The sequence below is a fragment of the Asterias amurensis genome, chromosome 10 (genome assembly GCF_032118995.1).
Source record: "Asterias amurensis chromosome 10, ASM3211899v1".
NCBI lineage: Eukaryota > Metazoa > Echinodermata > Asteroidea > Forcipulatida > Asteriidae > Asterias > Asterias amurensis.
The window spans coordinates 21647354-21719442 of NC_092657.1; the positions used below are offsets into that span (position 1 = coordinate 21647354).

Here is a 72089-nt window from a genome sequence, read left to right on the forward strand (position 1 = left end):
CGGTTACATCAGTAACAGTGACATTAAAGGTGCAGTCTGATGCATTATTAGGTGGTGTGGCACCATCCATAGCTGTACATGTTACTTCAGTTACTCCTATTGCAAATTTTCCCTCAGCAGGAAAACATGTGATGGTTGGTTCCTCACCAGAGTTATCTGTTGCTGTTATATTCAATGTGACAAAAGCGTACTGGCTGTCTGTGGCTGCATTCACATCAATGCCATTTCTACAAACATCAGCATCAAACTCTGGTGCAATTACATCAGTAACAGTGACATTAAAGGTGCAGTCTGATACATTATTAGGTGGTGTGGCATCATCCATAGCTGTACATGTTACTTCAGTTACTCCTATTGCAAAGTTTCCCTCAGAAGGAAAACATGTGATGGTTGGTTCCTCACCAGAGTTATCTGTTGCTGTTATATTCAATGTGACAAAAGCGTACCGTCTGTCTGTTCCTGTAGTCACATCAATGCCATTTCTACAAACATCAGCATCAAACTCTGGTGCTGTTACATCAGTAACAGTGACATTAAAGGTGCAGTCTGATACATTATTAGGTGGTGTGGCACCATCCATAGCTGTACATGTTACTTCAGTTACTCCTATTGCAAAGTTTCCCTCAGCAGGAAAACATGTGACGGTTGGTTCCTCACCAGAGTTATCTGTTGCTGTCATGATCCATGTGACATTAGCATACTGGCTGTCTGTGGCTGCAGTAACATCGATGCCAATTCTACAAACATCAGCATCAAACTCTGGTGCTGTCACATCAGTAACAGTGACATTAAAGGTACAGTCTGATGCATTATTAGGTGGTGTGGCACCATCCATAGCTGTACATGTTACTTCAGTTACTCCTATTGCAAAGTTTCCCTCAGCAGGAAAACATGTGAAGGTTGGTTCCTCACCAGAGTTATCTGTTGCTGTTATATTCCATGTGACATTAGCGTGCTGGCTGTCTGTTGCTGCAGTTACATCAATGCCATTTCTACAAACATCAGCATCAAACTCTGGTGCTGTTACATCAGTAACAGTGACATTAAAGGTGCAGTCTGATGCATTATTAGGTGGTGTGGCACCATCCATAGCTGTACATGTTACTTCAGTTACTCCTATTGCAAACTTTCCCTCAGCAGGAAAACATGTTACGGTTGGTTCCTCACCAGAGTTATCTGTTGCTGTTATATTCAATGTGACAAAAGCATACTGTCTGTCTGTTGCTGTAGTTACTTCGATGCCATTTCTACAAACATCAGCATCAAACTCTGGTGCTGTTACATCAGTAACAGTGACATTAAAGGTGCAGTCTGATGCATTATTAGGTGGTGTGGCACCATCCATAGCTGTACATGTTACTTCAGTTACTCCTATTGCAAAGTTTCCCTCAGCAGGAAAACATGTGACGGTTGGTTCCTCACCAGAGTTATCTGTTGCTGTTATATTCCATGTGACATTAGCGTGCTGGCTGTCTGTTGCTGCAGTTACATCAAAGCCATTTCTACAAACATCAGCATCAAACTCTGGTGCGGTTACATCAGTAACAGTGACATTAAAGGTGCAGTCTGATGCATTATTAGGTGGTGTGGCACCATCCATAGCTGTACATGTTACTTCAGTTACTCCTATTGCAAAGTTTCCCTCAGCAGGAAAACATGTGATGGTTGGTTCCTCACCAGAGTTATCTGTTGCTGTTATATTCCATGTGACATTAGCGTGCTGGCTGTCTGTTGCTGCAGTTACATCAATGCCATTTCTACAAACATCAGCATCAAACTCTGGTGCGGTTACATCAGTAACAGTGACATTAAAGGTGCAGTCTGATGCATTATTAGGTGGTGTGGCACCATCCATAGCTGTACATGTTACTTCAGTTACTCCTATTGCAAATTTTCCCTCAGCAGGAAAACATGTGATGGTTGGTTCCTCACCAGAGTTACCTGTTGCTGTTATATTCAATGTGACAAAAGCGTACTGGCTGTCTGTGGCTGCATTCACATCAATGCCATTTCTACAAACATCAGCATCAAACTCTGGTGCAATTACATCAGTAACAGTGACATTAAAGGTGCAGTCTGATGCATTATTAGGTGGTGTGGCACCATCAAATGCTGTGCATGTTACTTCAGTTACTCCTATTGCAAAGTTTCCCTCAGCAGGAAAACATGTGACGCTTGGTTCCTCACCAGAGTTATCTGTTGCTGTCATGATCCATGTGACATTAGCATACTGGCTGTCTGTGGCTGCAGTTACATCGATGCCAATTCTACAAACATCAGCATCAAACTCTGGTGCTGTCACATCAGTAACAGTGACATTAAAGGTACAGTCTGATGCATTATTAGGTGGTGTGGCACCATCCATAGCTGTACATGTTACTTCAGTTACTCCTATTGCAAAGTTTCCCTCAGCAGGAAAACATGTGACGGTTGGTTCCTCACCAGAGTTATCTGTTGCTGTTATATTCCATGTGACATTAGCGTGCTGGCTGTCTGTTGCTGCAGTTACATCAATGCCATTTCTACAAACATCAGCATCAAACTCTGGTGCGGTTACATCAGTAACAGTGACATTAAAGGTGCAGTCTGATGCATTATTAGGTGGTGTGGCACCATCCATAGCTGTACATGTTACTTCAGTTACTCCTATTGCAAACTTTCCCTCAGCAGGAAAACATGTTACGGTTGGTTCCTCACCAGAGTTATCTGTTGCTGTTATATTCAATGTGACAAAAGCATACTGTCTGTCTGTTGCTGTAGTTACTTCGATGCCATTTCTACAAACATCAGCATCAAACTCTGGTGCTGTTACATCAGTAACAGTGACATTAAAGGTGCAGTCTGATGCATTATTAGGTGGTGTGGCACCATCCATAGCTGTACATGTTACTTCAGTTACTCCTATTGCAAAGTTTCCCTCAGCAGGAAAACATGTGACGGTTGGTTCCTCACCAGAGTTATCTGTTGCTGTTATATTCCATGTGACATTAGCGTGCTGGCTGTCTGTTGCTGCAGTTACATCAAAGCCATTTCTACAAACATCAGCATCAAACTCTGGTGCGGTTACATCAGTAACAGTGACATTAAAGGTGCAGTCTGATGCATTATTAGGTGGTGTGGCACCATCCATAGCTGTACATGTTACTTCAGTTACTCCTATTGCAAATTTTCCCTCAGCAGGAAAACATGTGATGGTTGGTTCCTCACCAGAGTTATCTGTTGCTGTTATATTCAATGTGACAAAAGCGTACTGGCTGTCTGTGGCTGCATTCACATCAATGCCATTTCTACAAACATCAGCATCAAACTCTGGTGCAATTACATCAGTAACAGTGACATTAAAGGTGCAGTCTGATGCATTATTAGGTGGTGTGGCACCATCCATAGCTGTACATGTTACTTCAGTTACTCCTATTGCAAAGTTTCCCACAGCAGGAAAACATGTGACGGTTGGTTCCTCACCAGAGTTATCTGTTGCTGTTATATTCAATGTGACAAAAGCGTACTGGCTGTCTGTGGCTACATTCACATCAATGCCATTTCTACAAACATCAGCATCAAACTCTGGTGCTATTACATCAGTAACAGTGACATTAAAGGTACAGTCTGATGCATTATTAGGTGGTGTGGCACCATCAAATGCTGTGCATGTTACTTCAGTTACTCCTATTGCAAAGTTTCCCTCAGCAGGAAAACATGTGACGCTTGGTTCCTCACCAGAGTTATCTGTTGCTGTCATGATCCATGTGACATTAGCATACTGGCTGTCTGTGGCTGCAGTAACATCGATGCCAATTCTACAAACATCAGCATCAAACTCTGGTGCTGTCACATCAGTAACAGTGACATTAAAGGTACAGTCTGATGCATTATTAGGTGGTGTGGCACCATCCATAGCTGTACATGTTACTTCAGTTACTCCTATTGCAAAGTTTCCCTCAGCAGGAAAACATGTGAAGGTTGGTTCCTCACCAGAGTTATCTGTTGCTGTTATATTCCATGTGACATTAGCGTGCTGGCTGTCTGTTGCTGCAGTTACATCAATGCCATTTCTACAAACATCAGCATCAAACTCTGGTGCTGTTACATCAGTAACAGTGACATTAAAGGTGCAGTCTGATGCATTATTAGGTGGTGTGGCACCATCCATAGCTGTACATGTTACTTCAGTTACTCCTATTGCAAACTTTCCCTCAGCAGGAAAACATGTTACGGTTGGTTCCTCACCAGAGTTATCTGTTGCTGTTATATTCAATGTGACAAAAGCATACTGTCTGTCTGTTGCTGTAGTTACTTCGATGCCATTTCTACAAACATCAGCATCAAACTCTGGTGCTGTTACATCAGTAACAGTGACATTAAAGGTGCAGTCTGATGCATTATTAGGTGGTGTGGCACCATCCATAGCTGTACATGTTACTTCAGTTACTCCTATTGCAAAGTTTCCCTCAGCAGGAAAACATGTGACGGTTGGTTCCTCACCAGAGTTATCTGTTGCTGTTATATTCCATGTGACATTAGCGTGCTGGCTGTCTGTTGCTGCAGTTACATCAAAGCCATTTCTACAAACATCAGCATCAAACTCTGGTGCGGTTACATCAGTAACAGTGACATTAAAGGTGCAGTCTGATGCATTATTAGGTGGTGTGGCACCATCCATAGCTGTACATGTTACTTCAGTTACTCCTATTGCAAAGTTTCCCTCAGCAGGAAAACATGTGATGGTTGGTTCCTCACCAGAGTTATCTGTTGCTGTTATATTCCATGTGACATTAGCGTGCTGGCTGTCTGTTGCTGCAGTTACATCAATGCCATTTCTACAAACATCAGCATCAAACTCTGGTGCGGTTACATCAGTAACAGTGACATTAAAGGTGCAGTCTGATGCATTATTAGGTGGTGTGGCACCATCCATAGCTGTACATGTTACTTCAGTTACTCCTATTGCAAATTTTCCCTCAGCAGGAAAACATGTGATGGTTGGTTCCTCACCAGAGTTACCTGTTGCTGTTATATTCAATGTGACAAAAGCGTACTGGCTGTCTGTGGCTGCATTCACATCAATGCCATTTCTACAAACATCAGCATCAAACTCTGGTGCTATTACATCAGTAACAGTGACATTAAAGGTACAGTCTGATGCATTATTAGGTGGTGTGGCACCATCAAATGCTGTGCATGTTACTTCAGTTACTCCTATTGCAAAGTTTCCCTCAGCAGGAAAACATGTGACGCTTGGTTCCTCACCAGAGTTATCTGTTGCTGTCATGATCCATGTGACATTAGCATACTGGCTGTCTGTGGCTGCAGTAACATCGATGCCAATTCTACAAACATCAGCATCAAACTCTGGTGCTGTCACATCAGTAACAGTGACATTAAAGGTACAGTCTGATGCATTATTAGGTGGTGTGGCACCATCCATAGCTGTACATGTTACTTCAGTTACTCCTATTGCAAAGTTTCCCTCAGCAGGAAAACATGTGAAGGTTGGTTCCTCACCAGAGTTATCTGTTGCTGTTATATTCCATGTGACATTAGCGTGCTGGCTGTCTGTTGCTGCAGTTACATCAATGCCATTTCTACAAACATCAGCATCAAACTCTGGTGCTGTTACATCAGTAACAGTGACATTAAAGGTGCAGTCTGATGCATTATTAGGTGGTGTGGCACCATCCATAGCTGTACATGTTACTTCAGTTACTCCTATTGCAAACTTTCCCTCAGCAGGAAAACATGTTACGGTTGGTTCCTCACCAGAGTTATCTGTTGCTGTTATATTTAATGTGACAAAAGCATACTGTCTGTCTGTTGCTGTAGTTACTTCGATGCCATTTCTACAAACATCAGCATCAAACTCTGGTGCTGTTACATCAGTAACAGTGACATTAAAGGTGCAGTCTGATGCATTATTAGGTGGTGTGGCACCATCCATAGCTGTACATGTTACTTCAGTTACTCCTATTGCAAAGTTTCCCTCAGCAGGAAAACATGTGACGGTTGGTTCCTCACCAGAGTTATCTGTTGCTGTTATATTCCATGTGACATTAGCGTGCTGGCTGTCTGTTGCTGCAGTTACATCAAAGCCATTTCTACAAACATCAGCATCAAACTCTGGTGCGGTTACATCAGTAACAGTGACATTAAAGGTGCAGTCTGATGCATTATTAGGTGGTGTGGCACCATCCATAGCTGTACATGTTACTTCAGTTACTCCTATTGCAAAGTTTCCCTCAGCAGGAAAACATGTGATGGTTGGTTCCTCACCAGAGTTATCTGTTGCTGTTATATTCCATGTGACATTAGCGTGCTGGCTGTCTGTTGCTGCAGTTACATCAATGCCATTTCTACAAACATCAGCATCAAACTCTGGTGCGGTTACATCAGTAACAGTGACATTAAAGGTGCAGTCTGATGCATTATTAGGTGGTGTGGCACCATCCATAGCTGTACATGTTACTTCAGTTACTCCTATTGCAAATTTTCCCTCAGCAGGAAAGCATGTGATGGTTGGTTCCTCACCAGAGTTACCTGTTGCTGTTATATTCAATGTGACAAAAGCGTACTGGCTGTCTGTGGCTGCATTCACATCAATGCCATTTCTACAAACATCAGCATCAAACTCTGGTGCAATTACATCAGTAACAGTGACATTAAAGGTGCAGTCTGATGCATTATTAGGTGGTGTGGCACCATCAAATGCTGTGCATGTTACTTCAGTTACTCCTATTGCAAAGTTTCCCTCAGCAGGAAAACATGTGACGCTTGGTTCCTCACCAGAGTTATCTGTTGCTGTCATGATCCATGTGACATTAGCATACTGGCTGTCTGTGGCTGCAGTTACATCGATGCCAATTCTACAAACATCAGCATCAAACTCTGGTGCTGTCACATCAGTAACAGTGACATTAAAGGTACAGTCTGATGCATTATTAGGTGGTGTGGCACCATCCATAGCTGTACATGTTACTTCAGTTACTCCTATTGCAAAGTTTCCCTCAGCAGGAAAACATGTGACGGTTGGTTCCTCACCAGAGTTATCTGTTGCTGTTATATTCCATGTGACATTAGCGTGCTGGCTGTCTGTTGCTGCAGTTACATCAATGCCATTTCTACAAACATCAGCATCAAACTCTGGTGCGGTTACATCAGTAACAGTGACATTAAAGGTGCAGTCTGATGCATTATTAGGTGGTGTGGCACCATCCATAGCTGTACATGTTACTTCAGTTACTCCTATTGCAAACTTTCCCTCAGCAGGAAAACATGTGACGGTTGGTTCCTCACCAGAGTTATCTGTTGCTGTCATATTCCATGTGACATTAGCATACTGGCTGTTTGTGGCTGCAGTTACATCGATGCCAATTCTACAAACATCAGCATCAAACTCTGGTGCTGTCACATCAGTAACAGTGACATTAAAGGTACAGTCTGATGCATTATTAGGTGGTGTGGCACCATCCATAGCTGTACAAGTTACTTCAGTAACTCCTATTGCAAAGTTTCCCGCAGCAGGAAAACATGTGACGCTTGGTTCCTCACCAGAGTTATCTGTTGCTGTTATATTCAATGTGACATAAGCGTACTGGCTGTCTGTGGCTGCTATCACATCAATGCCATTTCTACAAACATCAGCATCAAACTCTGGTGCTGTCACATCAGTAACAGTGACATTAAAGGTACAGTCTGATGCATTATTAGGTGGTGTGGCACCATCCATAGCTGTACATGTTACTTCAGTTACTCCTATTGCAAAGTTTCCCACAGCAGGGAAACATGTGACGATTGGTTCCTCACCAGAGTTATCTGTTGCTGTTATATTCCATGTCAAAGTAGCATATTCTGTATTTGGATCTGCTGTTGCATTCAGTCCACTATGACATGTATCAGAATCAAAAACCGGGGATGACATATCTGCATGATACAAGCAGCTAGAAACAGATTAACATTGTTGAGTTAAGTATGTACTGATGTAGGGCTTGAAAAGATTCAGAGCGGGTTTCAAATCGACTTCTGGAGAAAGTTGAACTCTGATTCTCGATGCTTTCCCCCTTTGTGCATCCCCAAGATCCCCATCGAAGCAGCGAGCGGCATCAGAGTCCAGCTTTCTCCAGAAGAGGATCAGAGCATTCTGAATGAAATGTCGAGTTTTCAGAATAACACCAACTCATTTAGAGATTTCAAAAACATTGTGTTCGGCAAACTTTTACTATATAATGGATTAATGAAAAGAATTGATCAAAACGTACACTGGAAACCTCTATAAAGAGCTCTGCGGATATTTGGTTGACTTTGCAACATGACATTAGTTATTTATTAAAACAAAATTCAGAAATTAACACTCACCAGCATCAGGCGAAATTGACACGCCATCAATTGCAATATCAGAAAAATCAGTCAATCCAGTTATTGCTTCCACTGCTATCTTGAAGCTTGATATATTAAATATGTCTACATTTATCTGGAGCCATGAAGTTGAGTTTGTTCTTTGGCCGCTTACTGTGAAAATCAACTCTCCAGCATTTATATCCCCATCGATGGGGGTCCTGTAAACATTCAGAGTGCCTGTAATAATGAGCGACAAATATGTTTTCAAATTTCTTAAATACTTCGGGGTCCAACCATTAAATTTTTCCTCCTTGGTTCAACCATCATAAACATATACAAACAACTTCATTTTATATACCGTCATTCCATCAAGATCACAGTAAAACAGAAAAAAAAGAAAAAGTATATTCTGTATCCCTGATGCAAATTTAACGTCTAACACATATATCGTTGCGGTACCTGCTGCCAAAACATAGGATTCGAACTGCCTCTACATAGCTACCGCGCAATCTCCGTAGTCTAGTTGGTTCGAATTAAACCCCGAGTAATATGCCTGTGATATTTTTTCACAGGACTCGGGGAAGTACTGAGTATACAGTGCTTACACACATCAGTGTATGGGTAAAAAAATAAAATAATAAGATTACAGCAGTTTGTCGTTGATGTGTTTTTCACAAAATTAGGTAAAGTACTTGGCATACAGTGCTTGATACACGTACGTGTAAGAGTAAAAACAAATTTACTGACTACTTTGTTTCAAGATAGTGGCTTAAAGCTTTTATATTTTAATTGAAATTTTGACACCGTGTTGTGGATCACTAGTGATTGATTCATTGATTTCTTGAAAAAATAGACAAATGTACAATCTGGGTCTTACCTGACTATTAAAGGAACACGTTGCCTTGGATCGGACGAGTTGGTCAAAACAAAAGCGTTTGTAACCGTTTTTTATAAAATGCATATGGTTGGAAAGATGTTTTAAAAGTAGAATACAATGATCCACACAAGTTTGCCTCGAAATTGCGTGGTTTTCCTTCTACTGTGCGAACTAACATGGTCGGCCATTTATGGGAGTCAAAATTTTGACCCCCATAAATGGCTGACGTGTTAGTCGACAAGGTAAAAGGAAAACCACGCAATTTCGAGGCATGTTTGTGTGGATCATTGTATTCTACTTTTACAACATCTTTCTACCCATATGCACTTTATAAAAAACGGTTACAAACGCTTTTCAAAGACCAACTCCACCGATCCAAGGCAACGTGTTCCTTTAAAGGGAAGGTACACGTTTGGTAATTACTCAAAACAAATATTAACTTAAAAACTGACCTGGTAATGAGCATTGGAGAGCTGTTGATAGCATAAAACATTGTGAGAAACAGCTCCCTCTGAAGTAGCATAGATTTTGAGAAAGAGGTAATTTCTAACTAAAATAAATAAAAGACTTCTAGCCAGAAATCTTTTATTCCTATTTGAAACCACACAAATTCGTCCAACAAGGTTTTTTTTCTCTCATCATTTTTCTCGCAACTTCGATGACCAATTTAGCTCAAATTTTCACAGGTTAGCTATTTTATGCTTATGTTGGGATACACCAAGTGAGAAGACTGGTCTTTACAAATCCCAAGCCGTGACACTTGTGTCCTTAAGCAAGACACTTAACCATTGCTTCATCCTTCGAATGGGACGTTAAGCCGTTGGTCCCATGTGTTAAACGCATGTAAAAGAACCCAGTGCACTTATCGAAAAGAGAAGGGGTTCGCCCTGGTGTTCCTGGTCCGATCAGCGGCAAACTGCGCCACAACACCTTGTAAAGCATTACATGGTGCTATCAGAATTAGGTCTCATAATTCAAACATAGTCCCACATCTGGCAGGAAATACTGTATGCTAAGTGCCAGGAGCGTCACTTGGTGACGGACATGTGCGCTATATAAGAAGCCACAATTACTATTATTATTACAAATTACCAAAAGTGTTCCTTCCCTTTAAGACAATGACAATGATCCAGGGAAATACTTGATCTTAAATGATGTCATGTATAGATATTTGCATTCAGAAACTATGGGTGCGTTCGATCACTCGGGTGAGCTCCTGACAAGAGCATAGCGAACGATCACTCACACTCTCGTGGTGACGTCATGCACCTCGGGCCAGCCCCAAGTGACCCGTTCCACAAGCAGGGCACTGGGGGCTGACCCGAGTGAGCCCCTGGAATGATGTCAAAGCTATCGAACGTCCGGGGGCAGATCGGGGTCGACCCGGGGAATTCGCTAATCGAAGGCACTCATAGTTATAAAAATAACAGATGTACAGGATTTCTGAACAAATTTACCTATTGCAGTGCCGTGTAAGTTATACCAGAAACTGAACGTTCTACTGGTGCTGAGGGTTGTCACCACGGAGGGACTTAACATAACGGTTCTTTTTGACGCTCCTAAGCTACTTTCTACATAGATGTAAGCACCATCTTCAGCTGAAAGGAAACATATCATTAGGCTATATAATAAGGTAGCTGCGACAAAAGGGCTTGTCCTAGCCCTACACTGCTCAAACACGGGTGTCATCACATAGATATTACAAACTTTCACCATATGAGGTTAAAATATCACTAATTTCCGCAAAAACAATTTACATTGATGTTTATTTTGAGCTAAAAAGAAACATATCATTAGGCTGTATCGTACAGCTTATATAGTTATGAGAAATTAATATAAATTCGAAATTGGCAAGTTTGTGTCAAATGCCGATTGTCACATGTGGTGCTTGAAGTTCGCTTGAAGATAAATTCATCATCACATGCGCTCGTGGAAATACGGAAAAATGCATCCCATTGGCAACTCAGCCGTACACGGACACACTTCCATATTCCACTCCACTTATGTGATATATTACCTTGAGTTCTGTCATATGTCGGCCCAGTTCCTGACGTATCGGTACTTCCTTGTTCAATTGCCCAGTTTGTATCGTCATCGTTAGACTGACTCCAGCCACAAAAACCATCTTGGAAGTCGCAATCAAAATCTTCACCACCTACTGTTGAAATCAAAAAAGAGAAACAATAGCTAGATGTGGTAGGATCTTTCATGGTGTCATACAGGACAAATCCATCAAAGGGTTTCTTAGTTTAGCCAAAATAATTCGGAAACTTAACATCCTTTTCAGAGAGTGAACATTGTCAAAACAAGGGGCCATTAAACCTATTGGGTGAGCAATAAATCTGCCTGTGGCAGTCAGCAGCCCCACCGGTTTGTCTTGAACCAAAGACAAGTACAGGGTCCACTGTACTGAAATTACATTGAGATAACAGGTGTGAGTTGGTGAAGAAAAAAAAGGGTATATTATTTTTGCCTCTTTAAAGGAGGATTAGGTTTGATGGGATTCGAACCAACGACCTCAGTAAAAACAATCTTTACCAACTGAGCTTTCTAGCCCTTTGTTCAAATAAGGAGATAGCCAACATAGGGCTGGATACCTAGCTCAGTTGGTAGAGCGTCAGCATGTTGAACTGCAGGTCAGTGGTCCAAATCCCGCTCTGGTCAATTTGTCTGTCTTCAACCCCAATTTAATTACTTAGTTCACAGCAACTTATGATTATAAGAAAACATAGGCATGTATTTATAACAACACAATTAAGATATGGAAAGGTTTGTGGTAACATTTAGTGACTAACTTTAGTGAGTTTGGGTTGTTTTAAAACGAACCGTTGGTTTCAACTCCACGTTTCCCGCAAACCTTTCCATATCGTATTTCCACTAAACAGAGTTTCAAATCCTACTTAACACAATTTAGATTAGCGGAAAAAAAAACATACTTATGACAGGAACACACTATGTATCAAAGGGTTTATAGACTTCCAAAATCACAATACCTGCAGCAGAGCATGATCCTTGTGTTATTGAGACATCATCAATGGCATACACATCACTTGATAGAGCCTGCTGATTGGCTGCTAAAGCAACTGTGAAGTTTGCTGATTGGTTGGGTATTTCAGTCATAGTCTGTAGCCATGCCCTCCTACCAGTCTGATGCCCTTGAATGCTAGCTAAAGGAGTCTGGGTACCAACACTCTCCGTAGAGGGATAGGCGTAGACATCAATCGAACCTTGAAGAATAATCAAAGTCAAATTCATAGGTATTGTTACTTGCAAAAGTTGTTTCAATTTTGAAATGGACTAATTTTGTACTCATTCCTGACTTTCAATAATGTTTTTACATGTTAAAAAAAAAAAGTCGTCTTCAAAATAATATAAAGATCTATTGATCTTAAATCTGATTTCACCTTCACACCAATTTGTCTTCGCACTGAATACTCAGTACTTCCCTAAGTTCTGTAAACAAACTAACATACAAACTTCTCTGGTGGGATTCATACCCTAAACCTTTGCAATTCTGGTCGTTGGTTTGAATCACACTCGAGTATGCCTGTGAATTTTTTATTTTTTTTAACAGAACTCAGGGAAAGTACTGAGTTCACAGTGTTCACCCTGATGCAAATTTAACATCTATTAAATCGTTTGCAGTACCTGCTGCTAAAACATAGGATTCGAACTGCCTCTAGCCACCGAGCAACCTCTGCGGTCTAGTTGGTATGACACTGCTCTAGAATTGCAAAGGTCGTGGGTTCGAATCCCATCCAAGTAACATGCACATCGGTGTATGTGGGTAAAAACCAAAATGACCATAATTTGGCTCTGAAAAAGTCAGAAATGATGCACAAAATCCCCGTACAAAGGGTGTGGAGACCCATTTTTCTCTGAGTGAGAGTCCTCATTTAATTTTGATAACGGCAAATTTTGCATTGGAAAGGTATCAAAAACAACTAATAATAATAATAACAATAGCCACCATTTATAAAGCGCAAAAAGCAGCGGCATCGAAGCGCTGTTAACAAACATTAACAATCTTAAGCAACAAAATAGACAATCTAAAAAATACCTAATGCTACATTAAAAGTTAACAAACATTAAAAGAACATTTACAACTGAAATCAACTTACCTACAGTTTTCAGCGGAAAAGAGTTGTACCAGAAACTGAGACACCAAGATTGTGCCATGTTTTCTTCAACATACACAGTTGGGCTTATTAGATAAGATTTCAATCCAGTGGTTAATCCAAACTCATTGTAGAAGACATACACTCCGGTATTATCTGAAAAAAAAGTATGGCCGAAGTTATAAAGACACTTGACACTATTGGTAATTGTCAAAGACCAGTCTTCTTACTTAGTGTATCCCAACATGTGCATAAAATAACAAACCTGTGAAAATTTTGTGCTCAATTGGTCATCGAAGTTGCAAGAAAAAACACTCTTGTTGCATTACTTTGTGTGCTTTCGGATACATAATAAAAAGCTTCAGCCGAAGTATTTTATTATTTGAGTGAGGAATTATCTCTTTCTCAAAAACTACGTTACTTCAGAGGGAGCCGTTTCTCACAGTGTTTTATACTATCAACAGCTCTCCAAAGCTTGTTACCAAGTAAGGTTTTTATGCTAACAAATATTTTGAGTAATTACCATTGCCTTTAGGGGTTGTGTATGATGTAATTGAAATGAATTGTATTATACTGACTGAGCTGAACCAAGTTTTTTAATACAGTATGAGTCAATTAATTCAATGATGGCTGGCTTTTTGGTATAGGCTGTTGGTACACCTACATATGTTCGTCTGCCCTTGTTGCCCCTTGTCTTTGTGTATCTTGTGTTTAGGTTAGGGCATGGAAAGGTTTGCGGTAACGTGTAATGACTATCTAAATGAGTTGGGGTGGTTCTGAAAAGAACCGTTGGTTTCAACTTGAAGTTTCGATCAAGTTGAGGGTACAAAAGCCAAGGCTTCACCCAATCCTTAGTTTTGCACTTCTGATTTGCTAATAATGTTGGCTACTGTTTATAACTGTCTATGAAACACCTATTAATTATGTGAAGGCATTAACAAAATAAATATTTTATTGAATTATATTGAATTGAATAGACTTTAGACTATAGGTTTTCTCGGTCAATTTCGTAAAAAAAGCAGCCAATTTAACCACCAATCTATTGTATTTCGCGCGAAATCGAATGCTACTGAAAAGGGTCATTCGATTTCGTTTTATGATTAGTCAAATGTATTGTTGCGTCATTCGATTTAACAAAATAATCATTCAATTTAACAATTCATCAAAGCAGCATTCAAAATCGCAGACGCTTCTTGAGGCGTGTGTGTCACGAGAAAGAATGTTGATACGCTAAATTGAACAGAGTGCTAAAGGAATTTGACTCGACTCAAAGCGAAACTGAATGGCCGAATTCTGAATTTGAAACGCAGTAACAACTGAAGAGGCAAAACAGCTTTAATTCGAACGCATGCAAATGAAATTGACTGCTAAATTGCCGAATTTGACCGAGAAAACCTATCATACTTAGAAATCAAAATCAAATCTTATCATCCATCTTATCATCAACATTTATTTCCATACAAACACAATATACAAATACAAACAACAGGGTTTTACAAAGCATGGAAACTGTACGGAGGCAATAACTCTTACCACCGATTGTGTGATCTACCAATGGGCCATCTGAGAGCTCTCCTCCCTGTAGCTGCCAGTGGGAGTCGTCTTCAACCACAAATGTCCATCCACAAGGTCCATCGTCAAAACTACAATTAAAACTCTCAACTCCTAAAAACATCAATTGATACAAATGATTCCAAATGTGCATTCTGTAGAAAGGAGACTCTTTACCCTTTGGTGCACAAGGCGGTCGCAAGTGGCCACCAAAAACACGTCACACTGAAGTATGATCAATGGTCATAACTTAAAAACTACAACCCCAAAATAAATACAGCCCTCATTTGATTGTTTGAGCTTTATTTTTTTTTATGTGATGTTCAACAGGGGGTGCTATTAAAAATTGTTTAGAAAAATACGGTTGAACACTAGACCCAGTGACTGAAGTGCTAGATTCCTTTTTTCGAAATTTTCGATTTTTCGAGAAATTTTGACATTTAAATGTCAAAATTTCGAAAAAAGGAATCTAGCGCCCCAGAATGTCAAAATTTCGGAAAAAGGAATCTAGCACCCCAGTCACTGGGTCTAGTTGAACACATACTTGTACTTGTTTTGCTTTATTTTTGACTAATCTGTGAGACCTGTGAGAGGCAACTGCTGGTAGGTTACTTTATTTTGTGAAATTTGATCTCATTTGAAAGAAAATGTTGAAAGGAAAGCTTTAACGGAAACTAAACAAAATTACATACTTACCTGTATCTGTTGATATCGTTATGTCATCAATTGCGATATCTGATGCAATTGGAAACCCAGCCGTTGCCTCCAATGCAATCTTAAAGATCACAGTATTTGATATAACGATCTCTTGCTTCAGCCATTCTGTAGCAGTTGTTCTTTGTCCACTCACAGTGAAGATTTCAACACCATCGTTAATGCTACCACTAATTGGTGTCTGATACACTTTCAAGTCACCTATTAGATAGGAAAAGTAATAAACTACAATTGTTACACATGCTTTTCAACCCCAGCTAGTCTGACATCACACACAATATTCACAATACAGTGTGCAACACCTGGGCCCAATTTCATACAGCTGGGTACTTTTTCAAAATGTCCATAGATTTACATTAAACTTACAGGGTTTGAAGATAATGATAGTGGAAAGCTTCCCTTCAAATAGTACTTACTAGGGTGCTGTAGTTTGTGAGAAATGAGTAAAACAATGTCATGAAAATACGTTTGTAAATGCTTAAAATAATTTTGGTCTCATGAGACAAAAATTATTTTCATGACATTGTTTTACTCATTACCCAAAAACTACAGCACCTCAGCTCGTAATATTTTCAGGGAAGCTTTCTACTATCATTATCTTCACACTGTGTAAGTTTAGTGTAAATCTGTGGACATTATGTTTTTTGTCCTACAAAAAGTACATACACCCTTTAAGCAAAATTAAGCAGGATACCAGTCACAGATTGTACATGAGTCATGGTATTTTAACTGGTAGTTTAATCCTTTTTGTAATATTTTTGTTGTGCTTTAGCTACTTTTTTGTGTTTAAGCAGCTCAATGAAACTTGGCACAGGAGAGAGTGCCATTAGGTGAATATTGATATGTGTGAGTCTTGGGCACTGAACTCAAAGTTTTGGTTGCTGAGTAAAAAGTGGTTAGGTTAAAATCATTGCTAAGTCCATTGGAAAAGCTGTACTCGAGCCCACCTGTGGGCTACTTCGTGAGTGTGAGTGATTGCTAAGTGTTCTTCACCTAGGTGTTATTGGGTACCAGAGGAGGGTGTATTTTTACCTTGGACATCGACAGTACAAAATAACAGAAGACTTCTGGTAATTACCTACTGCACCACCGAACATGTTGTACCAGAAACTGACCACTCTGCTTTGGCTGAATCGAGTCACTACGTCCAGACTTAAGAGAACAGCCTTGTCCCCAAAAGATATACCATGAAGGTAGATGTATTTGCCATCAATAGCTGAATGGAAACAAATTTACCAGATGTTTAAATGTTAATAGGCCATTTCACACTAGGGGTGTCGGGAAATGGGAACGTGTCAAAACAAAGGAGTGTCGGAACAGAGAGTAGTGATGGATCATAGGGGTGATGCATCATATATGTAGGAATATCGAAACAGGAGTTCTATTGGGGTATCGAAACATACTTAGGGGTGTCTGGAAATAAGAGTGTCAAAACAAGGAGTTTCAGAAACATAGGGGTGTCAAACCATAGCAGTATTGGAACATAGGGGTGTTGGAACATGAGTGTTAGAACATTGGAGTGTCAGATGGGAGTGTCAGAAAACAGGGGTGTCTGAACATAGGGGCGTCAGAAAATTGGGGAGTCAGAACATACATGTAGGGTAGTCAGAACGTAGGGGTTTCGGAACATAGGGGTGTCAGAAATTGTTGAAACAGATCGATATCGGAACAAGGTTATAATAGTTAGGGTTAATGTTAGGGCTAGGAAAATAAACTACTTAGTTCCGTCAACCTGACGGAAGAAAGGGGTGTCAAAATATAGGTGTCAGATTATTCGTCTGTCAGAGCATATGGGTGTGAACCTTAGCAGTACTTACTTCCAATGGTATGGTCAAACAGGGGTCCCGTGTTTGAGTTGGCTGTGGGTCCCCTCTCTATAACCCAGTTGCGGTCATCATTGAGTGATTGGCTCCACCCACAAAATCCATCCTCAAAGTCACAATCAAAGGTTACTGTGTCAAGATCAACAGACAAAGATTTGCATTAATAGTTCAATTCAAACAGGGACATTCGGGACGTGGCAGCAGACTTACCAGGTAAAATCCATTGCTCTCAGTAATTTGCGCATGCTCAGAACTACACAAACAATGAACATATTTACCTGGTAAGTCTGCTGCCACCTAGCATTCCAAAGTCTCCTATTCAATTCAATTAAAACAACTTTAATCATCCTCTAACATCAGTAGGCCAGTTCCATATAAGAATAATAACAATGATTTAGTCTTCGAGAAAGACTCTGCTAAGATCAAAATGTCTGTCCATTAACATTTGTTTACATTTATACCATATAGGTCCATTTAGTTGGTAAGTTGTTTGCAACAGCTAATTCTATTTTCTCAATAATAATAACCAGTTTTTACTTTTGAGAGGCGTTTCGAAAAGCCTCCAACATTATTACCCCTGGTCTCTCAGCCATTGAATTCATCGCTTAAACCATCTCACCTCCCAAGAAATATTAGCTACAAAGCTAAATCAAAGATCCATCTCTGCCACCACAGGTACCCATTTACCCCTGGGTGGAGAGAAGCATTTATAGTTAAGTTTCTTGCATAGGGACACAAGTGTCATGACCAGGATGCGAAACTGTAGAATGAGCATAGGCCTACACATCTGTTGTATATTGTCATACCGCCCTCTTGTGACTAGTATTGGTAAGGTGTAAACACTTGGTGTAAGTTGCCATCTTGGATTTAGTCTTGATACAATAAACATCGTACTCGTACTCTCAGTCAGAGTCTCTTGCCTACTATTACAGAAACCACACTCTGCTGAACAGAAACACCAGAGCTTGCATGAGCTTGGGGCTCTTTATTCGCTCGACCACGACACCCTTTGGTATGCACTTAGCCTGACCAAGGAAAGGTGGACATAAACTTAATAAAAGTACACTGTTTGGTTTGGGTGCAAACTGACAAAATTTAGCTGAAACCAAGTTGTGCTTTATGTGGTCAGGTTGGTGTAGTGGTATCTTTCCCCGCTTTCCATCTCTAGGACCCTGGTTCGAATCATGCCAGGGTCACTAAATGTGGATTGAGTCTTCATCCCTGGAAAATTCTCTAGGGTTTTCTTCCCACATCTACAAGTGAAACTTCCTTCCTTGTCTTTTTTCCATTGGGTTCTTTGATAGCACAGTGACTTAGTTTGATTTCTGAGCTAGGTCTTTGGTTTACAACTAGAATACATGAATTGAAATGCTTCTACTGCGAATGAGAAGCGATTATGATGTCACAATACTGTTTTTGCTGCAAATATTTCATAAAAAACTCTGGCGAAATATCCTTTATGAAGTTGTGACGTCAGCATTCGCTTCACATTCACGTTTGCAGGAAGTACAGACCAAGCTTTTGCTTTGTTTAAATATGAAAAACAAAGCAATTTGTACTCACAATTAACATGACAATCTCCTTGTGTTATAGAGACATCATCGATGGCGTACACATCACTTGATGATGGCTGCTGATTGGCTGCTAATGCAACGGTGAAGTTTGTTGATTGGTCGGGTATTTCAGTCAGAGTCTGTAGCCATGCCCTCCTACCAGTCTGATGCCCTTGAATGCTAGCTATAGGAGTCTGGGTACCAACATTCTCCGAAGAGGGATAGGCGTAAACATCTATTGAACCTATTTGAAAGATAACAATAGAAGATACCGCTGCAATAATAAGAGTTAAAAAAAAAAAAAAAAAAAAAATTAACTTCTAGGACTGCACAACCATTACTATGTGGTTCCATGTCGCACAGGGAGTGGTTAGGGGCAGTTGCGTCATAAGAAAAAAAAAGGATTGATAGATGGGATAAAACTTTATGTATGGCGCCACAACTTTTCACTAATTTTTACAAAAAAGGACATCTCATGTTGAGGTAAATTACATGTAGATACTATATTATTTCATGTAGAATGAAAAAGTGGCGTCGCCATTTAATACAGACATTTTTTCCGCTTTTCCTTAATTATAGATTTATATGGGAAAGGCCAAGAAAAGAAAAATCAGTTACAAGGCACATTACAGCACTTTCTTAATTCCATAAATAAATAAAAAATAAAAAAATGATGTACATCACACATACATTTGTAGGGCCTACATCACACATACATTTGTAGGGCCTAGTCTCGAGTCTTGAGTAGTTTAATCCCTAAACAGCTCACGTAGGAAGCTAAACTGGGATGGTGCCTACATCACACATACATTTGTAGGGCCTAGTCTCGAGTCTTGAGTAGTTTAATCCCTAAACAGCTCACGTAGGAAGCTAAACTGGGATGGTGCCTACATCACACATACATTTGTAGGGCCTAGTCTCGAGTCTTGAGTAGTTTAATCCCTAAACAGCTCACGTAGGAAGCTAAACTGGGATGGTGCCTACATCACACATACATTTGTAGGGCCTAGTCTCGAGTCTTGAGTAGTTTAATCCCTAAACAGCTCACGTAGGAAGCTAAACTGGGATGGTGCCTACATCACACATACATTTGTAGGGCCTAGTCTCGAGTCTTGAGTAGTTTAATCCCTAAACAGCTCACGTAGGAAGCTAAACTGGGATGGTGCCTACATCACACATACATTTGTAGGACCTACAAACTAATTCAACATACACGTCAAAGAGTGGAGCGGCAAAACTAGTTTGTATAATTATACATTATCAGCCTGATAGATAATACACAGCACAATGGTGTCTCCATTTTAGTGGTAGATTGCGTACACAAGCCGTTACCACACAACGCAATAAAACACCTCACAAACATTAAACCAACGGGAAAACCATGGGAGTATATTGTAGTCTATAGTCCAGCATGTTTCGTGGATTAGTAAAAACAACATACGAACAAAATACATACAAATACACCGACATTCGAGCAGGATTGAGAAAACTATTACGGCAAACTATAAGCTCCAAGATTTCCATCCAGTCGTAGTTTCTACACTGAATTCGTGCTGCACAGCACTTCCGGTACACGGTGCCACCATTGCACTGTACACACGCACTGGCTCTGTGCGCACATGCAAGGCTAAGCTGTCATTCCGAGGTATGTCAACACGCAACACGTGGTTGCTTTAAGTTTTACGACTGTTTGAGTATCGCCAAATATACATTGTACAAAGGTGTTGGAACTGGGATCAGTAATAATAGTTCTCAAACAGCCGTGGGTGGGGCGGGGCGGGGGAAGGGGAGGGGGTGCAGGAGGAGGGCTTAAAGGAAAACGTTGCCTTGGATCGGACGAGTTTGTCGATAAAACGCGTTTTTAACCGTTTGTTATAAAATGCATATGGTTGGAAAGATGTTTTTAAAGTAGAATACAATGGTCCACACATATTTGCCGCGAAATTGCGCGGTTTTCCTTTTACTGAGCGAACTAACACGGTAGGCCATTTATGGGAGTCAAAAATTTGACTCCCATAAATGGCCGACCGTGTTAGTCGACGAGGTAAAAGGAAAACCGTGCAATTTCGAGGCATATTTGTGTGGATCATTGTATTCTACTTTTACAACATCTTTATCCCCATATTTTGTATGCATTTTATAACAAACGGTTGAAAACGCTTTTAAAAGACCAACTCGACCGATCCAAGGCAACGTGTTCCTTTAAGTGCCGACCCCGAGTGGAGTTGACGTGATGTTATTCATCCCTCCACTGTCAGTCACAACTTTTGCGATCCGTGCCTCGGGAGATCCGGAGAGTCGCTCCTATAATAATTATGGAAAATTAACACAAACCATGGAGGCTAGGTGCACAGACTGAAGAAGGAATTGATTCAAGAGAGGGCGCTATCAGAAGTATTATTTTGTGTGCGTTATAGTTTGGTGAAAATACTATGATCTCAGGTGTTTTACTGAGAGGTTTCCCGGGTAAATGAGAAATAATTAAATAAACAGACACATTTTATTACATTCCTCTGCGAATTAACTGTTGTAAATCTCATAATTTTCTTTCACGTTATTGTAAACAGCTTATTAAAGTACAGCCTAAGTTCAAACGGTAATCAAAAATATTATAATTTTCTACCAATCACATACAGTTGTCTTACCCATCTCTCTTGTTGGGTAAGAGTTGAACCAGAAACTCACACACCATCCGATCCCATTACCGTTTGCTATGACGTCAGGACTCACGAGAATGGCCGACTTGCCAGAACTGCCGCCAAAGTTATTTATGTAGTAATAAAACCCCGTGCTGCCTGCAAGTTAAGACAATGTTGATTTAATAATAATAAATAATCAAAGGTATTGCGCTTTTCCAAACAATGGTTAAAGCGCATAACAAATTGTAAATTAAAACTAGCTTGAACAAATAATTTTAAGAAAGAGATAAGTTGTACGTTTTTCTTGGAAGATTTACGAACATTAATTTAGGAGATTGTTCCAGTTCGGCTGCAGCAGAGTGTGAGAAGGCGTGTTTGCCACAAGAATAGTCTGGACCTATGAGTATTAAGCCGCGTTTTATCGGCAGAAGAACAGAGTCCTTGACGGTGGGTTTGGCGAAGACGAAACAAACTTATTAGACAGATAAGGTGGAGCAAAGCCATTCAAACATTTTAAAGTCACCTGGAAGTGGTATTTTTGCCATATACTAAAATAACGTGTTTTGATGAGTGGGATATGAATAAACAATGAACTATTAAGGTTTAAAAAATATGTTTCCATGTTATTTTACACATTTGAAAATAAGCCCGACCCGAGAGGGCGCTGTTTGTGACGTCAATCGAGGCGCGATGTATCGCATGCAGTGCCAACCATTGATCTCCAGTATACTGGAGATCAATGGTGCCAACACAAGATAGTGACGCAAGCTAAAACATGCCCTCAATACCTGATTTTTTCACGATAGGAAAATGCTCTTTTAGGTTCGTTACGTCTTTCAGGCACCTTCTTCGACTTCCCCAATAGCTGGAAAATTGTTGGCAGGTCGTCACGTTTTAGAAAAGAACTTGACTCTTCATGTCAAAATGTGTGGTGGTTTACTGCACAGCGCTGGAAAAGACTTGCAAACTGTGACTCCATCTTTAGTTATAATAGATATTAATTCGCATCGGGGATAAAGAATATTAATTTTTTATCCATACACCGATGTGTGTACTGAGTATACAGTGCTAACACACATCGATGTATGGGTAAAAACCAAAATTAATATCCATCTTTTTTAGTTGTTTTGCTGCATCCAGCAGCAATACACCTGGTCGACATTGCCGGAAAAATGCAAGAAAAAAACTTTTTCGAAACGTACAAACTCACGACTAGGACTTGAATGTACTTGGCACGTACGTGTGCTCGATGTTCGATCGAGGTAAAGTTCGATCTTCACAAAAGGGGTAGGCAGAGTCACCCCCACACAACTTTAATTACATAAAAATTGTAAAAAAACAATTACCAAACAAAATGATATTACTGTTCAGAAACATAATATACTTTAGTGTTTGAAGAGTTGTTTTTTTGTTGTAATGTTTACAGGTTACTTTAACAAAAATACAGAAAAGTTTTGAATTTGATGCGGGTATCCATGGGAAGCCATGTGTAGTTTAGCGAGTAACGGAGATCTCCAAAAGTATAGAAGTCATAAAAGATAAAAGATCCACGAATTTCACTCTCCAAAAAGCATTACAATTCTCGCACAAGTTTAAAAAGCATCACAAAATTAATAAACAACTAGAAAAGGCAGATACATTGCACAAGAAATAAAAAGACAGATTTAAAATAAAAACCTAATTCATAGCCAGTTTATAGCCATCTATACAACAGTATACAAAATATTGTGTTTTTTTCCACTAAAGGTGTTGACCAAAATAACATATACCATGCCCTTAAAGCCATTGGACACTTTCGGACCAGGACAAAAATTAAAAATTCACAGATTTAGAAAATACCTTACAGGGTTTACAGAAGGTTATGGTGAAAGACTTCTCTTAAAAAATTATTCCATGAAATGCTTTACTTTTTTAGAAAACATTAAAACAATATCAATTCTCGATATCGAGAATTACGGATTTATTTTAAACACATGTCATGATACGGCGAAACGTGCGGAAACAAGGGTGGGTTTGCCCGTTATTTTCTCCCGACTCCGATGACTGATTGAGCCTAAATTTTCACAGGTTTGTTATTTTATATAGAAGTTGTGATACACGAAGTATGGGCTTTGGACATTACTGTTTACCGAAAGTGTCCAATGGCTTTAAGGTGTAGGCCTATGATAGGGTCATTCATTGGTAATGGCAACGAAACAAAATTATGTTTGTTTTATTGAATACTTACCGCCAACGTTATAGTCAAATAATGGTCCTTCGGCTACGTCACCTTGGGTTCTAACCCAGTCCACGTCATCATCAGTGGATTGTATCCATCCACATGGACCATCTTCAAAGCTGCAATCAAATGTCCCTAATGGAAAAGATAGCAAACAAAATTTATAAGAAAAAGTTGTTTAGCTTAGGCCTTGTTTGTTACATTTATTTAATGAAGATAATTCAACAGACGGAGGCTGAAAAAGGAGCAAAAGTCAAAAGACTGTTATTTAAAACGATGTGCCATGCTGAGTCCTGTATTTTGAACGATACAAAATCAAATGTTCCTTTTTTGGCAAAACATTACATAACAAAAACAAGTAACATACTTCTAATTTCAGTTGCAACAAGGTGTAGGCCATCAACAATTGTATGGTAACTACACCCCATGCTCAGATACACCTTTTACGCTTAGACACAACTTATGTGTATTTTTTCCCCAAAAATCCTATAGACCCTAATCTTAACCCTGACCCTAGTTAACTGTTAGCGCAATTGAATCGCTTGCTCAATCATTACACATGTATTATTCTGTGCAATCATTCCGCGCAATGCCTTGATTGCGCAGCGCGATTGCCAAAAATGAGCACTAAATTTATAGAACGAGTCGTCGGCGTCGATCGTTGACTTGATTATGATTGATTGATTGACAATGATTCTGTTTTCTTTTTAAAAACAATTTTTCTTTCAGTTTGGTATGCATGCTACTCAACTGTATTCAAGGATAACTTTCCGTAAGGCGCCACCACTTTTTCACTCATTTTTAGAAAAAAGGATATCTCATTGAAGTAAATTAGTTACTATAATTAAAAGTATATAAAATGCATATTGGTTTAGAAAGATATTGTAAAAGTAGAATACAATGATCTACACAAATATGCCTCGAAATTGCGTGGTTTTCTTTTTATCTTGTTGAGTAACACGGTCATTTATGGGAGTCAAATTTTGACTCCCATAAATGGCTGACCATGATAGTTTGCATCGTAAAAGGAAAACCGTGCAATTTTGAGTGATACTTGTGTGGATCATTATATTCTACTTTTAAAACATCTTTCTAACCAGATGCATTTCATAACAAACGGTTTCAAACGCTTTAAATAGACCAACTCGTCCAATCCAAGGCAACGTGTTCCTTTAACAGTGATCAAGTTCACTTAGGAGACATCCTTACGTTAGTTTCATTACCAGATATATGATAATAATCACCATACAAACATGTAGTTGGTGACCTGTATGTACTGAACATTAGGCCTGTAGTTACACAGATAACAGAGGCCACGACCTACATGTATGTTGCCCCTGGTCTTGGCCTTGGCGCCTTCAACATGTATGACTTTATGATTTTTCTAATGGAAGTGCCCTTTGCTATGATTTTGGGGGTTGAACAAAGAATTGACTACATGTAGAGTGGGATTCGAACCAACGACCTCCGGATTAACATGCTGGCGCTCTACCAACTGTGCTACAGTGTATCTAAGAAAGCCCTATGTTGGCGGTGTCCCTATTTTGTCAAATAATTGGTCTGCGCATGTAAGTGAGGAATGAAGTGCACGCTGGTCTACATACATGTGTAGCTACATGTACATGTAGATCAAGTTTGATCCCTAGTTAGACCAGCATGCACCACATCCAACAGTTTGCACTTGCGCAATGGATATTGCGAAAAGATCTACAAATGTATGGCCTTGCTCTTTTCAGCATGTTCAAAGATGCAATTCAAGGTCTCAGACATTTTATTTTACTATTGATGGTTTTGGCTGAGTGTATCTCAAGTACATGGTTACAATTAAATCAGTTTAGGAAGAATACTTGTGGTGAATAAATGCCTTCATGCATCCTGCATCTACTTTTGTCGGTTGTCAACGTTTATTTTTCTTGGTTCATCTGTCATCAGCTCTTGGTAAAATAATCCCCTGTTCCTCCCCATGACAGAAGTATTACACTCATGAAAACTGAAGTATAGACAAAATGAAATGCAAGACTTTATTTTATACTTTTAATTTACTATATAATTTTTAAATAAATATGTACATGTATGTCTTTAAAATAGAGCTGAAAGCAGCTGCAATACATGTACAAGGGGTAAACTATAATCACTTTATTTTATATTTTACATTTAGTAACGATCAAACAACCATACACCTTGGAGAAAAAAAAGTTGTTTGTCACACTTCAAGTACAATCCAGGTTTGAACAGCATGGCCCAACTAAAAAACAAAAAAAATGGTTTCTTAAAAAATACAAGATAATTTCTGGGTAAATTGATTTTTTTTTCATTTCAGAGGTACATACTACATGTACATGTGTATGTATGGATGTAACAACATATCTGCCTTTTTTTTAATATATTGTAAAACCATCCTGTTTTATGAAAAAAAAAAAAAAAACAGATTTATCTGTTTGCTTTTTTCAACATGTTTAAAATTGAGAAGTTGGGCTTATTTCCTTGGAAAAGCTGAGCGCTTTTGTCTGGTTGTATTGCGACAAACTGCAACATAAAGTACTGTAAAAATAATATACTAATAGAGTTTCCTTAAAGCCATTGGACCCTTTCGGTACAGAAAAAAAGAAAGAAATTCACAGATTTACAAATAATTTACAGCGTTTACAGAAGGTAATGATGAAAAACTTCTCTTGAAATATTAGTCCATGAAATGCTTTACTTTTTGAGAAAACGGTAAAACAATATAAATTCTCGTTAGCGAGAATTACGGATTTATTTTAAACACATGTCATGACACGGCGAAACGCGCGGAAACAAGAGTGGGTTTTCCCGTTATTTTCTCCTGACTCCGATGACCGATTGAGCCTAAATTTTCACAGGTTTGTTGTTTTATATATAAGTTGTGATACACGAAGTGTGGGACTTGGACAATACTGTTAACCGAAAGTGTATAGTGGCTTTAAAAGGAAGGTACATGTTTGGTAATTATTGTCAAAGACCAGTCTTCTCACTTAATGTATCCCATCATAACCAAAAAATAACAAGCCTGTGAAAATTTGGGCTCAAGCGGTCATCAAAAATGCGAGAAAGAAAAAAACACCCTTGTTGGACAAATTTGTGTGCTTTAAGAATAAAAGACTTGTAGCTAGAAGTCTTTTATTATTTTAGTGAGAAATTACCAAGTCAGTTTTTAAGTTAATTTTTGTTTTGAGTAATTACATGTACACGTACCAAACGCGTACCTTCCCTTTAAAGATTCATAATAAATAAACAGATTGCAAAGCTTCAAATTCTATTTACTCCATTTGCAAAAATAAGACATAGAATACTGAACTGGGAAACCAGAAATGTGTCCCATAAGCCCTGTTCACACTGTAATGTATCTCTGATCCCTGTGGACAGCCCAGGGGAGGCCCTGGGAGTATATTACCCCATGGGTAGGGGGCCTACCCCAGCGCACTTTCACACTGTCCCCGCCTACATGGTATGCAAGTCCAGAGGCTCTGGGAGTATATTACCCCATGGGTAGGGGACTACCTCAGCGCACTTTTACACTGTCCCTGCCTACATGGTATGCAAGTCCCTATAAGTCTCTATAAAGAGCTCGGCGGATATTTGGTTGACTTTGCAACATGGCATTAGCTATTTATTAAAACATAATTCAGAAATTAACACTCACCAGCATCAGGCGAAATTGACACGCCATCAATTGCAATATCAGAAAAATCAGTCAATCCAGTTATTGCTTCCACTGCTATCTTGAAGCTTGATATATTAAATATGTCTACATTTATCTGGAGCCATGAAGTTGAGTTTGTTCTTTGGCCGCTTACTGTGAAAATCAACTCTCCAGCATTTATATCCCCATCGATGGGGGTCCTGTAAACATTCAGAGTGCCTGTAATAATGAGCGACAAATATGTTTTCAAATTTCTTAAATACTTCGGGGTCCAACCATTAAATTTTTCCTCCTTGGTTCAACCATCATAAACATATACAAACAACTTCATTTTATATACCGCCATTCCATCAAGATCACAGTAAAACAGAAAAAAAAGAAAAAGTATATTCTGTATCCCTGATGCAAATTTAACGTCTAACACATATATCGTTGCGGTACCTGCTGCCAAAACATAGGATTCGAACTGCCTCTACATAGCTACCGCGCAATCTCCGTAGTCTAGTTGGTTCGAATTAAACCCCGAGTAATATGCCTGTGATATTTTTTCACAGGACTCGGGGAAGTACTGAGTATACAGTGCTTACACACATCAGTGTATGGGTAAAAAAATAAAATAATAAGATTACAGCAGTTTGTCGTTGATGTGTTTTTCACAAAATTAGGTAAAGTACTTGGCATACAGTGCTTGATACACGTACGTGTAAGAGTAAAAACAAATTTACTGACTACTTTGTTTCAAGATAGTGGCTTAAAGCTTTTATATTTTAATTGAAATTTTGACACCGTGTTGTGGATCACTAGTGATTGATTCATTGATTTCTTGAAAAAATAGACAAATGTACAATCTGGGTCTTACCTGACTATTAAAGGAACACGTTGCCTTGGATCGGACGAGTTGGTCAAAACAAAAGCGTTTGTAACCGTTTTTTATAAAATGCATATGGTTGGAAAGATGTTTTAAAAGTAGAATACAATGATCCACACAAGTTTGCCTCGAAATTGCGTGGTTTTCCTTCTACTGTGCGAACTAACATGGTCGGCCATTTATGGGAGTCAAACTTTTGACCCCCATAAATGGCCGACGTGTTAGTCGACAAGGTAAAAGGAAAACCACGCAATTTCGAGGCATGTTTGTGTGGATCATTGTATTCTACTTTTACAACATCTTTCTACCCATATGCACTTTATAAAAAACGGTTACAAACGCTTTTCAAAGACCAACTCCACCGATCCAAGGCAACGTGTTCCTTTAAAGGGAAGGTACACGTTTGGTAATTACTCAAAACAAATATTAACTTAAAAACTGACCTGGTAATGAGCATTGGAGAGCTGTTGATAGCATAAAACATTGTGAGAAACAGCTCCCTCTGAAGTAGCATAGATTTTTAGAAAGAGGTAATTTCTAACTAAAATAAATAAAAGACTTCTAGCCAGAAATCTTTTATTCCTATTTGAAACCACACAAATTCGTCCAACAAGGTTTTTTTTCTCTCATCATTTTTCTCGCAACTTCGATGACCAATTTAGCTCAAATTTTCACAGGTTAGCTATTTTATGCTTATGTTGGGATACACCAAGTGAGAAGACTGGTCTTTACAAATCCCAAGCCGTGACACTTGTGTCCTTAAGCAAGACACTTAACCATTGCTTCATCCTTCGAATGGGACGTTAAGCCGTTGGTCCCATGTGTTAAACGCATGTAAAAGAACCCAGTGCACTTATCGAAAAGAGAAGGGGTTCGCCCTGGTGTTCCTGGTCCGATCAGCGGCAAACTGCGCCACAACACCTTGTAAAGCATTACATGGTGCTATCAGAATTAGGTCTCATAATTCAAACATAGTCCCACATCTGGCAGGAAATACTGTATGCTAAGTGCCAGGAGCGTCACTTGGTGACGGACATGTGCGCTATATAAGAAGCCACAATTACTATTATTATTACAAATTACCAAAAGTGTTCCTTCCCTTTAAGACAATGACAATGATCCAGGGAAATACTTGATCTTAAATGATGTCATGTACAGATGTATAGAAATTTGCATTCAGAAACTATGGGTGCGTTCGATCACTCGGGTGAGCTCCTGACAAGAGCATAGCGAACGATCACTCACACTCTCGTGGTGACGTCATGCACCTCGGGCCAGCCCCAAGTGACCCGTTCCACAAGCAGGGCACTGGGGGCTGACCCGAGTGAGCCCCTGGAATGATGTCAAAGCTATCGAACGTCCGGGGGCAGATCGGGGTCGACCCGGGGAATTCGCTAATCGAAGGCACTCATAGTTATAAAAATAACAGATGTACAGGATTTCTGAACAAATTTACCTATTGCAGTGCCGTGTAAGTTATACCAGAAACTGAACGTTCTACTGGTGCTGAGGGTTGTCACCACGGAGGGACTTAACATAACGGTTCTTTTTGACGCTCCTAAGCTACTTTCTACATAGATGTAAGCACCATCTTCAGCTGAAAGGAAACATATCATTAGGCTATATAATAAGGTAGCTGCGACAAAAGGGCTTGTCCTAGCCCTACACTGCTCAAACACGGGTGTCATCACATAGATATTACAAACTTTCACCATATGAGGTTAAAATATCACTAATTTCCGCAAAAACAATTTACATTGATGTTTATTTTGAGCTAAAAAGAAACATATCATTAGGCTGTATCGTACAGCTTATATAGTTATGAGAAATTAATATAAATTCGAAATTGGCAAGTTTGTGTCAAATGCCGATTGTCACATGTGGTGCTTGAAGTTCGCTTGAAGATAAATTCATCATCACATGCGCTCGTGGAAATACGGAAAAATGCATCCCATTGGCAACTCAGCCGTACACGGACGCACTTCCATATTCCACTCCACTTATGTGATATATTACCTTGAGTTCTGTCATATGTCGGCCCAGTTCCTGACGTATCGGTACTTCCTTGTTCAATTGCCCAGTTTGTATCGTCATCGTTAGACTGACTCCAGCCACAAAAACCATCTTGGAAGTCGCAATCAAAATCTTCACCACCTACTGTTGAAATCAAAAAAGAGAAACAATAGCTAGATGTGGTAGGATCTTTCATGGTGTCATACAGGACAAATCCATCAAAGGGTTTCTTAGTTTAGCCAAAATAATTCGGAAACTTAACATCCTTTTCAGAGAGTGAACATTGTCAAAACAAGGGGCCATTAAACCTATTGGGTGAGCAATGAATCTGCCTGTGGCAGTCAGCAGCCCCACCGGTTTGTCTTGAACCAAAGACAAGTACAGGGTCCACTGTACTGAAATTACATTGAGATAACAGGTGTGAGTTGGTGAAGAAAAAAAAGGGTATATTATTTTTGCCTCTTTAAAGGAGGATTAGGTTTGATGGGATTCGAACCAACGACCTCAGTAATAACAATCTTTACCAACTGAGCTTTCTAGCCCTTTGTTCAAATAAGGAGATAGCCAACATAGGGCTGGATACCTAGCTCAGTTGGTAGAGCGTCAGCATGTTGAACTGCAGGTCAGTGGTCCAAATCCCGCTCTGGTCAATTTGTCTGTCTTCAACCCCAATTTAATTACTTAGTTCACAGCAACTTATGATTATAAGAAAACATAGGCATGTATTTATAACAACACAATTAAGATATGGAAAGGTTTGTGGTAACATTTAGTGACTAACTTTAGTGAGTTTGGGTTGTTTTAAAACGAACCGTTGGTTTCAACTCCACGTTTCCCGCAAACCTTTCCATATCGTATTTCCACTAAACAGAGTTTCAAATCCTACTTAACACAATTTAGATTAGCGGAAAAAAAAACATACTTATGACAGGAACACACTATGTATCAAAGGGTTTATAGACTTCCAAAATCACAATACCTGCAGCAGAGCATGATCCTTGTGTTATTGAGACATCATCAATGGCATACACATCACTTGATAGAGCCTGCTGATTGGCTGCTAAAGCAACTGTGAAGTTTGCTGATTGGTTGGGTATTTCAGTCATAGTCTGTAGCCATGCCCTCCTACCAGTCTGATGCCCTTGAATGCTAGCTAAAGGAGTCTGGGTACCAACACTCTCCGTAGAGGGATAGGCGTAGACATCAATCGAACCTTGAAGAATAATCAAAGTCAAATTCATAGGTATTGTTACTTGCAAAAGTTGTTTCAATTTTGAAATGGACTAATTTTGTACTCATTCCTGACTTTCAATAATGTTTTTACATGTTAAAAAAAAAAAGTCGTCTTCAAAATAATATAAAGATCTATTGATCTTAAATCTTAAATCTTAAATCACCTTCACACCAATTTGTCTTCGCACTGAATACTCAGTACTTCCCTAAGTTCTGTAAACAAACTAACATACAAACTTCTCTGGTGGGATTCATACCCTAAACCTTTGCAATTCTGGTCGTTGGTTTGAATCACACTCGAGTATGCCTGTGAATTTTTTATTTTTTTTAACAGAACTCAGGGAAAGTACTGAGTTCACAGTGTTCACCCTGATGCAAATTTAACATCTATTAAATCGTTTGCAGTACCTGCTGCTAAAACATAGGATTCGAACTGCCTCTAGCCACCGAGCAACCTCTGCGGTCTAGTTGGTATGACACTGCTCTAGAATTGCAAAGGTCGTGGGTTCGAATCCCATCCAAGTAACATGCACATCGGTGTATGTGGGTAAAAACCAAAATGACCATAATTTGGCTCTGAAAAAGTCAGAAATGATGCACAAAATCCCCGTACAAAGGGTGTGGAGACCCATTTTTCTCTGAGTGAGAGTCCTCATTTAATTTTGATAACGGCAAATTTTGCATTGGAAAGGTATCAAAAACAACTAATAATAATAATAACAATAGCCACCATTTATAAAGCGCAAAAAGCAGCGGCATCGAAGCGCTGTTAACAAACATTAACAATCTTAAGCAACAAAATAGACAATCTAAAAAATACCTAATGCTACATTAAAAGTTAACAAACATTAAAAGAACATTTACAACTGAAATCAACTTACCTACAGTGTTCAGCGGAAAAGAGTTGTACCAGAAACTGAGACACCAAGATTGTGCCATGTTTTCTTCAACATACACAGTTGGGCTTATTAGATAAGATTTCAATCCAGTGGTTAATCCAAACTCATTGTAGAAGACATACACTCCGGTATTATCTGAAAAAAAAGTATGGCCGAAGTTATAAAGACACTTGACACTATTGGTAATTGTCAAAGACCAGTCTTCTTACTTAGTGTATCCCAACATGTGCATAAAATAACAAACCTGTGAAAATTTTGAGCTCAATTGGTCATCGAAGTTGCAAGAAAAAACACTCTTGTTGCATTACTTTGTGTGCTTTCGGATACATAATAAAAAGCTTCAGCCAAAGTATTTTATTATTTGAGTGAGGAATTATCTCTTTCTCAAAAACTACGTTACTTCAGAGGGAGCCGTTTCTCACAGTGTTTTATACTATCAACAGCTCTCCAAAGCTTGTTACCAAGTAAGGTTTTTATGCTAACAAATATTTTGAGTAATTACCATTGCCTTTAGGGGTTGTGTATGATGTAATTGAAATGAATTGCATTATACTGACTGAGCTGAACCAAGTTTTTTAATATAGTATGAGTCAATTAATTCAATGATGGCTGGCTTTTTGGTATAGGCTGTTGGTACACCTACATATGTTCGTCTGCCCTTGTTGCCCCTTGTCTTTGTGTATCTTGTGTTTAGGTTAGGGCATGGAAAGGTTTGCGGTAACGTGTAATGACTATCTAAATGAGTTGGGGCGGTTCTGAAAAGAACCGTTGGTTTCAACTCGACGTTTCGATCAGTATGCTCTGATCGTCTTCTGGAGGTTAGGGTACACAAGCCAAGGCTTCACCCAATCCTAAGTTTTGCACTTCTGATGTGCTAATAATGTTGGCTACTGTTAACTGTCTATGAAACACCTATTAATTATGTGAAGGCATTAACAAAATAAACATTTTATTGAATTATATTGAATTGAATAGACTTTAGACTATAGGTTTTCTCGGTCAATTTCGTAAAAAAGCAGCCAATTTAACCACCAATCTATTGTATTTCGCGCGAAATCTAATGCTACTCAAAAGGGTCATTCGTTTTTGTTTTATGATTAGTCAAATGTAATGTTGCGTCATTCGATTTAACAAAATAATCATTCAATTTAGCAATTCATCAAAGCAGCATTCAAATTCGCAGACGCTTCTTGAAGCGTGTGTGTCACGAGAAAGAATGTTGATACGCTAAATTGAACAGAGTGCTAAAGGAATTTGACTCGACTCAAAGCGAAACTGAATGGCCGAATTCTGAATTTGAAACGCAGTAACAACTGAAGAGGCAAAACAGCTTTAATTCGAACGCATGAAAATGAAATTGACTGCTAAATTGCCGAATTTGACCGAGAAAACCTATAATACTTAGAAATCAAAATCAAATCTTATCATCCATCTTATCATCAACATTTATTTCCATACAAACACAATATACAAATACAAACAACAGGGTTTTACAAAGCTGGAAACTGTACGGAGGCAATAACACTTACCACCGATTGTGTGATCTACCAATGGTCCACCTGAGAGCTCTCCTCCCTGTAGCTGCCAATGGGAGTCGTCTTCAACCACAAATGTCCATCCACAAGGTCCATCGTCAAAACTACAATTAAAACTCTCAACTCCTAAAAACATCAATTGATACAAATGATTCCAAATGTGCATTCTGTAGAAAGGAGACTCTTTACCCTTTGGTGCACAAGGCGGTCGCAAGTGGCCACCAAAAACACGTCACACTGAAGTATGATCAATGGTCATAACTTAAAAACTACAACCCCAAAATAAATACAGCCCTCATTTGATTGTTTGAGCTTTATTTTTTTTTATGTGATGTTCAACAGGGGGTGCTATTAAAAATTGTTTAGAAAAATACGGTTGAACACTAGACCCAGTGACTGAGGCGCTAGATTCCTTTTTTCGAAATTTCGATTTTTCGAGAAATTTTGACATTTAAATGTCAAAATTTCGAAAAAAGGAATCTAGCGCCCCAGAATGTCAAAATTTCGGAAAAAGGAATCTAGCACCCCAGTCACTGGGTCTAGTTGAACACATACATGTACTTGTTTTGCTTTATTTTTGACTAATCTGTGAGACCTGTGAGAGGCAACTGCTGGTAGGTTACTTTATTTTGTGAAATTTGATCTCATTTGAAAGAAAATGTTGAAAGGAAAGCTTTAACGGAAACTAAACAAAATTACATACTTACCTGTATCTGTTGATATCGTTATGTCATCAATTGCGATATCTGATGCAATTGGAAACCCAGCCGTTGCCTCCAATGCAATCTTAAAGATCACAGTATTTGATATAACGATCTCTTGCTTCAGCCATTCTGTAGCAGTTGTTCTTTGTCCACTCACAGTGAAGATTTCAACACCATCGTTAATGCTACCACTAATTGGTGTCTGATACACTTTCAAGTCACCTATTAGATAGGAAAAGTAATAAACTACAATTGTTACACATGCTTTTCAACCCCAGCTAGTCTGACATCACACACACTATTCACAATACAGTGTGCAACACCTGGGCCCAATTTCATACAGCTGGGTACTTTTTCAAAATGTCCATAGATTTACATTAAACTTACAGGGTTTGAAGATAATGATAGTGGAAAGCTTCCCTTCAAATAGTACTTACTAGGGTGCTGTAGTTTGTGAGAAATGAGTAAAACAATGTCATGAAAATACGTTTGTAAATGCTTAAAATAGTTTTGGTCTCATGAGACAAAAATTATTTTCATGACATTGTTTTACTCATTACCCAAAAACTACAGCACCTCAGCTCGTAATATTTTCAGGGAAGCTTTCTACTATCATTATCTTCACACTGTGTAAGTTTAGTGTAAATCTGTGGACATTATGTTTTTTGTCCTACAAAAAGTACATACACCCTTTAAGCAAAATTAAGCAGGATACCAGTCACAGATTGTACATGAGTCATGGTACTTTAACTGGTAGTTTCATCCTTTTTGTAATATTTTTGTTGTGCTTTAGCTACTTTTTTGTGTTTAAGCAGCTCAATGAAACTTGGCACAGGAGAGAGTGCCATTAGGTGAATATTGATATGTGTGAGTCTTGGGCACTGAACTCAAAGTTTTGGTTGCTGAGTAAAAAGTGGTTAGGTTAAAATCATTGCTAAGTCCATTGGAAAAGCTGTACTCGAGCCCACCTGTGGGCTACTTCGTAAGTGTGAGTGATTGCTAAGTGTTCTTCACCTAGGTGTTATTGGGTACCAGAGGAGGGTGTATTTTTACCTTGGACATCGACAGTACAAAATAACAGAAGACTTCTGGTAATTACCTACTGCACCACCGAACATGTTGTACCAGAAACTGACCACTCTGCTTTGGCTGAATCGAGTCACTACGTCCGGACTTAAGAGAACAGCCTTGTCCCCAAAAGATATACCATGAAGATAGATGTATTTGCCATCAATAGCTGAATGGAAACAAATTTACCAGATGTTTAAATGTTAATAGGCCATTTCACACTAGGGGTGTCGGGAAATGGGAACGTGTCAAAACAAAGGAGTGTCGGAACAGAGAGTAGTGATGGATCATAGGGGTGATGCATCATATATGTAGGAATATCGAAACAGGAGTTCTATTGGGGTATCGAAACATACTTAGGGGTGTCTGGAAATAAGAGTGTCAAAACAAGGAGTTTCAGAAACATAGGGGTGTCAAACCATAGCAGTATTGGAACTTAGGGGTGTTGGAACATGAGTGTTAGAACATTGGAGTGTCAGATGGGAGTGTCAGAAAACAGGGGTGTCTGAACATAGGGGCGTCAGAAAATTGGGGTGTCAGAACATACATGTACAGTAGGGTAGTCAGAACGTAGGGGTATCGGAACATAGGGGTGTCAGAAATTGTTGAAATAGATCGGTATCGGAACAAGGTTATAGTTAGGGTTAATGTTAGGGCTAGGAAAATAAACTACTTATATAGTTCCGTCAACCTGATGGAAGAAAGGGGTGTCAAAATATAGGTGTCAGATTATTCGTCTGTCAGAGCATATGGGTGTGAACCTTAGCAGTACTTACTTCCAATGGTATGGTCAAACAGGGGTCCTGTGTTTAAGTGGGCTGTGGGTCCCCTCTCTATAACCCAGTTGCTGTCATCATTGAGTGATTGGCTCCACCCACAAAATCCATCCTCAAAGTCACAATCAAAGGTTACTGTGTCAAGATCAACAGACAAAGATTTGCATTAATAGTTCAATTCAAACAGGGACATTCGGGACGTGGCAGCAGACTTACCAGGTAAAATCCATTGCTCTCAGTAATTTGCGCATGCTCAGAACTACACAAACAATGAACATATTTACCTGGTAAGTCTGCTGCCACCTAGCATTCCAAAGTCTCCTATTCAATTCAATTAAAACAACTTTAATCATCCTCTAACATCAGTAGGCCAGTTCCATATAAGAATAATAACAATGATTTAGTCTTCGAGAAAGACTCTGCTAAGATCAAAATGTCTGTCCATTAACATTTGTTTACATTTATACCATATAGGTCCATTTAGTTGGTAAGTTGTTTGCAACAGCTAACTCTATTTTCTCAATAATAATAACCAGTTTTTACTTTTGAGAGGCGTTTCGAAAAGCCTCCAACATTATTACCCCTGGTCTCTCAGCCATTGAATTCATTGCTTTTAAACCATCTCACCTCCCTGGTGAGTACATGTATATACAGCCTGTGCAAGAAATATTAGCTACAAAGCTAAATCAAAGATCCATCTCTGCCACCACAGGTACCCATTTACCCCTGGGTGGAGAGAAGCATTTATAGTTAAGTTTCTTGCATAGGGACACAAGTGTCATGACCAGGATGCGAAACTGTAGAATCAGCATAGGCCTATACACATCTGTTGTATATTGTCATACCGCCCTCTTGTGACTAGTATTGGTAAGGTGTCACATGTAAACACTTGGTGTAAGTTGCCATCTTGGATTTAGTCTTGATACAATAAACATCGTACTCGTACTCTCAGTCAGAGTCTCTTGCCTATTATTACAGAAACCACACTCTGCTGAACAGAAACACCAGAGCTTGCATGAGCTTGGGGCTCTTTATTCGCTCGACCACGACACCCTTTGGTATTGTGGCGGGACCGGGGGTTGGGGCCAAAAGGTCTGGTCTTGTTCGACGGGGACACCGTCCCCCGGGTTAATTATCACACCCCAAAATATATTTATGAGCCCTGGTGCTCAGGTGAGCGGCTACCCAAACACCAGGGGGGACTAATAACGAGCGGCGGCTAAAGCCTGCGGGCGGTTCGTTTGGTGGAGATTTACCACCACCTAGACTTAGATTAACCTCAAATTATAAACGAGCAGTTAGGAAACCTCAAAATAACCTCACGAGGATTCATAGGTTCCAAGGCACAATTAAATGGTTTATTTCAAGTACAATAATCAATAGATGATTCACAGGTTTATAATCACAACACAACCCAACAACCTCGCCTTATAATAATATCAGGCCCTTAGTCAATGCAATCAATAAATGCACTAAACCTCATACAAAAGTTATACACAAGTGGGCCCAAGTGACAGGTGAACCTCACACCTCATACAAGTTACACAATCTTCTCAACTACAGACTATGCCTCACACGGCGTAACTTCTAACCCACAAAAGCTAAGCAGGAGGGAAATTCCCCAGGAACCTTCCAGCGATAAACAGTGTGCCTCACCGAACCACATACAAGTCGTGAATTCCCCGGGCTACACTCAACCGTTTTCTCTACCCGAGATGCGGTTATTCGCCCTCACACAACCTCAGTATTCGCAGTTCCCACGTAAGGAAACACAACACACGCTCCCGTTCCCAAATTTCCGGTACACAAGCTTATTAGTTACCTCGCTCTTCTATCTTTACGGTCGGCGGTTCAATCCTCGATCCATCGACAACACAGCAACACGTAACCTCACTCCCTAAATGCTAGACTAGCCCAAGAGCAACACGTGGAGAGATAAACTTCGAGATCAGATAACACAGCACGCCGCAGAGAGAGCGAGAGCATGCCTTCAGCGCCGCCTGTTTTATAGCCAACGCGCAGACCCCACGCGACGCAGAAAAGGCGCAGTAGACTGGCCACAGTCCACCAACTACACTCAACTTACACCCTGTTCCGCCACACAGGCCCCAGCTAAGCTTGGGCCGTCCCGGTCCAAACAGCTTAAAACAAACAAACCTCAGGAACAGGCACAATATTAAACACTAAACTTAAACATTAAAAACCTCTTATACAATAGAAACATGCGAGGTTTACTAACCCTCACATCTACTCATTTATACATCCTCAACACATGTACTGGTCACCACAGATCCATGCCTTCTCGTTAATACAAGAAAGTCATATGAGGCCTACCTCAACCTCACAACTACTGTTCTAGTTTAACCAAAAAGATAAAAAGTCATCCTCACTGTGGTGAGGTTTATCCAACTCCTATACAAAATTTTACATTACAAGTCATACAGAACAAACAGTAACCCACACCTCCAGTGAGGTCACTGTCTGGATTACACAATAGAAATATTAATTTTACTATGAATTAGCGTCTTGATCTACACCATTATCGAATCCACCTTAATCAGAGCATGTACATTAATCACATATATTTATACAACAATTATTAAATGCCTTAGGTTTCTTAAACTTAGCAATACAAAAAATATAAAAGTTAGCGGCCTCAACACTTAAACAAGAACACTGTGATTTATCTTAAAATTTTATAATAATCAAAATATAAATTTGACAAAAATACTGCACTGATTTTTTCACAAAATGTCATTCCGGCAAGATAATGATAATTTAGTCGTAAGTTCACTGCTCGTCTCTAGGGGTCCAAAGTGTAGCGGGAAGGGTCCACTGGTTTGAGAAATACGCGAGTGATGTTCTCGACGTCGACCAACGTGTCTCCCAGGTAGGTCTTTCGGCAGAGCGTTTTCTCGACACGGGCAAACCGGGTCCGTCTGGCTGGTACCTCCGGCGGATCCACGGAGTCCTCGCCATTGTCTTGGCCTGGCTCGGGAGCAGCGCTCTTGGACGAAGATTCGGACACTGTCCCTGGGGGAGAGCCGTCTGTGTTTGCAGGTTCCCCTCTCATGATTGCCAACATGGTGCGAGGTTTCCCACCCAACCGAATCGACGGGGACCTTGGTGGAGCCTGAAGAGGCGATATCGGTGTTGGTGACAGGTTGATGACGGTGGGGCTCAGAGGTGGCTGGGTTCCTTCGGCTTGAGCCTTGGGCGATGGGGGTGGCTTGCTCAACGTAGCTGGGGCTGAGGACCGCTTGGTTAGGTTATCACGAGCTAGTCTTCCCACCAGAACTGATCGGTCCACCGATACCGGAAGAGTGATTCCCCCATTCAACAACACAGGTGAACCTCTGTGAGGTTCCTTCTCGAGCTTGGCTTGAATCAACGCACCCTCCGCCCGATGATCAGGGTGGCAAATCCGGTAGTGTCTAGCAAAATTGTCTCTTCTCTTTTCTTTAAAACTGCACCTTTTGCAGTGAAGAAACTTGGGCGGGCCGTGCTTTACACGCAGGTGGCGCCACAAGCCCTGCTTGCAGGTGAAGGTGTCACGACACTTATAGCACTCCTCAACCATCCTGCAGCAAACAAAACACACCAAAAAAACCTTCCGTCAAACCAACATCATTAACCCTACAACCTAATAGTGCTACCTATACCTTACAGGTAGTCGGTGTCCCCTTTTCGGATACCTCCGAGAGGTTTCCTCCCCACCAGGTAGGCCTATATCTAACCCTGTATGGCCTACAACATTAGTTGGACTAGTCTCTGAACCTGCAGTAGGTTCCAGCCCTCTCTCCGGTTCCTCACTCACCTCCTCCATACCTTTGTGCCCACTTTCCAGGACAACCTCAGGTTCATCACTTACTCTCACATTCTCTCTTTCATTTTGCCCATTTTCAGGGGCAACCTCATGTGCATCTCCTACGTGAACTTCCACAACCCTCTTAGGCTGATACGCCCAAGGCTCAAGGGGTTTACCCTCATATCGCTTAAGCCTATCCCCGTGGACTACAAAAGCTTTGCTCCCACGTTTCAGCTGAACTCGAAACGTCACATCTGAGAGTCTTTTGACCACCAAATACGGTCCTTCCCAACGAAGCTGCAACTTCGGGGACCGACCCTTTTTCTTCAGCTTGTTGAATAGCCAAACAAACTGGCCTTCCTTCAACCCTTGACCGTGAACCTTACGGTCGTAATTTCGTTTCTGCCGTCTGGCACTCTGCCTGAGGCACTCTCTCGCTCGGGTGTGAGCCTCTTGCAGGTCGTGTCGTAGAGCTTCTGCATAATCAGTACGCACCGTGTCCTCCACACTAGGGCACTCTACCATCAAATCGACGGGCAACCTCACTTCCCTCCCCAACATCATCATGTTCGGGGACTCACCGGTTGACTCCTGGGGAGTGCACCTATATGCAAAAGATGCGTAGGGTAGACACTCGTCCCAGTCACTCTGCTGTCGTTTTGGCTCAATCATCATGGCCACCATGTTTACCAACGTTTTGTTGTAACGTTCGACCATCCCATCGGACTTTGGGTTATAGGCCGTGGTCCGAGTTTTCGAGATGCCAAGGACCCTGCACATTTCAGCAAAAACTGCTGACTCGAAGTTCGTTCCCTGGTCGGAATGTAGTTCCAAGGGAACCCCGAACCGACAAACAAACTCCTTGACAAACTTGTCAGCCACAGTTACCGCCCTTGCATCGGGAAGGGGGTACGCCTCCATCCATTTAGAGCAGTAGTCACCGACTACCATAACCCAGGCGTTGCCACTGTCACTTCGTGGCAGTGGCCCCAGCAAGTCCAGAGCCACTCGTTCCATCGGCTCGCCGACCCTGTATTGCTGCAAGGGGTGAACACGCCTCTTTGCCGGAGACTTCCTTCGCCCACACAGAATGCACTGTCTAATGAACGACCTCACATCAGCGACCATACCCGGCCAGTAATATCTCAGTTTGAGCTTGGCCAGCGTCTTTGTAACGCCCAAATGACCACTAGCCCGACCACCATGTAACTCTAGGAGGACAATCTCCCTTAGCTTCCCTGGCAGCACAATGCGCCACCTGATCGACCCTCCATCATCCGACTCCCAGCTTCTACATAAAACATTGTCTCGCACTTCCAGCTGGTCCCATAAAGACCACAGAGTCTTGTGTACCTTTGAGGTGTCCGACACAGCCTCCCAGAGAGGTCGACTGCTCGACTCCTCCTTTGCGTGTACAATCCAATTGATACCAGGGTCACTTAGTTGTGCTTCCCTGACTGCTCCCATAGGCATATGTGGCTCAGCAAGTACGCCCCTAACCAATGCCTCGGGAGGTTCAGAGTCTTCCACATGAACCTCAATTGTCTCAGGTTGCATAGAAACCTCAGTACCAACTACAACCTCTTCGGTGTCTGCACCTCTTCCACATTGTTTGCAGACCTTTCTGGACAACGCATCAGCATTCCCATGCTTACGACCAGGCCTATGCTGAATGGTCATGTCATACTCGGAAATAACCTCAATCCACCTCGCCAGCTGACCCTCAGGGTTCTTGAAATTAAGTAACCACCTAAGAGCAGCGTGGTCAGTCCTTACAGTCACCTTGCGACCGTACAAGTACTGCCTGAACTGTTTGAGGTATACTACAACTGCCAAAAGTTCCCGTCGGGTCACGCAATAGTTCCTCTCGGCGCGACTCAGTTTACGGCTCGCAAAGGCTAGAACTTTCTCTTCCCCATCGTGCATCTGGGACAACACAGCCCCTATCCCATCTCCGCTAGCATCAGTGTCTAGAATATAGTCACTGTCCAGGAGGGGATATGCCAGTACTGGGGTGGTTTGCAATCTGTGCTTAAGTTCATCGAACGCCCGCTGACAGGCCTCAGTCCAGATAAACTCCCGTGACTTTTCAGTCAAAGCATGTAGCGGTGACGCTACCTCAGCAAACCCTCTGACAAACTTACGATAATAGGAAGCGAGGCCTAGAAAGCTTCGAACTTCCTTGACACATTTTGGTACGGGCCAATTTGCCACTGCTCGAACCTTTTCAGGATCCGTAGCCACACCTTCGGGGGACACAATATGGCCCAAATAACCCACCGACCTCTGGAAAAGGAAGCACTTACTCGGCTTCAGCTTTAGGCCGGCTTGGCGCAGTCGTGAGAGAACAACTCGCAGTCGCTCAATCTCTTCGCGCACTGTCTTGCCAAACACAATCACATCATCAAGGTATATCAGCAGGATGTCCCACTGAAGCCCTCCCATAACTTTTTCCATTAACCTCTCGAACGTAGCCGGTGCGTTGCAGAGGCCAAAAGGCATGCATTTCCATCGATACAAACCGTTACTACAAAAGCTTTGCTCCCACGTTTCAGCTGAACTCGAAACGTCACATCTGAGAGTCTTTTGACCACCAAATACGGTCCTTCCCAACGAAGCTGCAACTTCGGGGACCGACCCTTTTTCTTCAGCTTGTTGAATAGCCAAACAAACTGGCCTTCCTTCAACCCTTGACCGTGAACCTTACGGTCGTAATTTCGTTTCTGCCGTCTGGCACTCTGCCTGAGGCACTCTCTCGCTCGGGTGTGAGCCTCTTGCAGGTCGTGTCGTAGAGCTTCTGCATAATCAGTACGCACCGTGTCCTCCACACTAGGGCACTCTACCATCAAATCGACGGGCAACCTCACTTCCCTCCCCAACATCATCATGTTCGGGGACTCACCGGTTGACTCCTGGGGAGTGCACCTATATGCAAAAGATGCGTAGGGTAGACACTCGTCCCAGTCACTCTGCTGTCGTTTTGGCTCAATCATCATGGCCACCATGTTTACCAACGTTTTGTTGTAACGTTCGACCATCCCATCGGACTTTGGGTTATAGGCCGTGGTCCGAGTTTTCGAGATGCCAAGGACCCTGCACATTTCAGCAAAAACTGCTGACTCGAAGTTCGTTTTCTGGTCGGAATGTAGTTCCAAGGGAACCCCGAACCGACAAACAAACTCCTTGACAAACTTGTCAGCCACAGTTACCGCCCTTGCATCGGGAAGGGGGTACGCCTCCATCCATTTAGAGCAGTAGTCACCGACTACCATAACCCAGGCGTTGCCACTGTCACTTCGTGGCAGTGGCCCCAGCAAGTCCAGAGCCACTCGTTCCATCGGCTCGCCGACCCTGTATTGCTGCAAGGGGTGAACACGCCTCTTTGCCGGAGACTTCCTTCGCCCACACAGAATGCACTGTCTAATGAACGACCTCACATCAGCGACCATACCCGGCCAGTAATATCTCAGTTTGAGCTTGGCCAGCGTCTTTGTAACGCCCAAATGACCACTAGCCCGACCACCATGTAACTCTAGGAGGACAATCTCCCTTAGCTTCCCTGGCAGCACAATGCGCCACCTGATCGACCCTCCATCATCCGACTCCCAGCTTCTACATAAAACATTGTCTCGCACTTCCAGCTGGTCCCATAAAGACCACAGAGTCTTGTGTACCTTTGAGGTGTCCGACACAGCCTCCCAGAGAGGTCGACTGCTCGACTCCTCCTTTGCGTGTACAATCCAATTGATACCAGGGTCACTTAGTTGTGCTTCCCTGACTGCTCCCATAGGCATATGTGGCTCAGCAAGTACGCCCCTAACCAATGCCTCGGGAGGTTCAGAGTCTTCCACATGAACCTCAATTGTCTCAGGTTGCATAGAAACCTCAGTACCAACTACAACCTCTTCGGTGTCTGCACCTCTTCCACATTGTTTGCAGACCTTTCTGGACAACGCATCAGCATTCCCATGCTTACGACCAGGCCTATGCTGAATGGTCATGTCATACTCGGAAATAACCTCAATCCACCTCGCCAGCTGACCCTCAGGGTTCTTGAAATTAAGTAACCACCTAAGAGCAGCGTGGTCAGTCCTTACAGTCACCTTGCGACCGTACAAGTACTGCCTGAACTGTTTGAGGTATACTACAACTGCCAAAAGTTCCCGTCGGGTCACGCAATAGTTCCTCTCGGCGCGACTCAGTTTACGGCTCGCAAAGGCTAGAACTTTCTCTTCCCCATCGTGCATCTGGGACAACACAGCCCCTATCCCATCTCCGCTAGCATCAGTGTCTAGAATATAGTCACTGTCCAGGAGGGGATATGCCAGTACTGGGGTGGTTTGCAATCTGTGCTTAAGTTCATCGAACGCCCGCTGACAGGCCTCAGTCCAGATAAACTCCTGTGACTTTTCAGTCAAAGCATGTAGCGGTGACGCTACCTCAGCAAACCCTCTGACAAACTTACGATAATAGGAAGCGAGGCCTAGAAAGCTTCGAACTTCCTTGACACATTTTGGTACGGGCCAATTTGCCACTGCTCGAACCTTTTCAGGATCCGTAGCCACACCTTCGGGGGACACAATATGGCCCAGTCGTGAGAGAACAACTCGCAGTCGCTCAATCTCTTCGCGCACTGTCTTGCCAAACACAATCACATCATCAAGGTATATCAGCAGGATGTCCCACTGAAGCCCTCCCATAACTTTTTCCATTAACCTCTCGAACGTAGCCGGTGCGTTGCAGAGGCCAAAAGGCATGCATTTCCATCGATACAAACCGTTACGCACGACAAAAGTTGATTTCTGGCTAGCCTCCTCATCGAGGGCTACCTGCCAGTACCCAGACGCTAAATCAAGTGTCGAGAACCATTTGGCACCTGACAATGCATCAAGTGTTTCATCTATTCGAGGGACGGGATAGGCATCCTTGATTGTTACCGCATTCAAACCTCGATAATCGACACAGAATCGCCGTGTCCCATCCTTCTTTTTCACTAGAACTACATTAGCAGCCCAGGGGCTATCTGAAGGCTCAATAACCCCTCGCTGCTTAAGCTCTTTGACTTGTCTCATGATTTCCTCCTGGTTACACAAGGGGTGGCGCCTAGGCCTCTCCTTAACGGGTCTTGCATCACCGGTATGAATGTGATGCTCAACAACATTGGTCTTCCCAATATCGTGGTCACCAGAGGAAAATACATCCTGATAGTCTGATAAACAAGACTTAACCTCATCGTGGTAATCCTCACTGAGGTTCACCTTACTCCTCTCATATAAGTCGTACAAGTGCTTAGGCAGGTTGTCATTAACCTCACCAGCACCTACCTGACTCAGCGGAACCACCGACTCAACCTCAACTGCCTCAACAGTCCCGACTGTGGTACCCTTCCGCACTACCCGTGCATCATCACTGGGATTGAGGATTCGAAGTGGTAATACCTCACCCTGCGGTTTAACCAATGATCTGGCTAAAACTAAACCTCGTTGGGCCAATTCGCCTCCACCCTCAACAGGCTCAATGATGGCAGACCGAAGTGGTATCTCGCCAGTATGAATAATCGACCCAGGCACCACGGCCTCATGTCCGGATGCTATTTCAGTTGTTTCCGCGACAACTACCCTGCCAACAAATGGCTCTCCTGCACTACTTGTGCACCTCACTCGTTCTCCATTCAACCTCAACTCAAGACTCTGGAAATCTAAGTTCCCACGGGTTGGCAACAAGAAATCCATTCCAAGTATACCCATACACTTGATGTCTGCGAAAACTGCCGTAACCTGATGGACAGTTTTACCCACCTGAACATCCACCGAGGCAACACCCATTACGGCAAGCGGGCTGCCGTCCACCTGCCGAATATTAATCCCCTGGTTGATCAGCACCGGCCTCTGTTCTTTGGCCATGCTATGGTACACCGAACCACTAATTACTGTATCTGTCGAGCCAGAGTCGACTAGAAAACGGCATTTAGTGCCCCTCACCAATCCATTAACAAACAACCCAAGTCTAGGCCGAAGGACAGAAAAAGATTGGGTCGCCACCGGCTCTTCTTCCGCTGTAACTCGCCTCTTCTTGGCTGTATCTAGTTCTTCTTCCCTTCCTCGTTTGGACCCTTGGGTACATCCAGCCTTTCCGTGGGCCCCCCGGTCGGCTGGTCGGCGTTTCCCGAACGCCCCTGCTTTTTGCGAGGTTCAGTGCACTCCCGTATGAAGTGCCCAAGCTCTCCGCAATTGAAACACCTCACACCCTGGCTCTTCCTCATCTCAGGCCTCTGTGAAAACCCTTGAGGTTTATCACCTCGACTGTTCCAGCCTGGGCCTTTTTTGGTCAATTCAAACAATAACTCCACAACCATGTCCATCTTTTTCAACTGCTCACTAGCACTGCCCTCCAATTCCTGGAGACGCTGTTCGGTGCCAGAGTCAACGGCCCTTGCAAACTTGGCAGGCCTACGTTCCTCTCTTCTTTGACTTTCAACCTTTTCGATGCTTTCGGTTTCGAGAGCAGCCTGGATGGCTTCGTCCAAAGATTTTGGGCGCGCACGATAAATGCCTTCTCTCACCACTTGACTGTCCACAGCATCTATGAAATGGTTTTTCCCGAGGCGCTCTCGTGCCTCCTCAGAAATCTCAGGATAGGCCTTCACAGTCAAATCTCGGACCGCCTGTCCCAACTCTTGAATAGTCTCTTTCGCACCCTGTCTTCGATGCCTGAGCTCCACCAAATAATTTTCGGCCTGTTGACCAGGGCCAAATCTCCTTTCAAGGAGCCTCACCAGTTCACCATAGGTGAACTTCTTCTTTGCTCCATCGCCAAGGATTCGGAGCGCATCAGCCTGGAGGCTCGCAGCCAGAAACTCGGCTGCTTGCTCATCGCTCCACTGATTAACCTTTTTACAGGCCTCAAAATGCCTGTGGTAGTCAGTCCAAAGGACCTTACCCTTATACCGGTCGGGGGTAATAGTAGGACGGCGGGGCCTGTCCTCTTGAGGCTGAAAAGAAACCTCATCCCCAACCAACCTTGCCTCTCTTTTGAGTGGCCATGGACCAGCATGAGGTTTACTAACCTCACTGTTTCCGGGACCCTCTTTCTCCACATAAGGATGAGTCAAAAAACTCAAAACCTCATTGTGCAAACCTCGTTCAGTTGCCGACTGAACCTCGGTGTTTAGAAAAGGGTTCGTATTGGAACTGTGCGACGGAAAGGGGATAGACCTATGATGAGGTGTACTCCCAACATGCCTTTCACCCCTTTCAACCAACTCAGGGGACATCCCAACACTGGAAACTTGCCGTGCCTTTATTGAGGCAAAGTCGGCGGTATCCTCTGGCAACTTAAAGAATATTTCCGTGTCGGCCTCGCACGAAGGACGATCCCTTACTCTAAGGGAACCCTCTTCCATGCCCTCGGGCTGACCCTTCCGCCTTGCGGCCTCCAGTTCGGCCGCCAACCGTTCTCTCTCCCACTTTAACCACTGCACCTCCATTCTGGAGCGACACAGTTCATCTTGGAAAGAACCCTGTTCATCCACACCTCTAGAGGTGACCCTATCTGGTTCTCTCCTTCCACTCATACCAGGTTGTCTCTCACTACGACAATCTCTACAGTAAACCTCAAACGTGTACCTCAGAGAGGTTCACCAAACATGTACAAGATAAACCTTAAAATAATGCACCTAAAAATTACAATTGCTCAAAAATATCTACAGGAAAATCAAGTCTAGGAATCCCACTTCTGACACCATTTGTGGCGGGACCGGGGGTTGGGGCCAAAAGGTCTGGTCTTGTTCGACGGGGACACCGTCCCCCGGGTTAATTATCACACCCCAAAATATATTTATGAGCCCTGGTGCTCAGGTGAGCGGCTACCCAAACACCAGGGGGGACTAATAACGAGCGGCGGCTAAAGCCTGCGGGCGGTTCGTTTGGTGGAGATTTACCACCACCTAGACTTAGATTAACCTCAAATTATAAACGAGCAGTTAGGAAACCTCAAATAACCTCACGAGGATTCATAGGTTCCAAGGCACAATTAAATGGTTTATTTCAAGTACAATAATCAATAGATGATTCACAGGTTTATAATCACAACACAACCCAACAACCTCGCCTTATAATAATATCAGGCCCTTAGTCAATGCAATCAATAAATGCACTAAACCTCATACAAAAGTTATACACAAGTGGGCCCAAGTGACAGGTGAACCTCACACCTCATACAAGTTACACAATCTTCTCAACTACAGACTATGCCTCACACGGCGTAACTTCTAACCCACAAAAGCTAAGCAGGAGGGAAATTCCCCAGGAACCTTCCAGCGATAAACAGTGTGCCTCACCGAACCACATACAAGTCGTGAATTCCCCGGGCTACACTCAACCGTTTTCTCTACCCGAGATGCGGTTATTCGCCCTCACACAACCTCAGTATTCGCAGTTCCCACGTAAGGAAACACAACACACGCTCCCGTTCCCAAATTTCCGGTACACAAGCTTATTAGTTACCTCGCTCTTCTATCTTTACGGTCGGCGGTTCAATCCTCGATCCATCGACAACACAGCAACACGTAACCTCACTCCCTAAATGCTAGACTAGCCCAAGAGCAACACGTGGAGAGATAAACTTCGAGATCAGATAACACAGCACGCCGCAGAGAGAGCGAGAGCATGCCTTCAGCGCCGCCTGTTTTATAGCCAACGCGCAGACCCCACGCGACGCAGAAAAGGCGCAGTAGACTGGCCACAGTCCACCAACTACACTCAACTTACACCCTGTTCCGCCACAGTATGCACAATAGCCTGACCGAGGAAAGGTGGACATAAACTTAATAAAAGTACACTGTTTGGTTTGGGTGCAAACTGACAAAATTTAGCTGAAACCAAGTTGTGCTTTATGTGGTCAGGTTGGTGTAGTGGTATCTTTCCCCGCTTTCCATCTCTAGGACCCTGGTTCGAATCATGCCAGGTTCACTAAATGTGGATTGAGTCTTCATCCCTGGAAAATTCTCTAGGGTTTCCTTCCCACATCTACAAGTGAAACTTCCTTCCTTGTCTTTTTTCCATTGGGTTCTTTGATAGCACAGTGACTTAGTTTGATTTCTGAGCTAGGTCTTTGGTTTACAACTAGAATAAATGAATTGAAATGATTCTACTGCGAATGAGAAGCGATTATGATGTCACAATACTGTTTTTGCTGCAAATATTTCATAAAAAACTCTGGCGAAATATCCTTTATGAAGTTGTGACGTCAGCATTCGCTTCACATTCACGTTTGCAGGAAGTACAGACCAAGCTTTTGCTTTGTTTAAATATGAAAAACAAAGCAATTTGTACTCACAATTAACATGACAATCTCCTTGTGTTATAGAGACATCATCGATGGCGTACACATCACTTGATGATGGCTGCTGATTGGCTGCTAATGCAACGGTGAAGTTTGTTGATTGGTCGGGTATTTCAGTCAGAGTCTGTAGCCATGCCCTCCTACCAGTCTGATGCCCTTGAATGCTAGCTATAGGAGTCTGGGTACCAACATTCTCCATAGAGGGATAGGCGTAAACATCTATTGAACCTATTTGAAAGATAACAATAGAAGATACCGCTGCGATAATAAGAGTTAAAAAAAAAATTAAAAAAAATTAACTTCTAGGACTGCACAACCATTACTATGTGGTTCCATGTCGCACAGGGAGTGGTTAGGGGCAGTTGCGTCATAAGAAAAAAAAGGATTGATAGATGGGATAAAACTTTATGTATGGCGCCACCACTTTTCACTAATTTTTACAAAAAAGGACATCTCATGTTGAGGTAAATTACATGTAGATACTGTATTATTTCATGTAGAATGAAAAAGCGGTGTCGCCATTTAATACAGACATTTTTTCCGCTTTTCCTTAATTATAGATTAGTATGGGAAAGGCCAAGAAAAGAAAAATCAGTTACAAGGCATAAAAAAAATATAAAAAAAATGTTAAACAAATATTTTGAAAATAGTTAAAATACAATTTTTTTCTGAAATAAAAACAAATTAGTGACACATTGATGTACATCACACATACATTTGTAGAGCCTACAAACTAATTCAACATTATACAAGTCAAAGTGTGGAGCGGCAAAACTAGTTTGTATAATTATACATTATCAGCCTGATAGATAATACACAGCACAATGGTGTCTCCATTTTAGTGGTAGATTGCGTACACAACCCGTTACCACACAACGCAATAAAACACCTCACAAACATTAAACCAACGGGAAAACCATGGGAGTATATTGTAGTCTATAGTCCAGCATGTTTCGTGGATTAGTAAAAACAACATACGAACAAAATACATACAAATACACCGACATTCGAGCAGGACTGAGAAAACTATTACGGCAAACTATAAACTCCAAGATTTCCATCCAGTCGTACAGTCGTTTGACCAGTTCTGGATCACTTTTTGAATTCACATTGTTTTTTGTTGCAATCTCTTTGATATCTTAAACAAAAAAGTTTATCAGTTTACCTAAACATGACATAAAACTCACCAAGTATTTACTGACAATTGTTTTTTAGTTCTTTTGAAGAGGCATTAAGAAAAGTATCGTCACCTGTTTGTATCGTCACCTGTTTGACCAGTTCAGGATCAGTTGAATCTATTCTGAATCAGTAGAGTGGCATTTACTGCAAACCCATACGCCCATTCATAAAACTGTCTCTCAAGGACACGAAACTTCAGAGGTGTGTTGGCATGGACTTGGACTTCCTTTCTTTAGTGAATGTCCTGCAAGTGTCTTCAATAGCAGCGCAAAAACCCAACGGCAAAACCACAAAACAACAGCAAAGGCAAATGAAAAAGTGAAGCGAACCTAAAAAGCATTATTGACCCCTCCAAGTTTAATTTTCTCACAAAAAAAAATTCTACAAGAATTTTTTGAAGTAATGTTTCTCAAAATCAACTAAATAAACTTTCTACTCCACTAGTATGATTTTACCTTACTTAGTAAGTTAGTGCGTCTCCATTTGACGCAATGAGATGTTGAGTGATCCCGAACTGGTCAAGGGTAAGTTGCCCCGTCAAAGAAGATTTTGGTAACTTCGTCTCCTCAAAAAAACAAGATGACTGCACAGTATTTACAGGAATTTTTTTTTACACATTCTTATCATTTTACATAAATATTTTTTTGCCCCGGCACTCCATTACTAAAGGTAAGAAGTTTTAACAGTATTTTTCAATCAACATTTTTAAACAAAAAAATGATCAATTTCGCAGACAACCTTCCGGAAAACGGCCATAATTTATTTGCTGATGATGTTTGGCACCTTATTTTGGGTTTGTTGGTTTAATGCGTGTTAATCTTCACATTTATCAACAGAAATTGGTAATAATGAGAAGTTATATAATTATTTGGTTATTGCAAAGTTGAAGTGATCCCGAACCGGTCAATGATCCCGAACTGGTCAAATGACTGTAGTTTCTACACTGAATTTGTGCTGCACAGCACTTCCGGTACACGGTGCCACCACTGCACTGTACACACGCACTGGCTCTGTGCGCACATGCAAGGCTAAGCTGTCATTCCGAGGTATGTCAACACGCAACACGTGGTTGCTATAAGTTTTACGACTGTTTGAGTATCGCCAAATATACATTGTACAAAGGTGTTGGAACTGGGATCAGTAATAATAGTTCTCAAACAGCCGTGGGTGGGGCGGGGCGGGGGAAGGGGAGGGGGTGCAGGAGAAGGGCTTAAGTGCTGACCCCGAGTGGAGTTGACGTGATGTTATTCATCCCTCCACTGTCAGTCACAACTTTTGCGATCCGTGCCTCGGGAGATCCGGAGAGTCGCTCCTATAATAATTATGGAAAATTAACACAAACCATGGAGGCTAGGTGCACAGACTGAAGAAGGAATTGATTCAAGAGAGGGCGCTATCAGAAGTATTATTTTGTGTGCGTTATAGTTTGGTGAAAATACTATGATCTCAGGTGTTTTACTGAGAGGTTTCCCGGGTAAATGAGAAATAATTAAATAAACAGACACATTTTATTACATTCCTCTGCGAATTAACTGTTGTAAATCTCATAATTTTCTTTCACGTTATTGTAAACAGCTTATTAAAGTACAGCCTAAGTTCAAACGGTATCAAAAATATTATAATTTTCTACCAATCACATAAGTTGTCTTACCCATCTCTCTTGTTGGGTAAGAGTTGAACCAGAAACTCACACACCATCCGATCCCATTACCGTTTGTTATGACGTCAGGACTCACGAGAATGGCCGACTTGCCAGAACTATCGCCAAAGTTATTTATGTAGTAATAAAACCCAGTGCTGCCTGCAAGTTAAGACAATTATTGATTTAATAATAAACAATAATAAAAGGTATTGCGCTTTTCCAAACAATGGTTAAAGCGCATAACAAAGAAAATGAATCAAAACTAGCTCGAACAAATAACTAATATACTATTAATTTTAGGGAAGAGATAAGTTTTACGTTTTTCTTGTGTAACAACACAGGAAGATTTACGGACATTAATTGGGAGACTGTTCCAGTTCAGCTGCAGCAGAGTGTGAGAAGGCGTGTTTGCCACAAGTTAGTCTGGACTCAAGAGTACTATTAAAGCCGAGTTTTATCGGCAGAAGAACAGAGTCCTTGACGGTGGGTTTGGCGAAGACGAAACATAATTATTAGACAGATGAGGTGGAGCAATGCTATTCAAACATTTAAAGTCACCTGAAAGTGGTATTTTTGTCAAAATAAAGCTTTTGTCACTAAAGTAATGTGTTTTGATGAGTGGAATACAAATCAACAATTAACTATGGTTTAAAAAAAATGTGTTTCCATGGTATTTACACATTTGAAAATAAGCCCGACCCGAGAGGGCACTGTTCGTGACGTCAATCGAGGCGCGATGAATCGCATGCAGTGCCAACACAATTATAGTGACGCTTGGCGCAAGCTAAAACATGCCCTCAAAGTTGAAACAATACCTGATTTTCGTTAGGTCTTTCAGGTACCTTCTTCGACTTCCCCAATAGCTGGAAAATTGTTAGGATGGCGTCATGTTTTAGAAAAGAACTTTTCTCTTCATGTAAAAATGTGTAGTGTATTCCGGATTCTCGAAGCACGACAGCTCGAAGTGTTTGCTGCACAGCGCTGTAAAAGACTTGCAAACTGTGACCCCATCTTTAGTTGTTTTGCTGCATCCAGCAGCAATACACCTAGTCGACATTGCCGGAAAAATGCAAGAAAACAAACTTTTTCGAAACGTACAAACTCACGACTAGGACTTGAATGTGCTTGCTCGTACGTGTGTTCGATGTTCGATCGAGGCAAAACTTGCCTCGATTGACGTCACAAAAGGGGTAGGCGGAGTCACCCCACACAATTCTTTTTTTTTTTTTTTTTTTTTTTTACATTCAAATCGTTAAAAACAATTACCAAAAAAAAATGATTTTACTGTTCAGAAACATATACTCTAATGTTTGAAGATTTTTTTTTTTATATTTCCAGGTGACTTTAAAAATATAATAATTATTATAGAAAAGTTTTGAATTTGATGCGGTTCTCCATGGGAAGCCATGTGTAGTTTAGCGAGTAACGGAGATCTACTCTCCAAAAGTATAGAAGTCAAATAAAATAAAAAAAGATACACGAATTTCACTCTCCAAAAAGGTCAGCACAAGTTTAAAAAACATCACAAACTAATAAACAACTAGAAAGGGCACCAGATACATTGCACAAGAAACGACAGATTTAAAGGCAGTGGACACTACTGGTACTTACTAAAAAAAATTATCACTACAAAACCTTTCTTTATTACCAGTAATGGGGATGGGTTGATAGTATATAACATTGTGAGACACAGCTCCCTCTGAAGTGAAGTAGTTTACGAGAAAGAAAAGAAGTAATTTGCCACGAATTTGATTTCGAGACCTCAAGTTTAGAACTTGAGGTCTCGAAGTCAAGCATCAGAAAGCACACAACTTTGTGTGACAAGGGTGTTTTTTCTTTCATTATTATCTTGCAACTTCTACAACAGATTAAGCTCAAATTTTCACAGGTTTGTTATTTAATGCATATGTTGAGATACACCAAGTGAGAAGACTTGTTTTTGATATTTACCAATAGTGTCCACTGTCTTTAAGAGTAAAAACCTAATACATAGCCAGTTTGGCCATGTATACAACAATAGAAAAATAAAATTGTGTTTTTTTCCACTAAAGTTGTTGAAAAAAAAGGTAAAAGCCATTGGTCACTTTCGGAACAAACCAAAAATTAAAAGTTCACAGATTTACAAAATAACTTAGAGGGTTTACAAAAGGTAATGGTCGAAAGACTTCTCTTGAAATATTATTCCATGAAATGCTTTACTTTTTGAGAAAACATTAAAATAATATCAATTCTCGATATCGAGAATTACGGATTTATTTTAAACACCATGTCATGACACGGCGAAACTTTGCGAAAACAAGGATGGGTTTGTTCGTTATTTTCTCCCGACTCCGATGACCGATTGAGCCTTAAAGTCACCTGGAAATAGATTTTTTTTCCCCTTTCAAACATAAGAGTATAATTATGCTTACGAACAATAAAACAATTTTTTTAGTAATTGTTTGTCACGATTTATATGTTTAAAAAATATATAAAGTTGTTTGGGGGCTGACTCCGCCTACCCCTTTTGTGACGTCAATCGAGGCAGACTTTGCCTGCAATGCGTATAGTAAACACACGTGCATAGTACATGTACGTCCAAGTCGTGAGTTGGTACATTTCAAAAAGTGTTTTTCTGCATTCAGCAGCAATACACCTGGTCGGCATTGCCGGAAAAAACACAATTTTTTTTTTTTGAAACTTACAAACTCACGACTTGGTCTGTACATGTACTTTGCAATTGTGTTTACTCTACGCATTACAGGCAAAGTCTGCCTCGATTGACGTCACGAACAGCGCCCTCTCGGGTCGGGGTCTACTCTTAAATTTGTAAATAACATAAGAACTGATTTTTTAAAACCTTAGTTAACTGTTTATTCACATTCCACTCATCAAAACACATATATTAGTGACAAAAGCTTTATTTTGAAAAAATACCACTTCCAAGTGACTTTAATGTTCACAGGTTTGTTATTTTATATAAGTTGTGATACACGAAGTATGGGCCTTGGACATTACTGTTTACCGAAAGTGTCCAATGGCTTTAAGGTGTAGGCCTATGATAGGGTCATTCATTGGTAATGGCAACGAAACAAAATTATGTTTGTTTTATTGAATACTTACCGCCGACGTTATAGTCAAATAATGGTCCTTCGGCTACGTCACCTTGGGTTCTAACCCAGTCCACGTCATCATCAGTGGATTGTATCCATCCACATGGACCATCTTCAAAGCTGCAATCAAATGTCCCTAAATAGCAAACAAAATTTATAAGAAAAAGTTGTTTAGCTTAGGCCTTGCTTGTTACATTTATTTAATGAAGATAATACAACAGACAGAGGCTGAAAAAGGAGCAAAAGTCAAAAGACTGTTATTTAAAACGATGTGCCATGCTGAGTCCTGTATTTTGAACGATACAAAATCAAATGTTCCTGTTTTGGCAAAACATTACATAACAAAAACAAATAACATACTTCTAATTTCAGTTGCAACAAGGTGAAGGCCATCAACAATTGTATGGTAACTACACCCCATGCTCAGATACACCTTTTACGCTTAGACACAACTTATGTGTATTTTTTTCCAAAAATCCTATAGACCCTAATCTTAACCCTGACCCTAGTAAACAGTGAGGTTTCTGGGGAACTATGGGGTTGTCGGAATAGGTTTGTCGGAACAGGGATGTCGAGTTATAGAGCAGATCAGGAAATTTGCTGTCCGGGGATTCCGTCACCCTCAAGAAAAATTAACGTGGGCTGTAAGCAGACTGGTTCAAAAGAGGGCGCTGTCAGAAGTCGTTTGTACACAGTTCACCTGGGGGGGGGCAGAATCTCCTGTCACAAAGGCATTATTATATGGTTAGTGTTTTAATTTATTTATAAATATTGTATACCTTGTCCTCTGGCCGCAGTCACCAACAGAAGAAGACAGATACACCACTCCATCATCACAACCAGGACGTGCAGCTGTCGAAAAAAACCCAAGCAGAAACAAATAAATAATAAACAAACAAACAAACACTTAAACAAACACTTAAACAAACAATTAAACATACAAACAAACAAACAGACAGACAGACAGACAGACAGACAGACAGACAGACAGACAGACAGACAGACAGACAGACAGACAGACAGACAGACAGACAGACAGACAGACAGACAGACAGACAGACAGACAGACAGACAGACAGACAGACAGACAGACAGACAGACAGACAGACAGACAGACAGACAGACAGACAGACAGACAGACAGACAGACAGACAGACAGACAGACAGACAGACAGACAGACAGACAGACAGACAGACAGACAGACAGACAGACAGACAGACAGACAGACAGACAGACAGACAGACAGACAGACAGACAGACAGACAGACAGACAGACAGACAGACAGACAGACAGACAGACAGACAGACAGACAGACAGACAGACAGACAGACAGACAGACAGACAGACAGACAGACAGACAGACAGACAGACAGACAGACAAACATGATCGTCGACCTGTAACAGTTTTCTTTACAGCAGGAGACCATGCTGTATTTTATTTTTGACAAACCAGCCGTCGATTTCACCAAACCCTTTCTTACTTAGGATTAATCTCACAACTCAGGACGGGTTCAGTTCCGTATCCAAATACGACGCATTGAACCCATCCTAAGATACAACAATTTCGAGTAAGGATTAATCTTATATATTTGTTTCGTGAAATCGGCTGTTGACGGTGTAACTTTAGTTTAATTATGTTTTTGGCGCTGATCGGAGTTTACCCATCGTATAAACCCAAAAGCTGACTGGAAGTGTTTTTTTTTACCTGTCCCTTCAAAGGCACTCGACACTATTACTCAAATTAAATGTGAGGTCTCGAAATCAAGCATGAAAGCACACACTTCGTGTGACAAAAAGGGAGTTTTGTCTTTCATTATTACCTCGCAACTTCGACGACCAATGAGTTCAAATTTTTGACAGGTTTGTTGTTTTGTGCATGTTGAGATACACCAAGTGAGAAGACTTTGACAACTACCTAAGGTAGGTGCCTTTAATGGGGCTGCGTATAATGGAATAATATTAACACCTATTTCTATGTTATACTATTAGTGAGTGTTTTTTCCCCTGCACTGAACCCAATGTAAATTTTTACCGAACACTTAACTCTGTTTTGACAAACCACGCCAAACCTATTTATTTTGAGCCTCTCCAAAAACATTCCTATCAAGTGTGACAATATTGTTGTTCACGGCACGAATCAGGACTGAGTTTGTGCACGCCTATATGAACACCAGTGATAACTGAAAAGCACAGAGAAAAGTACAATAATATAAAGTACGTGTGACTTTGGCGCAAAACGTGCCCTGATGAATGGACACGCTTCTTTACCAGGACTGCGGTTTCCATGCATTAGTGAACTTTCAAAAACAAATTAGAAATAGGCGGGGTTGTAATTTGTTGATTTGTTATTGCCCAATTGGAGTTTCTAGTCAGTAGAACAAACAGCTTGTGACAGCTTATAAACATTGAAACCCATGACGTCATCATTCATGCTATACTTTTGGTTCATTCGGCCATTAATTTTGGGAGTGAAATTAGCTGCGTGTGATAACGCGCAGCGTCTGTATCATGGAGTTTACACAGTCATGTACAAACAGTTTGGACTAATTTTAAAAGTTGTAACCCATGACGTCATATTATCATAGACTTTTTGTTGGTTCGGCCATTTTGGGTGTGAGGCTAGTATCCGACCACGGCTACAGCTGTTGCTAAGGTTGTTGCTAGGGACGTCAACGCATCATGATCAACTCGACCGACCCAAGGCAACGTGTCCATTTAAATATTTGCGTACACGCTTTTTAAACGACAACCTTGGCCCAAATTCATTGCTCTGCTTACCACCGAATTATGCACTTACGGTCGCCATTCTCCGCTTACTGTGTAAGCGAAAATGCTTATAACTTTAAGCATGTCAATCCCCGTATCTTTCATTAACGTGGAGATTCTGTTGAAATATATTGTGATATGCATACAAGCTTGCATGTTGAAAATTATTGTATCTTTCATTTCACGTGTAAATATACGTGGGATATGCATACAAGCAGGGGTACATACATGAACGTGTAGGTAGTACACACTGTATGCAGACGACGACCGAAGAAAGTATTTTAAGATTTCCATATCTGTGTTGCGATTGGTCCGAGGTGATGTGGGTGCAGACCAATCAAAATACACGTTAAAACGACCAGCCCAAAAGCAAAAGGAGACTTGCATCTACTTCTCCTCATAACCAACAAAAATGGGACCACGTGACCCAATTTCACAGAGCTGCTAAGCACAACTTGCTTAGCGTGAAATTTCTTCCTTGATAAAAACAGGGTTACCAACCAAATTTCCCGTTGTTGCATATTGCCTAGGTAATACCGATTTAGTTGTTGTTTGCTTATCTTGAAAATCACGTGGAAATTTGGTTGATTATCCTGTGTTTATCAAGGCAAAATTTTCATGCTAAGCAAATTGATGTGCTTAGCAGCTCTCGAAAATTAGCCCAGACCAGACCGAATATACTTGGAAAATCAACTGCATGCGGGCAGCCTGTCATCAATCATCAACATTATCGTCTCGCAAATAATTCGGTGGTTATGTCCGAACTCAATTAATTTTAAAGGCACTGGACACTATAAATAATTATTGGTAATTACTCAAAATAATTATTACTAAATACTATTATCATAACAACTTACTTGGTAACGAGCAATAGAAAGCTGTTGATGGTACAACACATTGAGAGAAACGGTTCCCTCTGAAAACGTAGTTTTTGAGAAAGAAGTTAAGTACCCACTAAACTAATATTTGAATTGAACTCGAGACCTCAGCTTTAAAGGTCTCGAATTCAACATCTGGGGCCAATTTCATAGAGCTGCTTAAGCAAAAATGTGCTTAAGCAAGAAAATAGCTTGCTTATTTTACACATGTTACGGGCAAAATTTTCATGCCATATACATTGCTTGTGACTTGTATTTAGCTGTTGTTTACTTAGCATAACAATTGAGTGGAGTCTTGGCCGGTAATCTGATTTTACTAAGCAAGGACTTTTTCGCTTAAGCAAAATTTTGTGCTTAAGCAGCTCTATGAAATTGGGCCCAGGAAGTACACAACTTGTGCGGCAAAGAGTGTTTTTCTTCCATAGGCCCTATTCTCTTGCAACTTCGACGACAATTGACTTCAATATTTCACAAGTTTTTGTATATTCCATGTTGAGTGAGAAGACTGATCTTTGACTATTACCAATGTCAAGTGCCTTTACGAGAAAAAAAAATGTACCAGCCAGAAACAAATTTTGCAAAGAAGTTGGCGAGTTCGGCGGCGCAGCAATCACTACAATCAAAGTGCAACACACAAAAATGACGTACAAACCTATTGTTACGTCATTATTTTATCTTTATTCGTTATGCCTAAATCAAATTATTGTTTTTAAAATATTTGGATCTGAGAAACATAAAAGCTGAAGTTGAAATCGATTTTGTCGACGTTTTTTGTGCGGCAAAGAGTGTTTTTCTTCCATAGGCCCTATTCTCTTGCAACTTAATCAGCAATTTTGAGCAAATTGAGGTTTTTGCAGTTTTGGGGTTAGTTTGTGCTCTGAATTCATTTCTGAAGGTTTTAACCGAAATAATGTCTCATTTTTAAGATATAAAGACACAAAGTTGGCGAATATTTTGCAGGCTAATCAATGTTTCTTGACATACTGACGAATAAGTGATTCGCCACTCCGTAAACACATAAATATACCGTTTTGTTTTTTACATAGTGACGAATAGGCAAATGTGCTGGTAACCACTCCATTTATGAGTGACGTATCAATGGTATGCCAGGTACCATCGGTTTCTGTGATATGAGGTCATCGGTCATTCGAAGCTAAAACGTAATTTTAGATACAAGGAACATTATTTTTAGGTAAGCATAGCTCTGAAAGACAGATTATTATAAACTGACGTAATAAATTAGTTTGTATTATTCAGTCCGTTCAATCTTCAAGCTAATCTTGGTCATTCAGGAACCTATCGTGCCGAGAAAAGGGAATTGTTGGCATTGTATACTCGTTTAATGGTCAAGTCCAAAATATTTTGCTCATGATGAGTACTTTTTGTAGTCAGGATTTGTTTTACTTGGAGAATGAAATTATGCTTCTACTGTAATTACAATTAGTGGCAACATTGAGTGAAGCCTAGAGTCTGGATGAAAGCAATTCGACAGTAATATCAATGGTTTTACTAATAAATGTTTGGAGCATATACCATAATTTATTGGTGTCATAAACAGAGTTTGAGTATGAAATGAAATCCTTCGAAAGTAGTGCACACAAAATCATTTGCCGATTAGTACAAGGAATAACTTGGAAAAATTACATACCTTCCAATTAAAGTGATATCTGGAGGTTAACCAGGCCAAAATGGAATGAAAAATCTCATGTGTTCTCCCTTTTAATAGATGGAGGTTTTTTCTGTTTTTTATTTATTTATTTATTTTTTATAAACCCGGTCTGAATCAATGATCCACACAGTGCCAACAACACCCATCCCATCTGACCCCATCCACCCAATTCTCTCCTCTCCACCCCCAAAAAGAAGGAATTATGGACCAGTGAATCACTCGAGATTTTACAGTTAAATATCATGTATAACGCAAATGAAGAATAAGAACACGTTAAGTAACGTGCATTAATGGTGATATTACTGACGAATAAGCCCAAGCGCGTAGATTTATTGTTTTACATACCGACGAATCGGGCACAAAAAGTGACGAATACGCGCGTAAACGAGAACAATGTTTTTTACATACCGACGAATAGGTTTAAAAGGCTCAAAATGTTTATTTTAGATCGTTTCATTTTAAATAAAGGAAACAAATACCTTCTATACATTCGTAGAAACATACCTTCTATTTTGCAAGTTATAATGTAAGGTAGAAAGATATGAAAGCAACGGATGGGATGGGGTGTCGTGGTGCGAAGGTGGGGGGAAGGGCGTGGGGGAGGGAGGGAGGGAGGATGGGGAGGGGGGGGGTGGGGGGGGTGGACCAGGGAGGGTGGGGGGGGGGGGGGGGGGGGGGGGAGTGGAGGGTGTGGTGGGGGGGGGGGAGGGGGCGGGGGGGAGGGCGGAGCGGGGGGCGGAGGGGGGGGGGAGGAGGGGAGGGGGGGGGGGGGGTGGGGGAGGGGGGGGGGGAGGGGGGGGGGAGGGGGGAGGGGGGGGGGAGAGGGGCGGGGGGGGGGGGGGGAGGGGGTGGGGAAGGGGGGGGGGGAGGGGGGGGGGGGGAGGTGGGGGGGGGGGGGGGTGGGGGGGGAGGGGGGGGGGGGGGGGGGGGGGGTAGGGAGGGGGGCAGGGGGGGTGGTGGGCGGGGGAGGGGGGGGTGGGGGGGGGGGGGGGGGGGGGGGTGTGGTTTTTATTTTTGGTTTTTATTGTTTTTTTTTTTTTTTTATTTTTTTGTTTTCTTTTTTGTTTTTATTTTTTTTTGTTTTTTTATTTTTTTTTTTTTTTTTTTTTTTTTTTGAGTGTATTATAATTTTAGGCCGAAATGTTTAACCTATAACAGCAAGCACTGGATAGCCCTACTAGTGCTTCGTTTGAGCGATTTGTTTATGTTACCTTCCTATATGAGTGAAGACGTAAGGGCTTCGAAAATCTTTCTGAAAGGCACAGACAAATGTTGCTCAAAAATGTAAGAATGTTTTTATAAAATAAAAGCTGTTTTGGTAATTGCCAAAGACCAGTCTTCTCACTTGCTGCGTATCTCAACATAACATGCATAAAATAACAAACCTTTGAAAATTTGAGCTCGAAGTAATTTTCTACGAATTTGATTTCGAGACCTCAATTATTTAGAATTTGAGATCTCGAAATCAAGCAGCTGAAAGCACACAACTTCGTGTGACAAGGGTGCTTTTTCTTTCAATATTATCTCGCAACTTCGACGACCGATTGAACTCAAACTTTCACAGGTTTGTTATTTTATGTATAATGTTGAGATACGCCAAGTGAGATGACTGGTCTTTGACAATTACCAATAGTGTCTCTGTCTTTAAATAAGTTACTGTTATTACGTGATTCCAAATTATGCTAGACATTAGCTGGTGCATGTTAAGAAGTCCCTTAGATTTTTAATTGAGGGGAAATGCACATAACACATTCACACATTATATAATAATGGTGTGACAGGCTCAACTGGTTCTTTCAGACATTGACGTACGCTTGTGTATTTTACGCAATATAAGGTTTACAAAAAATTCAAAAGCCAAACTGATAATTTGTCTGCTCAGAACTTAAAAGTCATTAATGCAATGTGTGTAGGTTTGATTTTTTCTTCTTTTTTTCTCCATACTATGGAGCTCCTGGTAATTGGGGTTTATTGATACAAAATGGCCTTCAAAGTAATAGTTTGGCAAAAAGAAACATCCATTAAGTCAAATAAGTTGGTTTTTATCTATACTTTTTTCCAAACTTAAAATGCATTTTTTTTTTTCATTTTATGACCTTTGGATCATATTTCGTGACTTATAGTTCGGAGCAGATGATTTGAAACTTTTATAACAAATCAGTAATTGCAAATAGTTTACTTATACTTTGAATAGTACAAACATGATTTTCTTACCTGACGCTGCTTCTAGGTAAAGCCAGTTTTCCTATAGTTCCACGTAGCAAATGTAGGCCCTACTGCTGACAAGTTTCAATTGTGATATGCACGCTTTGTACACAACTTGTGAACTTTATTGGCGAACACTTTGCGACACATACGCCAGGCGAGCTGTCAATGCAAACCAACTTTAGGCTCAAAAGTGTAACGATAGTTTTTGCTTTACTGAATTCTATAGATTGCGTTTATTTTCAACACACTGACCTGCATTTTCATGTTTGATTGGCACCTTACTTGTAAAAATGAAGAAAAAAAACCTTGACAAAAGATAATTGACCTACAAAACTAATTTGTATACTGATACAGTGCAGGCTTTAAAAAAAGTTTTACACATCAGAAGTTTGACCTCGAAAAATAACGGTCACAAAAGGACAAACTGGGTATTATAAGCCTAGTAGATTGATGTATACAGTTTTGTCCACTGTGGGCACTACTATAGGGCCTGAACTCCGCACTGAGTCCAACTTAAGGAATCTGTATACCTCTCCCACACTTATCTCGACGCTGTGGTGGACATGCCAAGGTGTCTATTAATTTTAAAGCTTTAAACAATAGACCTACTTTGAGTTTGTTATGTTTCAATTACAACGACATGATACGAAAGAAAGAGACACATAAGTTTATCTCTCAGTAAAAGCGCCGCGCCATCCAAGGTAGACTGCAGTTAAAGCCAGTGGACACTATTGGTAAATGGCAAAGACCAGTCTTCTCACTTGCTGTATCTCAACATAAAAAATAATGCATAAAATAACAAACCTGTGAAAATTTGAGCTCGATTGGTCGTCGGAGTTGCGAGATAACTATGAAAGAAAAAAGCACCCTTGTCACATGAAGTTGTGTGCTTTCAGATGCTTGATTTCGGGACCTCAGATTCTAAACTTGAGGTCTCGAAATCAAATTCGTGGAAAATTACTTCTTTCTCGAAAACTACTCAATTTCAGAGGGAGCTGTTTCTCACAATTTTTTATACTACCAACCTTTCCCTTTTACTCGTTGCGAAGTAGGGTTTTATGCTAATAATTATTTTGAGTAATTACCAATAGTGTCCACTGCCTTTAATATCGACAGGCAGCTGCGGAGGAGTACACATACTATGGCTACCTTTTCTAATCAACTTACTTGTGGGTGAAAACAAGGGAATTTGCAGCTTATTCAGTACGTTTTCATTTGTCAGCAAAATCATTTTTGTTGTTGACAGTTTATAGAAAATCCGTGCAGCCATGTTGTGATGTTCTAACTCAGAAATTTTCCTTATTGCTGAAACTGTCTAATTACCCACATTTATAACTGACACCGGTAAGGTCTCGGGTTGAACTCCGAAATAAACTATTATGTTCTTTGGAGGTTTATTATTATTTTATTTTTTTCTCTTGATGTGGATTTATATTACTCCGTTTATTCAACATTCATCAGCAAAGGCATACATCAAATAAACACACTATTAAAAGACACTCCAGTAAATACTTATAATATATAACAGGCACAGTAAGTAACAGAAGCTCAGAACTCAGAAAATAACAATAATAATAACAATAAACAAAATAATTAAATAGTTAAGTGAATACCTCTATTATATATACAAATATCTACAATTTAGCGTGACTCGGGAATCACGTGGTTCGGGAAAAAACGATACTGACAACAACAAAAACAAAAATTCGAAAAACATGATACATATGGGACAAAGGAATCAACTTGGCCCTTGGTAAAACAGGCAATTAGTAATTAAAACTGACTTCGTCCTTAGTGGTGAAACACAAAGCATTGTTTCTAGTATAGCAGTTTTCGAAAGATTCTGGTTTAACCTGTTCTTTTCCATTCGAAGAAAATATTTCAAAGATAACTTTAACTGTGAGATGATGTCGATTTCTGCTGGTCTGGAATAACTATTAAACACCTTTTTGCATCGAATATTCCAGATCAGCCTAAGCAATTTAGCAACAACGATGGCCTGAACCGGTTTTAGAGCATATCCAAGAATTCTGTTAGAATCGTTTAAATAAAAATGTTTGTTACCTGTATATTTGCTAAGCAGTCTTTCTACAAAAATCCAAGCATCCAATGTGTGTGAACAGTAAATGAAAATATGCTCATGAGTTTCTCTTTCTACATTACAGAGCAGGCAAGATTCTTCTCTAACAATACCAATTTTAAGCAAAACATCTTTAGTAGGTAAAATTCTGTGTCTAAGTTTGTACATGAATTGTTTATCATCAGGATCCATTAAGTAGTTCTTAAAGATGGACTATAATGGTACTCCTACATTAAAATCACTATCAGAACTTGTTTATGTTGTGTTCAGCTATCAATTCATTGTTGTGGTCATGTTTTTCTCCAAATAATTTTGCTACAATTTGACCGAAAAAATTTGACCTCGATTCTTCGATTTTGAAATTTCCCGCCCTGTACTGGTTCCCGGCTATTAAACCAACACTAAAATCCAAGCGGATTTGTAAACCAGCGGACGTCATGAACGCGGTCAAAAAATGGTGATGTCATACCCATGAAGCAACGAGAGTAAACAAAGATTACGCCATGTTACTCCGTGTGTTGTGTATGCGTTTTCGTCCACACTATAGGCGTGCGTGTGTGCTACGAAGCTTTTTGTTTCTAATGTATCAGCTATAAATACTGCCGACTACTTGGTTGTTTGTGGATGCACTAGAAGTTTCAAAGTTTGTGTAAGAAGCCTGGATCGATTCCGAAATTTAAACCTCTAAGCACTGAGAGAATTCAGGGGGATCTTCTACAACCAGGCCCCAGCCAGTGCTGCTTGTGCATGCTACGACGTCGGCGGGGTCCCTCTGCCGTGGCCCTGGTCCCAAGTGGCCGTGGAACAGCAAAAGAATCAAGTGGCATTACAGAAAAGAGAGGGAGAAAAGCCTGGTAAGTACTTGTTAATAATTTTTACAAATCTACTACTGAGAAACTATCTCCATTATTAATTCAGGCCCAATACATGTACTTGTAATTGTAATAAGAAAAATAGTAAACAATCTCTACCCTTTTCATGCAAGGAACAATCATCTTGTTGTCAAATGACACGATGTCATGCTCTGAATCTGACCCGACTACCATAAAATAGCTACATAGTGTATTGACTCTGTTGAGTGATGAATCCATGTAGCCACCCAAGAGCTTTAGGCATGTTTATGCCCTGGTTTACACTTTCTGGCATGTTCATGCTCAACCATGTGTGAACACTATATTAATCCATTTAAAAAGTTGATTGTTACAGTTAACAGTTTATTGGCCTCGCTGACATGTATTTATATTGGTCTATACTGGATTGCTGGACATGTATTTATATTGGTCGATACTGGATTGCTGGACATTGTTTTTGCCAAAGCTGCCTAAGAATTGTTCGTTTTTTTTTTTTAAGGCACAGCTCAAAAATATGTTCAAACTCCCATCCATATAATTGCCCATCCATGGTCATTCAGAATTTTTCCCTCCTAATTCAGGAATTACCAATTCCAGAGAAGTTTAGTCTGAAGTTTTCCTATAGCTGTGTTTATTGGCTTGGCACGGTTAATTATGGAGTGTTTACTATATTTGCATTTGTAAAATAAGGCCAGTTCTTTTTCAGCACTAGTTTTTTTATTTATTTATTTATTTTTTGTTTTTATATTTTTTTGTACAGAAATAACTCGCAGCTCTACACTACAATGAGAATGCAGGACGAAGACAATGCAGTACGGAGACATGCTAGCCAGAACTAGAAATGGAGACCTAAGATTCTCAATAGCACTTTAGGTAAGTAGTAGGCCTATGCATGCAAATTTTCAGAGGATCAGATGATTTCTTCATTTTTAGTTTTTCAGCTGCCCCTTTGAAAACTGTTCACGGTGGAGGGGGGGGGGAGGGGATGGGGTGAGGGGATGGGGTGTTGAATCGCAAGAACAACCCCCCCCCCCCACCCGATCTGTACCTGAACAGTTTTGCACTAGGTGTAGATCTGGGGGAGGGGGGTGGTTGGAGGTCATGTTTTCTATCTGACATAAAGAAAACCTGCCCCCTTGGTTTTGTTGCATGTGGACTCCTTTTGTACTGGTTTTGCGTTAACTCCTGTAAGGTTCTTTTTAAAACTACGCCAACTCAAAGAGAGATTGTCAGTACATGGTGTTACGTCAAACCTTCCGAGATTGTATTTCTGCCTTGTAAATTTTCAAGAAATCCCACATAACGATTATTTGGTTTTGTTTTTTATTTTTCATTAAACAGATACGCATAGAATGCATGCACAATGCACTTGTTCATTGTCAGCAGGGTGACAAGACATGAAAACAACTCCATCCGCAGCTGATGTGTAACCCCCGTGTCATTGACATCAACCTTCACCAACCGGAAAAGGATGCAACAGCTTTTTTTTGGGGGGGGGGGGGGTGGGGGTTCAAAGGTAGTGGGTTCAACTTTGTTTGAAGAAAGAATGACCTGTGCCCAATTTCATGGATCTGTTCACCACCAAAATGTGCGCTATGATCACGGTTCTCTGCTTACGTCCAAAGGCTAAATTTCTGCGCTTAATACTTTGTAAGCGTAGAATGCCTGGTATAAACCAAGTATGCACTCATGACCCGCAAAAGGCAAAATTTGCTGGTAACCTGTGAAACACGCTTGACGTAAGCACAGAATTTCCTGCTTCCGCAAGTGTCGATTCTTTGTTTACAGTAAGCAGATCCATGAAATTGGGCCCTAGCTTGTACACATTGATGTGGGTTTTTATTTTATTTTTTATATATATATATTTTTTTTGGGGGGGGGGGGGTAACCAGGGTAGTACAATCAACTTTGTTTAAAAACAGAATGACATGGTCTGTACACAATGATTTTATTATATTCTTTTAATGTACAACTTAATTTACAATTTACAAAGAGAACCACAGCTAACTAGGTACATAACATGGCTTAGGTTTTCTTTTTTTGGGGGGAGGGGGGTTGACAGGGTTGTATAGTTAACTTTTTTTGATGATGGAATGTTCAGATGATTTCGCTATCACTAGGCAACCTTTTTTCAATTTTGATATTTTAAACTCAAAATAAACTATTGTCGTTTGCAAATACATACAGTTTTAGTGTTGTCGTTATTATGGAGGTGTACATGGCTTCTGTTTTTTTGTTTTGTTTTTATATTTCTGCTAACCAAGTTGAATGTTGTTACCATGTTAATCATAGTGTATTGTTGACAACAGGGGACAAGTTTATTGCACATAAGTGCTAAATTAATCAATTTGAACCACACACCTAATTTTATAAGTCATAGTAATTTACATTTTGTGTCTTTCAGAGGGGTGGGTGGTTCAAATTAAATTAATCAATTTGAACCACCCACCCATCTGAAAGGAACAAAATGAAATAATATACATGTACATTTATACGTAAATTATTATGGCTTATCAAATTATTTCTCACTCCCTCTGGATCATTATAACTTGGAAAATTGTTACGACTGAAGACAAATAAACCAAAGCAAAGCTGCCTAATCCGTTGGTGGATACAAAAATCCTTCCACTGTACTGTACACGAGGGTTTGGAAACGTCCTTCGTGTTGCTGCCATCAAACATGATGTCAGTGGCAGCGGTTGAACGGACAAGATAGTCCTAAGCTCACCACTTGCTGATAATCATCATTGCAGTGTTTTCTGTAAAACAAAACAAAGAATTCATACAAAATTATTAACAAAAGAATTCATACAAAATTATTAACAACAGATTTGTGGGTTGCATGGTGAAGTGTTAATATTGCATGTGTGTACCTGAATTGCTTTAAAACTATACCCATGCCAGAAGGCAATCATAATCCAAAGTAGCAGTTACATACATGTACATGAGATATTTGTGTAGATGCACATGTGTCAACCACCACGCAGTTACTTGGTGGAGAAAAACAACAACATAGGTTATCTACAATATCAGTTTAAATTGATAATGTATGAATTTTGCCAACAAAGTATAAAACGCAAGACAAAAATTACCCCTCCCCTCACATTTCTACTGCCTAAGTCAGTGCATGTGTTGTTCACATACATGTATTATAACGTGAATGGAGGTAAACAATAAACCTTGTCCATCATGTTCGTTCATGTTTTAATTTAGTCAAGGATAGCCTTCAACTATTTTTGGGAGCAGAAATAAACTGATCAAACGAAGCATCATTCAGTATAATTCATGAAACGTTTTGTGGCCTTACCAGTCTGTCTTTAGCCGTCGATCATCAGGGTTTGGCTCATCGTCTTCGGCCTGACGATCATCGTCTCCGGGCTGGTTAACTACATGTACTCATAACACGTCTTCGGCTTCTCTCTCGTCCGGTGAGCTCCCCTTATCGCTAGAGCCCTCACTTTCCTCTGAAGTGCCTCCCTGAAATGCCTTTTCCTCATCTATACTGTGGTTTTCCCAAGACCCGCTGCCATCGGACAGTTTCGCTGTTTTTTGTGTCAAAAAAATGCAGCCTATAGTGTCCGATGTTATTCCACATTCAATGTACATGTAAAATGCACGCACACGATCGACCTGACACACTGTGTACAGAGCTTCGGTACGTGGTGTGACGTCACACACTGTGTATGAATGGTTCGTGGGTCACCGGCTTTTGCCGAAACTGAGTTTTCTGGGTCGGAGTACGCCGCGCGAATTTGTGTTTTTTTTGCATGAAGGTAAAGGTTTTATTGAATACTACTAAAATATCAGTCCTTATTTTACATTTCTTGTACAAAAATAGTAATATTGGCTATATCAATAATCTGTTATAGTCCACCTTTAAAATCGCTGATCCATATCGCAGACCAATCAAGATCTTGACTAATACTGGAGGTTTATAATAATTATTATTATTATTATTATTATTATGAAGAAGTTTATTTTATGCTATCTACGATACATCCTACAGAGCCGGATCCAGACTATGGATCTGAGGCGCTAAAGGGGTGATGTTATTTAATGGACAGAATTCTACGTAGTATGTGAGCTGTGCCGAGGAGTGCAATCTTCTGGACTAAGTTGATGCTTATGCTGCCAGGGATACGTTCAATGAATTTCTCCAGTCCTTTCTTTACTAGTCCCAGAGCTCCGATGACCACTGGGATTGTCTCGGTCTTCATACTCCACATTCTGCTAATCTCGATCTCAAGGTCTTTGTATTTAGACAGCTTCTCGGCAACTTTAATTGAGGTGTTTCGTTCGGAAGGTATTGACACATCAATTAGTATACACCTCTGGTCTTTCTTGTCCTTGATGATGATGTCGGGTCTGTTGGCTTTAATCTCTTTGTCAGTATGGATTGGCATGTCCCAGAGGATGGTGACTACATCATTCTCTGTGACCGTTGTCGGCTGATGTTTGTACCACTCCCCTGTCGTCTCTATGTTGTAATGCCTGCAAATTTTCCAGTGAAGGTACGCCGCTGTCTTATTGTGTCGATGAATATACTCCGTCTTCGCCAGCTCTGGACATCCAGAGATAATATGGTCCACGGTTTCTTCATATTTTCCGCATATCCTACATTGTGGGTCTATTCCATCTTTGATGATGCGATGGTGAAATTATTATTATTATTATTATTATTATTATTATTATTACTATTACTATTACTATTACTATTACTATTACTGTTACTGTTACTGTTACTGTTACTGTTACTGTTGCTGTTGCTGTTGCTGTTGCTGTTGCTGTTGCTGTTGCTGTTGCTGTTGCTGTTGCTGTTGCTGTTGCTGTTGCTGTTGCTGTTGCTGTTGCTGTTGCTGTTGCTGTTGCTGTTGCTGTTGCTGTTGCTGTTGCTGTTGCTGTTGCTGTTGCTGTTGCTGTTGCTGTTGCTGTTGCTGTTGCTGTTGCTGTTGCTGTTGCTGTTGCTGTTGCTGTTGCTGTTGCTGTTGCTGTTGCTGTTGCTGTTGCTGTTGCTGTTGCTGTTGCTGTTGCTGTTGCTGTTGCTGTTGCTGTTGCTGTTGCTGTTGCTGTTGCTGTTGCTGTTGCTGTTGCTGTTGCTGTTGCTGTTGCTGTTGCTGTTGCTGTTGCTGTTGCTGTTGCTGTTGCTGTTGCTGTTGCTGTTGCTGTTGCTGTTGCTGTTGCTGTTGCTGTTGCTGTTGCTGTTGCTGTTGCTGTTGCTGTTGCTGTTGCTGTTGCTGTTGCTGTTGCTGTTGCTGTTGCTGTTGCTGTTGCTGTTGCTGTTGCTGTTGCTGTTGCTGTTGCTGTTGCTGTTGCTGTTGCTGTTGCTGTTGCTGTTGCTGTTGCTGTTGCTGTTGCTGTTGCTGTTGCTGTTGCTGTTGCTGTTGCTGTTGCTGTTGCTGTTGCTGTTGCTGTTGCTGTTGCTGTTGCTGTTGCTGTTGCTGTTGCTGTTGCTGTTGCTGTTGCTGTTGCTGTTGCTGTTGCTGTTGCTGTTGCTGTTGCTGTTGCTGTTGCTGTTGCTGTTGCTGTTGCTGTTGCTGTTGCTGTTGCTGTTGCTGTTGCTGTTGCTGTTGCTGTTGCTGTTGCTGTTGCTGTTGCTGTTGCTGTTGCTGTTGCTGTTGCTGTTGCTGTTGCTGTTGCTGTTGCTGTTGCTGTTGCTGTTGCTGTTGCTGTTGCTGTTGCTGTTGCTGTTGCTGTTGCTGTTGCTGTTGCTGTTGCTGTTGCTGTTGCTGTTGCTGTTGCTGTTGCTGTTGCTGTTGCTGTTGCTGTTGCTGTTGCTGTTGCTGTTGCTGTTGCTGTTGCTGTTGCTGTTGCTGTTGCTGTTGCTGTTGCTGTTGCTGTTGCTGTTGCTGTTGCTGTTGCTGTTGCTGTTGCTGTTGCTGTTGCTGTTGCTGTTGCTGTTGCTGTTGCTGTTGCTGTTGCTGTTGCTGTTGCTGTTGCTGTTGCTGTTGCTGTTGCTGTTGCTGTTGCTGTTGCTGTTGCTGTTGCTGTTGCTGT

At 40.9% G+C, this 72089-nt stretch overlaps 4 protein-coding genes and 1 long non-coding RNA gene across 5 annotated transcripts in view; 1 reads left to right on the forward strand and 4 right to left on the reverse strand.

The window, feature by feature from the left end:
* Positions 1-8093: 8093 nt before the first annotated feature.
* LOC139942805 (MAM and LDL-receptor class A domain-containing protein 1-like) lies at positions 8094-31407 on the reverse strand. Its single transcript, XM_071939582.1, has 17 exons — positions 31343-31407; positions 30367-30507; positions 29807-29947; positions 27483-27701; positions 23831-23956; positions 21610-21759; positions 18975-19208; positions 17406-17540; positions 16667-16804; positions 15571-15789; positions 14857-14988; positions 13327-13479; positions 12199-12432; positions 11223-11363; positions 10663-10803; positions 8347-8565; positions 8094-8131 (listed from the first exon to the last, which is right to left on the reverse strand). The coding sequence occupies exons 3-17, from the start codon at positions 29886-29888 to the stop codon at positions 8094-8096; spliced, it is 2361 nt and encodes a 786-aa protein (XP_071795683.1). The 5' UTR covers positions 29889-29947; positions 30367-30507; positions 31343-31407.
* Positions 31408-31516: 109 nt separating this feature from the next.
* LOC139942806 (MAM and LDL-receptor class A domain-containing protein 1-like) lies at positions 31517-37058 on the reverse strand. Its single transcript, XM_071939583.1, has 7 exons — positions 37046-37058; positions 36579-36713; positions 35834-35971; positions 34738-34956; positions 34025-34156; positions 32482-32630; positions 31517-31576 (listed from the first exon to the last, which is right to left on the reverse strand). Exons 1-7 carry the CDS (start codon positions 37056-37058, stop codon positions 31517-31519), a joined length of 846 nt encoding a protein of 281 aa, XP_071795684.1.
* Positions 37059-37902: 844 nt separating this feature from the next.
* On the reverse strand, positions 37903-49173 carry LOC139943234 (uncharacterized). The gene is made up of 2 exons (XM_071940061.1): positions 48891-49173; positions 37903-40159 (listed from the first exon to the last, which is right to left on the reverse strand). Exon 2 carries the CDS (start codon positions 40156-40158, stop codon positions 39382-39384), a length of 777 nt encoding a protein of 258 aa, XP_071796162.1. The 5' UTR covers position 40159; positions 48891-49173; the 3' UTR covers positions 37903-39381.
* A 16578-nt stretch (positions 49174-65751) lies between these two features.
* LOC139943236 (uncharacterized) lies at positions 65752-68143 on the forward strand. Its single transcript, XR_011786783.1, has 3 exons — positions 65752-66098; positions 66856-66968; positions 67437-68143. It is a non-coding gene; the product is annotated as an uncharacterized lncRNA (long non-coding RNA).
* Positions 68144-70144: 2001 nt separating this feature from the next.
* The window catches only part of LOC139942808 (uncharacterized), a 3520-nt gene continuing 1575 nt past the window's right edge, over positions 70145-72089 (reverse strand). The window contains exon 2 of the mRNA XM_071939584.1: positions 70145-70656. Within this exon, the coding sequence (XP_071795685.1) occupies positions 70145-70656 (512 nt within the window). The remainder of the gene's footprint in view (positions 70657-72089) is intronic.

Bases quoted from the DNA above. Each gene is read 5' to 3' on its own strand.
- LOC139942805 (XM_071939582.1), bottom strand. From the start codon at position 29,888: ATGTTAAGTCCCTCCGTGGTGACAACCCTCAGCACCAGTAGAACGTTC. The intron at 19,209-21,609 runs GTAAGACAACTG...TCTTTCAAATAG, and splicing joins TTACCCAACAAGAGAGATGG to GTTCAATAGATGTTTACGCC. The intron at 10,804-11,222 runs GTAATATATCAC...GTTTCCTTTCAG, and splicing joins GACATATGACAGAACTCAAG to CTGAAGATGGTGCTTACATC.
- LOC139942806 (XM_071939583.1), bottom strand. The intron at 34,157-34,737 runs GTAAGTATGTAA...TGATGTTTTTAG, and splicing joins AACGATATCAACAGATACAG to GAGTTGAGAGTTTTAATTGT. The intron at 31,577-32,481 runs GTAGGTAAGTTG...TTATTCTTCAAG, and splicing joins ACTCTTTTCCGCTGAACACT to GTTCGATTGATGTCTACGCC.
- LOC139943234 (XM_071940061.1), bottom strand. From the start codon at position 40,158: ATGGTTGAGGAGTGCTATAAGTGTCGTGACACCTTCACCTGCAAGCAG.